Source organism: Podarcis liolepis (genome assembly GCF_965112155.1).
Source record: "Podarcis liolepis genome assembly, chromosome: 11".
NCBI lineage: Eukaryota > Metazoa > Chordata > Lepidosauria > Squamata > Lacertidae > Podarcis > Podarcis liolepis.
This window is the reverse complement of record NC_139565.1, coordinates 27,337,130-27,409,218: the sequence shown is the minus strand read 5'-3', so window position 1 is coordinate 27,409,218 and position 72,089 is coordinate 27,337,130. Positions and strand designations below refer to the sequence as shown.

Here is a 72,089-nt window from a genome sequence, read left to right as displayed (position 1 = left end):
AGTTGTATTTGATTAAGGTGTGTCAGCATCTGGGTGTAGTATATAAGGAGCAGCACCTAGCTCTCCCATTACCCTGGGGGATGGGTTGGTGGTTGGGTCTGGTTTGTTGATGTATTTAGTGTAAATGGAGTTTTTGTTTTTCTTATTAAAACCTTCTCTAAGTTATTTTTGAGTCCTCTCTTTTTAATGCATGGTCTCCCCAGCAAGCTCTCTGCAGCGTCACTATACTGCAAAAAGCCAACACCCTACACAGGATTATCTTCAGAGGGCTCAGAGGTTGAATAACTCCCTACCTTCCAACATTTCTCTGATGAAAATAGGGACATCCTAAGGAAAAGCAGGGCATCCCGGGATCAAATCAGAAACTGGGATGGCTTCTCTAAATCAGGGATGTTCCTGGAAAATAGGGACATTTGGAGGGTCTGTTCCACCTGAATGAGGATTTCACAGATTTCTTCTCTCTCTCCCATCCTGCCCTGGTGCAGTGGAAGAGAATGGCCTCTTATTTTGATTATTTTGTTTTTCTTGAATGAAAGTGATTTGGTGGGCAACATCTGCATTGCTACCTGCTTACGAAACTTTCCCCCCCTCTAAGCCCACATTTCCTACAAAACATGAGCATTTGCAATCAAAATGTCAGAGATCAACATGTTCAGTGAGAGTAAACATGCACCTCGTGTTTTAGGGCTGACCTGAAAGCTTAGAAGTTCATGCCCGGATTTTCTGTCTTCCTGATCTGCCTGCCTGTCATTTGCATCTTTCGTTTCCTTTGGATAAGACATCCTCCTCTGTTGATGCAAAGCTGTCACAACATTCACGTACAATCTTTGCAGGATTTAAATTCAGCTTGTAAGAAGCAAATCCGAGGACGCAGGGTTTTTCATAGCTTTCTGTTGGCAAGATGTAAATGACTTTTCGTGCTATGATAATACTGCTTGGCACAAGAACATACAGAGCATTTCAATGCAACATGACTTTGCAACCACATAACCAAGATAATAACATGCTCCTCCTCCCCTCCTCCCCTGCCCTTTGGCGTCAAAGATGCCTAGGAGCTGGTGGGTGCTTGAGTTCATTACTACATGAATTGACTCAAATAGTGGAACTAATTTGGAAGCCTAGGACAGCTCAGAATCCCTTTGCCATTTGTTCATAGGTTATGCTTTATTGGCACTATAAATATTCAGGCCAGATGCTTGCTGCATCGTAGAATTCAAATCATTAAAATTTATCATTAAATAAACCAAAAACTCTTCGTGGTGTGTCAATTAAGTGCTTTTCTCAAGCACCATAAAAAGATGGATTTATTTTTTTATTTTTTTAGGAGCAGAAGCTGTTGACTCAGCTTTGATAATGTGGGCTAAATGTTAGCATTGGGTCTCTGTGCACACAACAAGGTGAATCGGGGTGATTTGGGTCATTTTCTCATTATTTATAATGTTACGAGCAGTGCTAATTTTCTAGAAAAAGAGGGGCCAGAACTCAGCATGAATGCCTCCCTTGTTCTCTTGTAATGGCAATAGTGCACATATGAGAGGTGCCAGAACTGAGTTCCGGTGAGTTCTGGCTGAAAAAAAGCCCTGGTTATGAGTTTGTGGGTACAAGACGCCTCTAATCCTAGCAAGTGTTAAAAACTAAGTAAGCCAGGCTAGCTTCCTACCTTGCCGACAAAGGTGCGTATAGTTAAAGCTATGGTTTTCCCAGTAGTGATGTATGGAAGTGAGAGCTAGACCATAAAGAAGGTTGATCGCCGAAGAATTGATGCTTTTGAATTATGGTGCTGGAGGAGACTCTTGAGAGTCCCATGGACTGCAAGAAGATCAAACCTATCTGTTCTTAAGGAAATCAGCCCTGAGTGCTCACTGGAAGGACAGATCCTGAAGCTGAGGTGACAATACTTTGGCCACCTCAGGAGAAGAGAAGACTCCCTGGAAAAGACCCTGATGTTGGGAAAGATTGAGGGCACAAGGAGAAGGGGACGGCAGAGGATGAGATGGTTGGACAGTGTTCTCGAAGCTACCAACACGAGTTTGACCAAACTGCGGGAGGCAGTGGAAGACAGGAGTGCCTGGTGTGCTGTGGTCCATGGGGTCACAAAGAGTCGGACATGACTAAATGACTAAACAACAACAACAAGCTTCCTAAAGAGGCAACCACCTGAGTGATGGGTCATTAAGAGAACAAAGGAAGTGGGAATCTGTACGCAAAGGGTGGTCTCCTGAAGAGAGTTTAGAATATGGGCAACTTATGCCAGTGTAAGTTGGCTTTCTATAGTTATGGTTGCTTGGTCATTTGTGTGAATGAGACTCCATGGTCTCACTCCTTCTGATAGCCATTTACCCATGAAGCTTCTAAAGGGATACAGAGTTAAAGATTTCCCTGTCTTCTAAAAATGACCAGGGTGGGGAAAGAGATCATGGTGGTTTCTTCTAATAGATTTTTCTAAGGAGGATAGAAAAGCAGCTCAATCAATACGATGAGACTGTATCCTGTTTAAGGGTTAGTGTGACAAATAATTCTGTGGAAGAGAATGGCCTCTTACACTTTCCCAGGTGGATGATGGTTGTAATCGCCTCTTGCTCCCAGCCACTATCCCTTGGTGGTCAGAGCTCATGTTGCTGGCTGGCTCTGGGAATTTCCCGGGCTGGCTAGTCTGCTGGGCATGATTGCCTGGCAAGACCTGAAGTTCAAATGACCCAATCAGAGGCCCTTATAGCTGGTCAGTGCCTTGCTGATTGGCCGGGCATGGTCTGCTTTCATGGCCAGCCAGCCAGCAGTGCATTTAAGCCAGTTGCGCTCAGTGGCCAAGAATATACCAAGCTGAATTATTCTTGCCCAGCTGCCCTTGTGGCAGTTTATTTCCTGGGGTAAAATCCTAAAAATACCTCAACAACTTCAACCCTAAAAAAAACCACAACGGTCAACAACTTTGGTCGGCCCTTTGATCGGCTCTCACAGCCCTTCACTTCATCAAACCTCGCCCTCTTTGAAAAAAGTTTGGACACCGCTGAGCATGGGAAGGCAAACGAAGGCCTGAGGGCTGTATCCAGCCCAATTGCCTTCTAAATTCGACCCACAGACAGTCCAGGAATCAGTGTGTTTTTATATGAGTAGAATGTGTCCTTTTGTTTAAAATGGATCTCTGGGTTATTTGTGGGGCCTGCCTGGTGTTTTTACATGAGTAGAATGTGTGCTTTTATTTAAAATGCATCTCTGGGTTATTTGTGGGGCATAGGAATTTGTTCTTTTTCTTTTCTTTTTTCAAAATATAGTCTGGCCCCCCACAAGTTCTGAGCGACAGTGGACCGGCCCCCTGCTGAAAAAGTTTGTTGACCCCTGAGCTAGAGCTAAAATGGAGACACAAACATAGTTAACTAGGTTGACTTCCTTCACTCCAACACTGGGTGCTGCTAGAAGCTTGTTACCCGCTTTATTTGCAATGAGTAACTTGAAAGGCAGAAATTGTAGGCACATGGAGAGAGAGGCACAGAATGGAGGACTGAGGTTTGTAAGGAACTGGAGGAGGCAGGAAAGCCCCATTGCACAAATGAAGCCTGCTCTCTGGCCTCTGGATCCTGCCCATTGTAAATAGTTACATTTAATTACATAGCTTTATGTGGGAATTCTCATTAAATATGTTTAATTAACTTCATGAGGGAAGTCAGTTAACATTAAAGAGCAACATTTGTAACCTTAAAATATTCAACATAAAACTTTAATGGACTAATTAAATATTTGGATGCAGCTACAATCATGCACTGCAAATATATAATTATTTGTTGGGGAGGGAATTAACGGAATTAAAATAAAGGTCAAATGCAATGTACATTTTTCTACAAATAACGTATTATTAAGTGGCACTGTAAAGATGTGTATTTTAAATACCTTAATTAATAAAGGAAATGCTACTGAAAGGCTGGTGGAGAAGGAGTGAACTTGCAACTTTGGCGGTCAGAGGAAGGGCTTAAAATTCTGTGTAGCAGCAAAATCTCTGAAAGATGCGGGGACTCAGATGTCATTCAAACAAATGCACATGAGCATAATTTCTGTCAGAGTTCCTTAACTGTATTGACATAAAAAGAGAAAGCTCCTAAAACTTGGATGTAGAATTTATTGCTTTGCATATATATATGTTCACTATATGTTTCAATGAAAACTGTCATCAGCACCAGCCATCTGATGGCAGTTTTCATTCAAAACATTTGGAGGGTGCCAGGTTGGCAGAAGCTATCCTAATCTTTTATTTTGACTGTAGCAGAGCCCACTGAGTGGAAAGCTCCACACTTAGTAGGTGGAATTGCACTAACAGGCTGTTTTCTTTTTCAACAATACAATTTCATGAACACGGCCATTGTAATAAGGAAGAAGACCTGTGTAAGTCCTTGTGAAGTTAGGCTGACACTCTTCTTCTTAAACAAACTAGCCAGATGTGACCTATATTGTATAATGATGCAGTGTAAGATCATCTGGGAACCATATGTAGAGGTCTTTGGAGAAACAGAAAAGTATCTTTGAGCAGCAATTATTAATTAACATTATGAATTTAAAAAGAAGCCATATGTGTGATGGTCCTTAAGGGCTATTTCTTTCCCAAACAAGTTGTCATCATGTTTGTTTCAGTGTTGTAATAGCTCCGCTCTGCCTGACTAAAACCTCCCTTAAATGGTAGTAATACATTTCCATGCAAACACGCCTTAAATATTATACTGCTGTTGATTCCTTATAAATAAGGAAACTTTCAGAAATTGTTATATCCCCTAGCTGAAATTATCTCAGCAATTTATGATGGGCTGTAATTCTTTAAACTCAGTTGCTTATTTGTTTTAAAAGAGTATCTCCTAGCTTGACTTTCTAGCCAAAACTGGCTTGTTGTTGTTCTTTGGGGGGTGAGGGGGGTTGTTAGATGATGGATTACAATGAAATGTACTTGTTGATCTTCCAACACATGGCATATTAAATCACATTGACATGTTTGCTGATCTTATTTCACCATCCCACAGTCTTCAAGTAAAAAAAGCAAGCAGTACATGAGTAAATAATAGAATTTGTCCCAGAATGTTTGATTAGTATCACAGATGGCTTCCTAGGGGGAAAAAACACAAACACATGGGCATTCTTTAGTCCCCAGACAGGCAATGCTCCCCTTGAGGCTCCCTTCAGCAGAATCAAGTTTATGATGGTTGTCATATCCCAGGTGAGCTCAGTGGCAGAACAAACTGATCGGGCACCTGGGGCAGTGTGAGTGCCCTGTACCCAGGGGCGGGGGCCAGCTGTGCAGGGTGGGGCCAGCTGCTCTGCGGGGCCTCCGAGGAGTCTGACTGCCTCCTCCCACTCAGCCACCCTACAGCTGAGGGAGAGGCGGCAGGCGGGCCATTTGGAGCACAGGAGAGACGCTTGGCTCAGGCACGCTGCAGGCCCCGTGGCGAGTGCCACCTGCCATTTTGTCACCCTCCTCAGTGGGGACCGTCCCCACCGCTCCCCTTCCTCCTCCCCTGGGTGAGCTAGAACTCCAAGATGAAGCTTGAAGAGCACAACTTTGTTGCCTTAATACCAACCATGGTGAAGCTAGGGGTGGACTTCAAGGCCAAAGGCGAGGAACCCCACAGCCCAAAGCTCCCCAAATGACAGTGGTAAACAGGTGTAACATAAACAGCCTGTTTTGGTTCCCTCTCAAGGAACTCAGAAAATTTGGACAGAGGCTCTAAAAAGAGGGTGGACTCAGTAGATCAGGTAGAGGGAGAAATGACCATAAGTCTGCAGCCTTGCAAAAGTCTTATGCTCCTGCAACCTCATGTGGGGTGTGTTCCTCCAAGTGCATTTTCCCATTTTTGGTTTATTCTATGGATGCAGATCTGTGGTATCTGCAAGATCCACATAGACTGGATTAGAAGGAACAAATTTTGCTTAGCAGTCAGCTGCTATTAAACTATATACAAAACTGAAATTAGACAGACCTTCTTAGCTTCCCTTTCCTGCTAGTGTTACCCAGAACTGATTCCCACCTCATGCAACAGTTTCTAAATCACTTTATTTCCAGCTCACAGTACAGCATGCCAGGCAAGAGGATCAAACTCTGGCCTGGAGGTATAATATTTCAGGATTGCAACATTCAAGGCAATGAAGTAGTAGATGCTTCCTAGCTTGCTCATCATAGTTGCCAAGAACGTGTACCGTAGTTTTAATTCTTCTATTCAGCAGTGAGGAATTCCTGGCAATGATGGAGGCAGGTGAGTCCATTCCAGGGTGAGTTTTGCCCAATAAACACAGTTTTGCCACACATTTCTTTTTATAAGCAATTGCCCCTTACGTAATGTGCTTTCTGTTGTTTTCACTAATATATTCAAGTTGATGCACAGTTTTGTAAACAATCTTACTCGGCTACGAGTGATCGAAGAAGAAGAAGAAGAAGAAGAAGAAGAAGAAGAAGAAGAAGAAGAAGAAGAAGAAGAAGAAGAAATAATTATTTACACATACTCTCTTCCCCATCCTTGATGAGCTGGTCTTTTCTGGTCTCAGGAAGAAAGTGCAGTCTGTGTTCCAGAAGTTAGCAGAAAGGAACTGCCCTAAGCTCTGAGGAATTTGGGGTTCCTGAAAGGTGACAGCCTCCAACAAAATGTAAAGAGATTAGTTCTTCATTGGATCAGAAACAATGTGTCCACCGGTTAAATTGGCAGCTCGTATCCTCAAATGTTGAAATGTATTTGTGAAAACAGAAAATCCAGGTGTTCTCCATAAGATAACCTTTTTCACTTTGATGTTTGAACAAGCCCCTGTTGAAGTCGGGAGTGCTTGCTTCAAGGTAAGAAATGTGGAAATATATAATTTATAATGGGATAGCTGGCTGTTTCAGATAGTTGCAAATCTTACCAGAGTCTTATTTGAGTATGAGAAAGAAAGGCAAATGAAATAAAATGAGCTGTAATTCACACTTGCATATCATCAAGTAAAGTTGCTGGCAACAAGAGTGGTCCAGCAAGCTGTGCAAATTCAATCACTGCTCATTTTTTCTCTATCGGAAGAAGATGTCTTTAAATGTAAAATGCTTATTTAAAGGCTTTTAAAAATCAACGTAGCAAAAGATAATACACCATTAAGCATTGGAATGTGTGCATTTATCTCATGTTTCCTTTCAGGTCTCGTAGTATGTTTTTACATAATGGGGGGGGGATTCAGCAAAAAGGAGATATATTGTTGTATTAGGATAATCTCATGATAAATTTGTGAAGCATGCTGGATAGAGTCAATTCGATTTCTGTTTGGTTATATTTTGAAACCAGCTGGGGAATTCTAAACCTCAGAACACTTACATTAGTGTCTGGTTGCTTCATAAATACGTATGTCCTTGAGAGTCCAAATTAAATGAGCAGTTGGCTCCATTTTTTTAAAAAAAGAGATAGAATGGAATCTAAACTAATAGAGAGTCTGAGTGAGATGGCATCACTCTTTGATTATCTGCCCACACCAACATTATAAAAGAAATGAAGAAATGTGACAGTGGAAAAACAGAGGTGGAAGACAGTAGATTTCATGGTGGGGCAGTGGTACTCACTGACAGCTGAATCACAGCTGATTCCTAGGAGAGGCAAGATGGCAGGGATGCAGTGCAGTGCAGATGCACCACTGGAGTTCATCCGGTGCCCCTGACAGTGCGTTTGCACCATGCCAACCTCCCTGCCACCTCTCTCTCCCAACAAGCAGCAATGACTCGGCTGTCAGGAAATTGGGTGAGCACTGCTGCCCACCTTGCCATCCACTATGGGTGTGGGATGAGTAAGGGGAGCCATTTCTGCTTTAACGGTGGGAGAGAATGCTCAGAAAGAAGGACTGAGGGAACAATGAGAGATGGTGTGGGATGAAAAGGAGCAGCAAAAAAACCTGGAATGGCTAGTTGGTTTGAGGAGAAAGTGGGAAGGGGAAAGCTGACCTCGACACCTCACTTCTTCTAGGTCCTGCCTTTGACACACAAGAAGACTGTGAGGGGTCTTTGTGGACATCACAACAGACAGCCAGGTTGTATTTTCTTATTATAATTCTTGCTTTTCTTCTGCATATGTTCAGTGAACTTATCTGTTCCAGGGGAAATGTTTTGTGAATGCTTACCGTTCCCTTTAGTTCTGTACCTTTTGCACAAGCGATATGCATTATTAGCTATTCTGTGCATGTGGTTTGTGCAAACATTTGCACGTCCACCCGTGAAGTAGTAACCTGAAGATGGTTATTGATTTGACCAGAAATATTTCCCGGAAATATTCCCTTGCATAAAATTAGCATAATATTTCAAGAGTTTTTCTGGAAGGGAGGAAAGAGAGGCCCTTTCTTGTTGCTGCCCTAACCCTCTTTCTTGATATGTAAAATACTTTACGAATGACTCTGTGGTGTTGTATAGGGAAGGAGATGTTTGCCTTTAATTTGCATGATGTGATGCTACAAGAAGCTCTAGCTGGAGCACTCATATAGAAATATGCAATGGCAGCAATAAAAGAAACAAGGTAATAGATAAGCAAGAAGAGGGAATATCATCTCCCATGCCAAATATACTAGCAATCCTAAAGGACATGGGAATCGCTGAGAAAGAATCCATTCTGAAACTCATTTTCTATTCTATAGTGAATTAACTTTTCACAGCCAATTAGAAATTCCTCTCCTCAGTCAATATCTAATTTTCTTTCTGTTATATTCTCATAAGCAGTTATTTGTTTCACTGCAACGACAGCATGCATTTCCATTACATCTGCGGTAAGCAAGATGAATAAAATCTGAGTGAATCTGTAGAGAAATTCATGGCTAGCGTGAAGAGTAAGAGATTACATCAGATTTGAAGAGGACATCAACATATCAAGATTGGTAGCTTGATCCTATTGTTCTCCTCATTATCCCACTGAGCTATTAGGACTGTCTATCGGGGCTGGTGATGTGGCCATGATACAGAAATGATCTTATGCATTAGAGGAGATGGCAGCACCCAAGACTATCGAAAAACAAATTTGAAATGGACAAATGTGTCCATCCTTAGTTCCTTCAGAGATGATTAATATGGACACAAGCTCAGCCTACTATAAAAAATACATGAGGCGAACACTCTTTCCCCATAATACAGAGAACAAAGAATTCCTGCTAGTTTAAGGTAGAACCAATTAAACATACCAAAGGATATTTTTAACAAAACCTGAAGGTATGTGTAAAGGTAAAGGTAAAAGGTAAAGGACCCCTGGATGGTTAAGTCCAGTAAAAGGCGACTATGGGGTTGCGGCATTCATCTCGCTTTCAGGCTGAGGGAACAGAGTTTTTCTAGGCAGCTTCCTGGGTCATGTGGCCAGCATGACTAAACCACTTCTGGCACAATGGGGCACCGTGACGGAAACCAGAGCGCATAGAAACACTGTTTACCTCCCCGCCACAGCGGTACCTATTTATCTACTTGAACTGGCGTGCTTTAGAACTGTTAGGCTGGGCAGGAGCTGGGACAAAGCAATGGGAGATCACCCTGTCGTGGGGATTTGAACCGCCATCCTTCTGATTGGCAAGCCCAAGAGGCTTAGTGGTTTAGACCACAGCGCCACCATCACTGTACATGTATACCCTCCACAAAAAGCAAAGGAAGCCAAACTGCATTTATTGAAGCTGACATAGCTCAGGAACTTTATAGTACTAAAGTGAATAAACAAATTGCTCACAGCTGATGACATGCTATGTTTCTGTGGAAAGAGTTTTTAACAAAATCAGGAACAAGGAATTAAATGGACTCTTTAGCATGTGGTAAATGTAGATGTTAAGGTGCCTTTTGGCCAGGTCTACAGTAGCAGCTGCTCCCTCTGTCATCACCGCTATGACTCTAATGAGTAAAATTAGAGTAGGGAAGGTCTCATGGGAGAGAGCAGTAAGAGCACTCAAGCCAGCATGCCTGGATCCTTATGAAGTGAAAAGTTTCTAAGTTCTAAATTGGAAATGATAAAATTAACTATGCTGATGCCACCTTGCAAAATGACTACAGAAGGAATGGCTAACTGGGCACTTACAATAGCTTATATTAAAAGAGAGCTCGGTTTAACAAAGATAGGCTTAAACTGAATGTGTTATGAGTTGCTTGCACATTTCAAGATGCAATTATTGGAGAAGAGATTAATTGTATATTCTATATTTGATATTTGCCTGTTTGCAATGTTTTGTATTTTCATGTTTGTTTCCTTTTTAACTTAATGGGATGTGGAATAGATGTTTATGTAATCATGTAGAATTATGTGATTATTGTAATGGTAGAATGAAATATTTAAAATTATAAAATTAATCCCCCCCCCAATCTAACACTTTTCTTGGGTCTTTCCCAGTTAACATTCCTCCTCTGTTCATTCCCATCGTATTCACATATTTTCCACATGTTATATTGTAAAGCTGTACATGTAGTTTCATTGTTTTTAAAGTTTGTATGGATGGTTTTATTGTTTCTTGAAACTGATTTTATTGTTCTGAGATTTTGTGTATCTGTGTTTGATTTGTTTTTACAATGTACACCAATTGCTTTGATAGCTTTATGCTGTGAAGCCGTCAATAAATTTCATAAATCAATAATCTAAGTTGCTGGCCATTTCCCTGCTCCAAATGCCAGCTGGACTGTTTTCACTGCTCACAGCATCCCACCATAAGTAGACACTGGAAAGGGAAATAGCAGCTGGAGAGGGAGGGAAAAGAGCACAAGAGAATGGCTCCAGGATGAAAAGGTTAAGCAGCCCTATCCATTTACTACTTTACCATTCAAAATGGGTCCCTCCCCAATATGCTTTTCTGCTTAAAAGTGTTGTTTGTTATGGCTCTTTGCTATAAGCTTAGCATTCTGAACAATCACAGCCACTACCAATGTTCTGATTACTTATTAGTTGCAGCAAAGTGTTTGGTAGTTTAGATGCTGGACACAAACAGAGTCTCCTTCAATTGCTTCTGACTAGAGAATCAATGCATTTTGGGAAGCCCATATAATGAAAAAATTAACCTGTAGAATAAGACCCTGAACGGCTATTGCTTCTTTTGGTTGAGTTTAGCACCACTGGCCAGCTAATTACTGCTATGAATGCTTAGATTGATTTGCCCTTTTGCATTAACATTTTTATCTTGTGCTCTTTTGCTTCTGGCTGAAAGGTTAGCCCCGTGTCTTCCTAATTAATTTTAGATTTGAATCTTTGATCTTTATGTCTGTAGCCTGCAGTTGTCACATAAAAATAAAACATTCTTGCGTGTAAGCTAATCAAAGGGAGTGTGTACAGAGATGACTGATAATGGCAAAGAAGAAGAAGAAGAAGACAGGGTGTCATGGATTTAAGTCCTGCCTCTGCAAATGATTCATTTTGTGATCTTGGTAATCATTACTTTGAGCCTTTGCTCAGCCCTGCAGCCAGGACCAGCTCAAGATATTTTGCTGCCTGAGGCAAAGATGCTCATGCTCACACACACATTCCGCATGACAGACGCTGACTAGACTAGCAGCTGAATCTTACTTCAGCAATGGTGATGGGGCAGCATTCTCCCCTTCACTTGAGAGCAGCTGGCAAGTTTAGGGGGCATGGAGTCAGTTGCATGGCATAGTACAATGCAGTGGTTTAAAGGTTGCACTAGGACTTGGAAGACTTTAGGTTTAAACGCCTATGCAGCCATGGAGCTCATCAACCAATCTAGGCTACCTCAAATGATTGTTAAGCAAAGGAAAGGAAGAGGGAGAACTGGGAATATTATCCTTGAACTCTTTGGAGCACAGTCAAGATAAAATATGCAATAAATCCATAGGGAAGTAGCTGTTTCGGTCAAATGGAAATGATCGTGACTTACATCACTAAAGTGTGGGTGAGCACAATTAATTTTATTAGCATTTTGCAGATCAAGAATGCAATGTAAATGATAAATTGTCTGCAAGAGGATTATTGAAAAGTGGCCTAAACTATTATGCCTATTTTCCATGACAGCTTCCTAGATTGTGTTGAATGATCAAAACGCATAACAACAGACAAACAAACTGCTGTCGCTTGCTGCTCAGAGCTGTGTATAGCTGACCCAGATGAAGAAAACTTCAATGAAGCTGCCATTTTCATTCCTAAATCTGTCACAAAGTCAGATAGTCACCATTGAGACCAACCACACTGAAGTCTGATCAGCTGCTCCTGTCAGTAAAGATCTGACTGCTTGTGGCAATTTTGCTGCATAAACAATAGGCAGAGATTTATTTTTTGCTCTGGACACTTTAAATTCTACCTCTTCTGGCTTTTAAAAAATCAGTGGCTCTGGTTAGCTCTGCCAGTTGTTACCAAATGGAAAATTTAAGGTTTGTCATTGCTATAAAAAAGAAAAACTGATTGATGAGGAAACCGTACCTTTCATTTTAACAGAGCTTGTGTATGTTCCACATACCAAATCCATTTCCTCGGGGGCTTGCAGGTATACAGGAAAACATGAGCCATGAGCTCTCTGAAGGAGCCTCAGTAGTAATTGCAACAAGAGTGGCATCAAGGAAAAAGAATGTATTCTGCACACCAGAAAGTCAGTCGCTTGGGGGAACTCTGCTAAATTTTGAGAAAACAGAGAGACGACAACATGGAGCGAAATCAGTTTGCAATATGGGAATCTCTTATGGATGCCCTGCAAATTGGCACTGAACAATCCTCTTAATTTGCAGTCTAGAATCTAATTTGGAGCCTCTCTGCTGATAGAATCACAGAATTGGAGCATTGGAAGGGACCACACAGATCATCTTTTGCCCAGCATGGGGCTTGAACCCACAACTCTGAGATTAAGAGTTTTATACTCTACCAACTGAGCTATCCCTCAGGCCTGGCGGAAGGAATCCATCAGCAGAATGGACAAGGAGAAGATTTGGTGTGAGTTTTCACTATATGTTTTTTCCCCCCAATAATTTTTTTATTAGATTTTCCACAATGATAACACAAACCACAAAGCAAAATAATACACAAAAACAGAAAAAGAAAAAGAAAAAGAAGGAAAAAAAAGGGGGGAACAATAAACAGATAAACAATACCAACAAACTTAATTCTTCACAAATCCAACCTTTTAAACATCTTGGTTGACTTCCTCAAATCCCTCCCTTCTGAGTTTCCTTGTAATTAAAAGTAACAGCTTTCCAATATCATTATTAAACTAAAACAATTTCCAATTATAGTCCATCTTATTCACTTTTCTTAACATTCTAAATCCCATTTATTTAATTATAACTTAGTTTAATCCTAGGCCTATTTGTTTCTTTCAAGTAATTTCTATTTTTTTATATTACAATATTTATTCAAATAGTCCTTAAATTTCCTCCAGTCCTCTTGAAACTCCTCTTCTTTCTGGTCGCGGGTTCTTCTAGTCAGGTCAGCTAGCTCCGAAAAGTCCATCATCTTGAGTTTTCACTATATGTTTGCTATAAGTTTTCATTTTTCCTAAATCATGATTAGAAGTGATATTAGGGAGCTTGCATTGTTCAGCTTCTCAGCAATAAGAAATATAATGTAACAAGGCAGCTAACATGTTGTTGTTGTTTTTTTAAAAAAAACCCCATAAAAAATACTTAACCAGTATTTCATAGCCAGATCAAATATCAATGAGTATAGTTGAAAGGCTAATGTTTAAAAATACTTTTGTTAAAAAACCCGGAAGCCTTTTTATTGGTTATAGTGGGGGAAGAGATCCCAGGAGAAGATAAAAGACTGTTTATGTACGCAACACCTGCGGCAAGAATTCTCCTAGCCCCAAAATGGAAACAACAAGAAGTCCCAACGAAAGAAGAGTGGCTGATGAAAATGATGGACTTTGCAGAACTGGCAAAGCTGCCTGGAAGAATCCAAAACCAGCATGATCAAGTATTTTACAAGGACTGGAGTAAATTTATACAATATTTGAAAGATTACTGTAAGCAATTCACATCACTAGCAGGGTTGTCTGAAGACTTGTAACGATGAACTTTCTCCCTGTTTATTTTACTTTAAATCTCAATATTTTATGTAATGAGTGATCTAGAATTGGAAAAAGCACAAAATGCAACAAGATAAAGGTTAATTTTGAAAACTGTGAGGTGAGAAGATGGGAAGTCGATAGGCTCTATAGAGCCAGAGATGTGAAGAGGACAGTATCAATGTGAACATATATTATTAAATGTAAAACTAATAAAAAATTATTTAAAAGACAGGCTACGTTCCTAGTGTTCACATCCATCTGAGCACACGCAGGGTGTGTTGACTTTGCCACCTTAGAGAGCAGTGAAATTCTCCCTACCTGGTGTGTTTACCAGCTCTTTCCCCATTAACTGTTCACATCAGCACAGCTTTGTTAATGTCAGATTCTTTTGCCGTTTGGCAGGAGGGGTGAGTCTTTACCCTATGCAAAGGTGTTCAGCCCTTGGCTACAGACGAAATAGCAACAGCTTAAGGACTCCATTCAGTGTGAAGCTTGTTTGAGAAACAGCACATCATATAGAAGCCTCTTATTACAAAGTACGGGATACATATGCTTTTTCCATTACGTTCTGTGAACGTGGATTAGAAACCTAGTACATTCCAGACGATGCCTTGGAAACTGGATCTTCCCCTGTCAACTTTGGCCCCATCATAGTTGCAAAACCGGTCCCTTCCTTGCGCCTAGGAAAACTGGACAATCAAGAGAGGATTCTAATAGCAAACAGGTCACGTGATAGTTGTGCTCCACTTGCCAGACTAAGGATGCTGCTGGAGATGTTGATTTACAGATAAGTCTGTAAGCCAGTTTGGACCCAAGTACTTTGGTTCAACCACTTGGCCATGACAGTTTTATTATCACAGCTTTATAGAACAGTAAAGCTCTGCAAAGGTAAGGAATACTGCATTTATATTAGATTTATTGCCTGTTATGAGGCAGAACGACATGTAATTCCAGAGGTACACTTTGGGGGGAGGGATTGGATTCAGAGGCACAGCCGCGTTCGGAGAAGAAAATATTCTATGCAGCACACCAGCTCGCTTCAGCTAGGAAAGGCTTATACTTGCTTTTAATTTACATAAAACAGGGAATGCTCAAAAGAGAGACTCAGATACAAAACTGTGTCGTCTCACAAACAGACCTAGGCAAGTTATCCAAATTACGGCACCAGAGAGTTGTGGACATTAAGTTTAAATAGACAAATCCTATGATTTGGTTTTCATTCCTTTTCATTACACATTATGCCAGCAGAAACATTCTAATGCCTCCCACTTGTAGAGCTTACCCCAGTGAAACGGCAACATTCTTCTGAGATGCTTGAGTTATCATACCCTTGTCATTATTATTGTTCGGAGGAAAGTAGGCAGCTGAATGCGTAGAGGAAATCAGAGAAAGATCTTCACTTTTGCATTTTCAGGAACAATGGAATTGTTGAAATGACATGAAGAAACAATGTTAACCTGGTGGTGAACACAATAGGATTGGACTAGAAACAATTGTATACACATCTCAATTCACACGTTTTGTGTGCCCTCTCCCCGATTTCCATTGGTACCCTGGACTCCTCTTGTTTTGCTAGACCTATCCCATTGATGGTACATTCCTTTCTCAATTGGTTGGAGTCACATCTGCCTGATTTTTATCTGAGTCAGGAAAGGTGTCTGAGGAATTCTCCAAAGAGTTTCCAAGCATTAGTGGAATATTGGAAGTGGAGAGTCCTACACAAGAAGTGACCTGAGGGCTTCAAGGGGAGAAGGAGTGATCAAACATTGCCTTCCCTCCATTTCCATCCATGGAAAGGAGGTACCCATGAAAAAATTAGGCAACCTACCTAATGAAAAATAGTCATCTCACTGCATGACCAAAACACAGATGTCAGGTTTTTCTATAGCTATAGGAGATGGCATCCATACAGTAAGATTCAGGGTGAAACGTAAGCAGCTGTAAATTCTTATATTTCCAAGACTTGCAGTCCAGTCTCATGGATGTTTATTCAGAATGGCTACAAACCATGATGGCTATGTTCAACCTCCACCGTCGGGGGCAGTATGCCTCTGAATGGCAGTTTCTGGGAATCATAGCTTCCCATATTGCTGGTGCACTTAGGTCCTACTTGCAAGCTTTGAATAGGCACCTGGTTAGCCACTGTGAGAAGAGGATATTGGGCCAGATGGGCCTTTGACTTGACCCAGAAGGGCTTTTCTTGTGTCCTTACATCCTGTTACCCAACTTCGCCATTGCATTTCCCTGTCACTTTTCTTGTGCTTTTAAAAGCAGGTTTGTTGCACAACAGCACCCAACACACTTGTGCTTTAATTGTGTAGCCTAGGTTGGCCAGCATATGGCCAAATCATATTTGCAAAATAATGACAGTCTGAAAGCAACCTCTGTCCTCCAAAGTCATCTCTCTCTCTCTCTCTCTCTCTCTCTCTCTCTCTCTCACACACACACACACACACACACACACACACACCCTTCATCAGCCTTCTTCCCTGAGCTGGCGAAAAGAGGTGTATCGCCTTCCGGAACCTTTTGATGGTCTTTCCTTTCCAAGCATTCTGGCCAGAAGTCTGATTTTTCACAGATAATTCCTCACATTATATGAGTCTTGACTAGTTGGCATCTTTCACAAAGATTTCTTGACAGCATGCAAATGTCAACAAACATTTTAAGGCAAGAAACTGTACAGCCCTTAGGATTGATTCATCTGTTTATGTACGGTATATCAGTTGGCTATTGGATAACTGATGACAGACAGCTTAACTTGTGAACTTAATCCATTACAAACATTGCATTTGATATTTTAAAAGGCAGCATGAAAATAGTTTGAGACATTTTATTATGATGACCCATTCATGCGTGCAAGCAATTGTTTGTTGCCATCTAGTGATCAGCTTGCATGTGTGAACCAGCCTTGATTGTGAAGATAATCTGAAGTAAAGTAAGAAATATTCTATAATTGTACATATTGACCCAAGTTTTTTATTTTATGGCCACTTCTAGGACTGTATACACACCATACATTGAAAGCACTTTACTTTCCCTTTTTAAAAAATCATGGGAACTGTAGTTTACCACTCACATAGTTACAATTCCCAATACCTTTCAATTGCAGTTCCCAAGATTCTTTGGGGAAAAGAATGTGCTTTTGATGTGTGGTGTGTATTGCAGCCCTAGAAATTTGCGGGTGTTTGAAACTGTTGGCATATAATTATTGGATTATTATTTTGGGATGCGGGTGGCGCTATGGGTAAAACCTCAGCACCTAGGACTTGCCGATTGCATGGTCGGTGGTTCGAATCCCCACGGCGGGGTGTGCTCCTGTTGCTCGGTCCCAGCGCCTGCCAACCTAGCAGTTCGAAAGCACCCCCGGGTGCAAGTAGATAAATAGGGACCGCTTACTAGCAGGAAGGTAAACAGCGTTTCCGTGTGTGCTGCGCTGGCTCGCCAGAGCAGCTTTGTCACGCTGGCCACGTGACCGGAAGTGTCTGCGGACAGCGCTGGCTCCCAGCCTCTAGAGTGAGATGAGCGCACAACCCTAGAGTCTGTCAAGACTGGCCCGTACGGGCAGGGGTACCTTTACCTTTACCTAATTATCGGATTGCAAACAGAGCTAAAGTTAAACATTTTTCAAGCCTAAGCCATAGGCCACAGTCAGAGGCAAATCAGAAATTTTGACAGGGACATGCAGGTGCACACCAGAGCCAAGAAAACCTTGCCACTCAGACGAAGTCCTAGCTGAAACAGGAAGTCCTTTGTAGAACTTCCTGTTTAGGATGGCCCAATGACCAGCTTGGTGGAGGTCCAAGACCAGAGACTATTTTACTGCTTGGATGCTCTGAGCTCCAGCTCTGAAAGCTAGGTGTGGGGTAGCTGTATATTGAATTTAAGGTTTTCTGTTCTAGCCCAGTAGCTCCTAATAACATCCAACATGGGGCTTGTTTGTACATGCAAGCTAGACTCTTCCATGAGAGCCCTCACATGTATGCGATCAAGTGAGGATATGGTTGCTGGCTGCCATGGGCTGTACAAAGAGGAAAATCAGCCACTGACTCAACCTTTTGCTTTCCAGATTTCAGATAAAAACAGATTCTTTTTATTATTCCTGTCATGCAACCTTCTAAAAATAGAGACTTAACACTCAATGAAAGCAGAATATATCATTCAGTGTAATGATTCTGCTGGGCACCAACACCATAAATCCCCCAGTTAGTTACACTGCGAGTTTGCATAGCCAAGTGATGGCAGAAATCTACCAAACTTTTATTTGCCGAGTCCATTTTTAGTGTTATTACCTACTTTGCTTCTAGGTACTTTATAAAAGCAAACAGTAACTTCTGATGTAGTTAATGATGCACTCCCTGTTCCATGTTGATAAAAGAAGAAAGAAAGAAAATTGGAGTTGCTTATTTTGCAAAATAAAAAAACCCCTAGGAGTTCTTGGAAAGGCTTAACTCGAAGGTAGAGTGCATGCAGACAGTAGCAGTGTAGACAAAACTGTGCTCAAACAACCAATGCTTTGACTTGATGTATAGCAGCTTCCTAATCTCATTCCAGAATTGCAATACAATTGTATTATTAAACTACTGAAATTTCAAGACTGTAGAGCCTGTAAAATGTTTATCATATGCTTCTTAGGGGCATTCAGATCTCCCTAATTTTATACCATTAGAATTTTATTTATTCTTTATTATTTCTTTATTATTCCTAATCTACTTGAAAGAGCAGGTCATAACATGCTTAAAATACAAATCTATCTCAGGAAGAAATCCCCCCAGTGATTCAGAGGTGATAAGGTGTTTTCAAACATAACATGAAATGCAATAAATTAAATGCACTCACAGCCCGACTGAGTTTAACCCAATAACTCTTATTTATTGCAATTTTTATTTCACCTTTCCTCCTAGGAGTTCAAGGTGGCCTACATGCTTCTGTCTTCACTTTATCCTCATAATAACCCTGTGAGGTAGCAGAATGTGACCGAGTGCTGAGGAAATGTGACCGAGTTGAGGAAAGACCAGTGCATTCTATTTAATATATAGGAACATCTGAAACTTTATGAAAAGGGAGCCTGTTAGGCCTCTTTAGGGAATGGCTTCGTGTCCCATCATCTGATACATGCCTGCAGGACTGTGAGATGCAGGAATGGCTGCAGTGAGATACAGATGTTTCTTTTAAGGCATTAGGCAAGATGCTAGGGGACAAGACTCTTACACTGCATTTAATTATATGCGAAGGTCCCTTTATATCTCTAAAGCCATTCCGCTTTCCACTGCATTCCTGGGAGATTAGAACAGAGTTTCAAAGATTCTACCCCATCTTTCACAGCAATCAAAAGAAATTAGACTATATGAAGGTTAGATCAATCCATACACCATAATGGCTAATACTTCCTGAGTCATTGTCATGTCACTACTTCTAGGAAGACCATTGATCACAATTGAGAGCCTAATCCCTTCCTCGCTGAAATCAATAAGAAAGTCTGCCCTAAAGCCAATTTTATTGTACCTTAATCCTTCTAGCTGGTATGAAACCATTAAACATTCTGCCTGCTTCATCATTTTGCCCACGGATAATGGAAGTGTCTTTATATTTGTAGCCCACAGGGAATATCCAAGGGATTTGGAAAATCAGAAATTTAGCAAATGGGGCGAGCATTGTTTGAATAAGTTTATACTACAAAAGAACTACAATGCACAACATCCTCTCTCTCCAGCAGAGCAGATTCTAATGAGTGTTGGACTAATAAGGTGTACCTAAAGGAGTCCTACTGTGCAGCGTAATTAATTAACAATGGTGAGCTCACCACCACAATTACAAAATGCCATTTTTGCAGTAATCTAGAATGGAGGTTTACAGGCATCCCTGTCTGATCACAATGCAGCATCCATTCATACTGAGGAGCTAAAGGAACTCAGCTGTCCATTCCTCCAGATCACAAGGCCTCTGCACTACAGCTTGGAGCTCTAAAGGAGCTGTTGCTTTAGCAGTGAAGCAGCGCTGACTGAGAGCATACAGAGTAGGAGTAGGACCAGCCAGTGGGGTAACCTTCAGATGTAGAAGACCCAGTTCCCATCCTTCCCAACCAGCATGTCCAGTGATCAATGATGATGGGGCTTGTCACCCACCACTTCTGGAGGTGCCACCTTTTCCAGACTCCAAGTCAGGCTCTAATCCAGGTAAGTTGTTACATATTGTTTTCCCAATCTCCCTAGGAGCCCCACACTGTCATAGCCCTGTCCCGAGCAACAGAGTGCAGAGCTGGGTGGAATGTGAGGCCAAACAGACAGGAGATAAGGGTCTCTGAGATACACTAGCCTCAAAGCCCAGTACAGTGGTGCCTCGCAAGACGAAATTAATTCGTTCCGCAAGTCTCTTCGTCTTGCGAGTTTTTCGTCTTGCGATGCACGGTTTCCCATAGGAATGCATTGAAAATCAATTAATGCGTTCCTAGGGAAACCGCCTTCAGACCAGGTCCGGGGACAGTCTGTCCCCGGACCTCTTCTGAAGGCTGGGGGGGGGGGGGGACAAGGGCTTTTCTTCCAACCCCCAGCATTTTTAAAAACCCCGGGACAGCGGAGGACTTCTCTGCTGTCCGGGCGATCTTAAAATGCTGGCGGGCGGCATTTTAAAATCGCCCCGGGACAGCGGAGGACTTCTCCGCTGTCCGGGGCGATTTAAAAGCCCCTGGGAAGGCAGACAGGGGGGGACAAAGACTTTCGCCCCCCACCCGCCTTCAGAAGGTGTTCCCGCCCCGCCGCCCGGCTTCGATTTTGGACATTTTGGAAGTCGAACGGACTTCCGGAATGGATTCCATTCACCTTCCAAGGTACAACTGTACAAAATAAATCTAAAAATAGCCATACATAATTTAAATATTCAATGAAACAATTCCACCACAACATTAAAAACACCCCTAACAAATTATGATTATGCTTTATGTGTTCCCGTCAAGATACGTGCCTAGATCTCTCAAGAGCTGCTGGAGCTAGTCAGAAGTAACATTAGAAGAAGAAAAAAAGTGTCTCAGTTTCATCTGTCTCTTCAAACTAGGCAGCCAGGAGCACAAAGAGACTACTGAAAGTAATGAGGTAGGAATCAATCACTTTCTGTGATTTTTCCAAAGTACAAAGTGAAATGATGCTTGACTACAGCATCCTTGGGCTAGGAAGGACCTCATGACCATACTGTGACCACCATGAGTCACAGTAGGGTCTGAGTAGACAGTAGACAGACTGGTTGAAATAGGGGCTTTGACTCAGTGTGCAGCAGCTCCTTTTGGAACGAACTGCTTTTTACATGAGAATTCAAAGATGGCATATTTCAAAGATTATATAGGTTCAAAGATTATGTTGCTGCCAGTGTCTCCATTCCTGTACCCTTTCTACAACTTTGCCCCATAACAAAATCTTAAGATATAAGAAAGCCCACACACAAAAGAATGTATAGTCAGATACTATCCTTGGGAAAGGTGAATGCCCTCAGGTGAAAGGATTACAGTCCTAGTGCTTTGTAACCCTATGTTCTGTCATGGCGTATCATCTTATTATTCATACTCCTGTGTGATCTCTCTTGATCTCTTGTTCCACCTTATCTGACATTGCCCCCTTGCAGAATGTTGCCATTCTCATCTATATTATTGTGCGCCCCCCCCCCCCAAAATCCAGCACTCTCTTTCAGCCATGAAGGGAAAGTAAGCCTTTCAATAAGATTATTGTCAGACAGAGGTTATAATGGGTGTTCTTAAAAACGAAATTAAATCCATAGCTAAAACTCATAGCTAAAAAAAGATATGTACACAAGAAGAAGCAGGTTTGTTGGCTTATTTATTTGCAATGATTTCTGCTCCTTTCCTCAACTCTGAAAGAGCTGTGAGAGTGGCAAACCATTAAACCCAGCAATTTGCAATCTCATTAAAACAATACATTTCTTTCATTGCATAAAATGGAACATTATGCAGCGTTAGTGACAGTGGCAAGATGGAACAATGTTGGAATTCTGAAGTCTTCACTTAGTGCTGAAAATAAGTAGCATTTGAAGAGTGCTTTCAAGTGTTCAAAGTGTTCCATATAGGTTATCCAGGTGCCATCCTTAAAACAACCCTATAAATAAGGTGTGCCAGTTTTATGCACCCGTAATGCAGTTGTGGGAGGTGAGGCCAAGAGAGAGTGCCATGCCTAAAGCCACCTGAATTCACAGCAGAGGAAAGATGCAAGTTCCCTGATTCAAAGCCCAGTCCCTTCTTCGCTATGCTACACAAGCCCTCTGATAACAGTGGGTCAGTGAGTCATTGCCAAGAAAACCCCTGAGTATTTTTTTAAAAAAACGCCACCTGTGGGGGTCCCATGTCTGGCAGATATAAGCCTCTCACCAAAGAACTTGCCAGCGAGGCAGGACCTCAGATGCAACACAGCCCCCAAAACCAAGGTCAAGCACAGAGAATCAGGCCAGGTCCAAACATGATCCAGGGGGCAGTCAGACAACAGTCCACCATCTATAGCACAGGGAAGTCAGAAACATACAATGCAGCTAGGAGCAGGAGCTAACATGAGGAGCAAGAAGCCAGAGATATTGTTTCCATCAAGCAGGAAGGCTCAGGAGAGAGAGCTTATATACAGTGGTACATCGGGTTAAGAACTTAATTCGTTCCGTAGGTCCATTCTTAACCCGAAACTGTTCTTAACCTGAAGCACCACTTTAGCTAATGGGGCCTCCTGCTGCCACCGCACCACCGCTGCCTGATTTCTGTTCTCATCCTGAAGCAAAGTTCTTAACCCGAGGTAATATTTCTGGGTTAGCGGAGTCTGTAACCTGAAGCGTATGTAACCTGAGGTACCACTGTGCTCTGGTCTCCTAGACCACTCCCTGACCAAGGCTGATGATAGTGAAGGGGTTTTAGTTATCACTTACTCATGAACAGTATGACAAGTCTGGGTCTGCAGAAGCATACTCTGTCATTGTTTCAGCCTGTATCTGAATGTCTTGGTGCTACCTCCCCATCCCCTGACAGCTCCATAGTTTCTTCACCAAGCCTCAACTGAGAAGGACTTTCAAGGGGGTGTTGGGCAGTGTTTTCAGGGGATCCTGCCTGTTCCTCAAGGTCTTTGGCCTGTATGGGGTGTGCTTCATTGCTTCATTCCCTGAGAACTCTGTGTTTGGTACAAAGACAAGGCTAGGCATGACACCACCACCAAAAAGGCCCTTTATCAGGTCTCCATTTCCTTAGCCAAAATGGTGAGGGAAATCACAGAAGAGTCACAGAAGACAATCTCTTTGGTTCTGCTGGAAGGATATGATTTCCCACCATTGTGGTGCTGGGGGATTTCTTCAACAAACATGGGTGCTATGTTTGCTAAACCTGTGGCTCTCCAGTTGTTGTTGGACTGCAACACACCCCTGACAAGTGATCACACTAGCTGAGGATGATGGGACTTAAAGTTCAGCAACTTCCGTGTGGGGCCACAGATTAGCCACCCCTGCACAAAACTCTTCGATGTACTTGGTGATAGTGTAACAGTTATCAAGTTACTATTTGATCCTGAATTGTTAGGCATATAATTAAAGTTTCGCAAGTAAACCTGAAAAACGATGAATTCTTAACATGGCTGTCAGGTGAGCAGCCGTTGGTTTTTGCCTTTTGAAAAATGTATTTTGAAAAGTAGATTCATGGCAGCGTGCAAAGCCAATGACCTTGTCATAAAATATTATGAGCATCCCAAATAATGGTAAATTCCATTTGAGTTCCATTATATCCTGAACAGACTCGACCCTGCTTGTCAGTTTGACGTATGTAATGACAGTGCAGTTGGCAATTAACGAAGAAGTTTCAACCCAGGCATGGCATTTGGGGCGATAGAAAACTGTGGTTCAGCAGAAGGCAAAAATCTTGCTCTGAATTAGTGGGGTCTAGTTGTGAAAAGTAGTTGAGGCCCCTTCCTATCTGAAAAATGTGTAATCAGAGATGCAATTTTGTTTTCTCTGTATTTTCAACAGGGATGGAGGGACCTTGATAATAAAGCTACAGTATATGGTTGAAGGGATTCAAAGGGGAGATCCTCATCTCTAATTTTTTTTAAAGGATTCTTCTTTTGTGGAACTGGATCTAGCTGATGCCTATTTGAGTGTTATCCGAAGTCTGAACATAGGGCAGGCTCACACCATACACTTAAATGCACATTAAATGCACATTAAGAGCACATAGCTTCCTTCAAAGAATCTTGGGAACTGCAGTTTGTTAAGGGGTGCTGGGAACTCTCACTTTGTGAAGGGAAAACTACAGTTCCCATGATTCCCAAGAGTCATGTACATTCAGATGTGCCACACCAGTTAGTCCATCTTTGAACTGACTCTCTCATTCAGGACTGACACATATCTTTTTCCTCCTTCCCTGCTGCTTTTGTCTATTGCTGGTTTGTATTAGACACAGGTGACACTGTGGGTTAAACCACAGAGCCTAGGGCTTGCCGATCAGAAGGTCGGTGGTTCGAATCCCCACAACAGGGTGAGCTCCCGTTGCTCGGTCCCTGCTCCTGCCAACCTAGCAGTTTGAAAGCACGTCAAAGTGCAAGTAGATAAATAGGTACCACTCCAGTGGGAAGGTAAACAGCGTTTCCATGCACTGCTCTGGTTCACCAGAAGTGGCTTAGTCATGCTGGCCACATGACCCGGAAGCTGTCTGCGGACAAATGACGGCTTCCTCCGCCTATAGAGCGAGATGAGCGTGCAACCCCAGAGTCATCCATGACTGGACCTAATGGTCAGGGGTCCCTTTACCTTTAATAGACTCACCCACCCAAACCCCTCCAAGCTGTGAGCAGCCCATGTCAGAACCAAGCAAAAGCAAGTAAGTTCAAGAGGATGGCATGAAGGGTATGTTCAGTGGAAGTTCAGTGAATATTTTGCCATGCATGTGATCAGAGTGCACACAGCATTTTAACTACAGGCTCATTGCATGTCATGATGCAAGGAACTGTGATTTGTCCCTGGCTCCTTGCAAAATATTGTTATACGTTTTTTGGGGGAGTATCCCCTCCCCAAACCCAATAAATTAATGAATCCCAGAATCTAGCAAATATTTGGGATATGAATGTGAAAGACAGGCTGCAGAACTGTGGCAGACAAGGAATTCCTGGGCCAGATGGTACAAACCAGTCTGCCCAGGCTAGTTGAGAACAAAAACATTAACAGACAAAGGTGTTGTTCTGCACCCCTTCCATTGCAGACCTCACTCTTCCCAACAGAAACACAACCCCAGGTAGGAGGCTATAACCCCTGGATTCTCGCACAGCCACTTGACAGAGATTTGGGTGGCATGTAACAATATATACACTTTGTCATGTTGCAAAGTAGGTACAGAAATAGCTTATTCAATGAATTTGGGGGTTTCTGTTTACAAAAGTGCAATACTTTTATACTTATTTTATAAAGCTACATTATACACTTGTCTGAGAAATAATTCCCGATTATGAGTGTATTTGTAAATGATTGTTTCTCACCTTGAGTCACACCCCAAAATTGTATTACACATAAAACAAATGCTTCTGCTTCCATCAGGACTGCATTTGATTTACAATCTTACATAAAACTGGAAACACGTTTTACTGGAAGTAAATGTCATTGTTTGATCTTGCCAGAAAGCATAATTTGTAAATATGAATGTATTGTAAATGCATTTAAATTTGACTTTACATTCACAAAATAGAGCCCCTCAGTGGATGAACATAAAAGTTAAAAACATGAACTAATCCTTTATCGGAAGAGATTGCCAACATCTATCTGAACTAACCAATGTAAATCTGAAAATACCTCTTTGAGGCATATGATGTGGGCATGTCCTGCAGTGTTTCTTTAAGCCACCATGGCTGTTCTGTATGTAGGCAAGAGTAGCTGCTTTGTTTGGAATGATCCTGCCTGTCTAGGGAAAGAAGACACCATCCCTGTAGAACCTTGACATTAGTGCTCAGTAGGGTCTGAAGAAGCACCAGTGTCATTTTAGTCCAAATCTGAACACCTGCTGATCCACTAACGTAAGCATAAGCTACCACCCCCATATAGCAGCCCACATATAATTCCCTACCTGCCTGGGACAATAAAAACAAGTAAATTGTCAAACACCTGGTAGGCCACCTTAGGTACGTAACTGGATTTCTGTGTTTGGCTTGATGGGTCACAGGCTGAATCAGACTTGCACATCTTATCCATGTATAGTTCTATTGTTTCTGGATCTCTTGAAGCATAAGTAACTGATAATAGACATAGATTGATAACTGAGAAACACGTGTTGTTTTGTACAGTACTTTTGATTCTCCACACTAGCAGAGATGAGTTTCCTATTCTGGCATTTTCAGAAGTTTGCATTCTGGACCAGTTTTTACTTAGCTCTGAAGACATTAAACACTTATTCATTACGTACTTCTTACAGAAGACTTGCTATATTGCCTGTTGCATAGTTTCCCTTGCTTTTCAGTCTTGCAATTCCTCGTTAAACTGATATAACAAGAGCTCCCCATTGTTGTCATATCAACACCTAGAGCTTTTGTCCAAACAAAATTCAAGGTCTTAGCCATTGCGTTTAGTTCGTGCCGTAAATCTTCAGCCTGATGCTCTTGGAAACTCCTTGTTTACTTGCACTTTTGGTCTCGCTCTTCATTATCTTGACACATTCTCTCTGCAGCTTATTATTATTATACTTGAGTCTGCATATTTTTATGCCAACAAACCGTGTGTGCAAACGCAGCAGCTTCAATTCCTTGACCTTCATTGATTATGTTAACTTGCGTTGCTCTTGGAAACCTTCCCAGTTTGCAAATTGGACAAGGTTAGCCAGCTGCTCATACCCTGTTCCTGTATCTTGCTATTTACATAGCGCTGGCCACTGAAGATGCTCAGCTATTTGCTTGTGACATAGAACACAAATCTCCAGTTGACGGAGGCAGAGTAGGCCGGGCCATTGCAGCAGCTCCAAACCACTTCAGTGTAAAAAAAAGAAAGAGACCAGATATAATGAAAGCTCTACTTGTAATACAAACCAACAGTGGCTGCTGGTGCCACTTCACTAGGCTTTCTCCCACGTGGCAAGCCGCCAGCCAATCTGTAAAAAAGAAAAACAGAAATGTGGGCTAGGAACGGACAAGACTGTCATTTTCATTTTCTCTCTGTTTCTCGTTTGTCCAGTCTTCAGTTCACCACACTTCTACATCAGTTTGCAATATTTACCTAATTAAAATAAAAATGCCCATGAAAACAAATCAGCATTTTAGTGTGCATTTCTCTTGATATACACATTTTATGTGCTATTTTGCCTAGGGTGGCCATAGTTGAAACAGTGAAAAATTGTTTGGGGGGTGGGGGAGCAAAGTTGTTGAGCTTTTTCTAGTTCTGCCCCAATTTTTGAGCTGTTTTTATGTAAAATTGCCAAAAACACACAGCCAACATGGGCTGCCATACGTCCAGATTTTCCCGGACATTTTTGCTGATTTCCGCTTGGACACTGCTGCCGACAACAGTATTCCAGATATGTCCTGGAAATTCCAGGTGTATGGCGACCTGAATTTTGCCTAAGTTATACACATTTGAAAGAACTCCCCACCATACAATGCATTCTTGTGTGTTATTTTCACCATTATAGGCATTTTCCTATGCACACTTTCTCCTAATACACACAGTTTTTGGCAGGAGAACTGCACTGTATAATCTGGAGAAGTATAATTTTAGAAGAATAGCTTCATTTTGAAACATGTATAGTTTGGGGAAGTACATATTATATATAGGTTTGCATTTAAATGCAACCCGAAATGAATTTCTCCCCCAGCCCTAACGTTAACATACTGTACGATCTAGATAACCTTCCTTCTGCCTCTAACAGTAGAGGTAGAATATAGCCTTCACGTAACTAAAGTTGCTGAGTGCTAACCTGAGGCTCTCCCTTAGGGTTGCCATATGTCCAGGAAAACCTGGATATGTCCTCTTTTGGAGGGCCAACATGCCCATCTGGGCAGATTTTTACATTTTAAAGGAAATGCCTGGGGTTTTTTGCTCCGGCTCAAGGTTTAAGGCTTAGGATGTTCTGCATGCTGTGACTGCTGCCAGCCCAAGCCTGAGAAGGAGGCAGGAGGGCAGGGCACCCCTTTCTCTGGCTTGGACTGGCAGTGGCTCAGGCTGTCCTCTTTTTTGCTCTTCAAGATATGGCAAACCTACACTCCCTACACCTTTCAGTCTGCAGATATGATGCTGTTGTGATATCTTCTATTTCCCCCCAGGGCCTTTGGTGCTCTTTCGCCTGCCTACTGTCATAAGCAGGAAACCAGATGTGCTACAAAGCAGTGGGAGGAAGGGGGAGAAACCAATGGACAAAAAATTATGGCCACTTAAAAGAGTCTGTGAACAAAAAATGCCAATTTTCCAGCTGAAGGAGGATGAATTTGCAGTTTTATGAGAATTTACACCTCCCGATTCAATCACTTTGACATTCTGATTTAGTTTTTGATTATACATCTCTGACATACATTACTGAGGATTCTACATTGCTGACAGTTAATATCAGGACTTGTATTTAGAAGGACAGGATATTGATACCATGCTGTCAGGAGGGAGTAAGCTGACAAGGCAATGAAAAATACAGAGGATGTTACCAGCTTTAAGGCTGCTACTTTCTCATGTGTGCCCCTTGTTGGATATAACTTTGTTTTCAGTCAGTTCTGTGGGGCTCTGCAGATCAGAACGATATATATGCAAGCAGCTGACTATATATGAAATTGGAATTTGCAAACCTTCTACTGGGTGCAGCCAAGCTAAAAAACCCAGGGTGGAATAAAATGAAGTTAATTCTTACATGCCAAATAAGCATCTTCAGTTTACAATGGGGAAAAAATGCCCAATAGAAATGACTTGAAACAAACATACATAAACCCTGAATATATTAACATTTTGGGGTTTATGTTATATAAGCATTCACCCAAAGAGTCACAATCTTATTCCAAATTAGGACAATTCAGAAGTATGTGCCTGTAGCTGTTCTGATCTCTCCTAAAAAGGGAGAGGAGGTATTGTATCCCCCCCCTAATTATTTTGTGCTTTCATCCTGTATTTTTATATTTTGAACCGCCCTGAGCAGAGGTGACATCTTCTCCAGTTGATTGAAGGGGCCCAATGCAACATCCTGACATCAGTCGTGTGACATCATGAGGATTGGATGGGGTGGAGCCAATGCCCTCTGAGTATTGAGGAGGCCCAACCACCTCAAAAAATACATGGTGGGGGTTGACGTTGTCTTGGTCTATAGGAGCAGGCGCTGATGTCACTGGGATCTTCAGACAAAGGGTGGTCTATATATTTAATAAATAATAACAAAATAAAAACCCATGAGGCAAAGCACCTCCGATAGCACCTCAAAATGTAACTCTTGCTCCAACAAAAGTGGGAATTGACTAAGTCTTTATAAATCCCTCTGCTCATATTGCTGCCGCCGCTTCTCAAAGGCCCAGCTTCTCTGCCTTCTCACCCAGTGTGCTCCTTGCTCTGCTGGGCAGTTTTTGTGGAGAGGGAGCTGATAGGCTCCGTGGAGGAAGACAAGGCTCAGGTTCAGGTACAGAGGTTCCTGACTGTCAGCCTTGGGATCACCAGTGGCGTAGCGTGGGTTGTCAGCACCCGGGGCAAGGCAAGTAATTTGCGCCCCCTAACCCGTGGATTTGCGCCCCCAACCCATGGATTTGCGCCCCCTAACCCCCAGATGTTGCGCCTGGTGCGGCCGGCCCCCCTGCACCCCCCATGCTATGCCACTGGGGATCACTGCCAGGCCCCTGGTTTTGTTCCACAGCTGGCAGTACAGCAGGCCCAGACTTCACCAGCTCATCCTCCATCTCTGAGTATTTATCACCACTCTAGTCTGGGGCCATTATTATTAGTTCCATTTTAAAATAGCACATGGGACAGTGGTGAAGAAGCTATGGCCTTCCTGTCATTGTTGAACTACAACTCCCATCAGCCCTGACCATGGGCTATGTTGGCCAGGGATTATGGGAGGGGTGGGAAGTCCAAAGCTTTCCCACCCCTGCCCCATGTGCTTTTTTAAAACCATCAGTAACAAGCAATGAACCTGGGACCTTCTGCTTACAAAGCATGTTACAAAGTGACCTTTGGCTCCTCCCAAAATATTACCGTACATCACTCATGCCATTCAGATGACAATTATTCCCACAGTTAGGCTAGATACAAAAACATTACACCAGCTCTTAGGCCACAACAATGTGGCACATTTCCTGGATCTCATCTCAAACCAAAGGATTTTGGGGCTAAAGGGAGCCATTTCTAGATGTTCCTTACTCTAACAGAATTCAGAAGGCTCTTGCATACTTGCAAGACTCTCACAACTAGGTCTGAACTCCAAAATAGGTTCTATTTATAACACAAGCTCTCTTTGATTGGGAATCAGAGTTCCAGGCAATTAGCTAGCAGAGTTTTAAATTAGTTGAGATCAATGAGAGTGATGGATATTTTGCATATCTGAAAACTAAGCAACTATTTAGACACCTAAATTGGGTGATCTTGTGCATAGTTATCCTTGAGTTACTGCCACTTAAATCAACATGACTTAAGGGTTCCTAATTGAACGCAGGACTGTTGTTTGCAGGTGCAACCCAAAGAAAGTTAGGGATGCTTAATTCTCGTTGATTTCAGCGTGACTTGGAAGTTAGCTTAGGCTGAAAGGCATTCCTAAGGTTTAAGCAGAGGTAGCAATTGAAATCCAAGATCCACCGGGGTGAGCAAGTTAGGATCCAGTGGGTCTCCAGCTCAGCCAGTTGAGTTCTGGTTCAGCCAGGCTACACATCCATAAGACCCCAACCTGAGCTCAGCTGGAGATATGCCATGTAACTCCTCCATCCTGGCTGAGTCTTACACTGATGTAAGCCCTGAAAAATGGACATTCTGGGGGAGTGGGGCCGGGCAGGCAGGACCATATACTGAACTCCATTCAGCTCAGTCATGTGTGACCTGACAACCCAAAGGTGGTGTAATTCAGACCACATTTTTAATGGGGGGGGGAATGGGCTCAGGTTCACCTCCGCACACAACTCTGAAAGAGCACTCAGGATCCAGCATAATTTACAGCCAATGTTCAGCTTATTTCAGTTCCACAGTGCAGCTCCTCATGTAGATGATGCAGGGAATTTGCACTCAGGAGACAGATTTCAGGGCACTCGGTGGAAGGCATTTTGCACCTGGGGAATACTCTCCACAAACACAAGGTCCACCATGAAGTCCAGGAAGGGAGAATGACACCTGCTACTGGAGGACTGGGAGATATGGTGAGCTCCTCAGCAAGTCCCCTGTGGCCAGGTAGGGCAAACCCAGGAACATTTTCTGGAGCACCTTGTTCCTTTGGGCTTGGACCTGGGCTTGCATCAGGCAGAGCTCCTTAATGACTTCCCTGTCTAGTTGGAAGAACTGATTCCAAGTCAGCCAGAGTAAGCTTTCGGAAGTGGGCAGGTGTGTTGTGATGCCTCCACACCCTGTGCTGCGCTTGTAGCAACAGGTAGTCCCCATTCCAATGGTGATGCTAGCTGAGCTGGCTCTCTGTGTTTTGATGGCTTTCCCGCCTTTTCTCTCTGTGCCAGGTTGAGGTCGGTTCAGTCAGCGTTTGCCCCTCCCAGTGGGGTATGGGCCAGGCATACTTTTTTAAAAAGGTAAAGGACCCCTGACTGTTAAGTCCAGTCGCAGACGACTCTGGGGTTACGGCACTCATCTCGCTTTACAGACCGAGGAAGCCGGCGTTTGTCCGCAGTTTTTCTGGGTCATGTGGCCAGCATGACTAAGCCGCTTCTGGTGTAATGGGACACCGAAACCAGAGCAGCGCACAGAAACACTGTTTACCTTCCCTTCGGAGTGGTACCTATTTATCTACTTGTACTTTTTGTGGTGTTTTCGAACTGCTAGGTTGGCTGGAGTTGGGACCGAGCAACAGGAGCTCACCCCGTCGCCGGGATTCAAACCGCCGACCTTCTGATCGGCAAGGCTAAGAGGCTCAGGGGTTACACCAGTTTAACTTAAGCTGCCATAATTTACTTTGCCTTCCCATAATTAGGTTTGTTCCTTAAGCAGCTATGTGAAAATTTGCTTACTATGTGACTTGATGGCTTCAAAGTAAATGTTCAGGACATCAGGCCTCTATAAATAAATAAATTTTTGACAGTCCTGATCTGATATTATTGTTGCTGGTTGCTTATCACTTCTTGGACTTTTATATGTATAATTACTATACATTGCATTTTCCTTTCTTCCTTCTTCTTTTTGGTTTTCCGCTGTTTTGTATAGCAGTTATATACCTTCTAAATAAATTAAATAATAGCATACTAGTCAGACCATGATGTTTCAGAATTTCTCAAAAGGGGAAGGCTAGTTTTGAAAAGTGTCAGTTATCCAGTCTCATAAAGCCTTGTTTTGAATAAAAAGATGATCAGTCAGAAAATAAAAGCATAGGCTTGGTTAAAAAGATATGCACAAATGGAAATGAATCTTGGGCTTGTAGATTCCACTGCTAACACAACTCCACATTGGTATTTGTACCTGTAAATCAGTTTTGCAATTTTGGGAGAGGGGAGACTGTGGCACTGGGGAGTGGGCAGGCTGGTGAGGCCCCCTAGATTTGGAGGCCCAAGTTATCCTGCCCTCACATGAAGCCTTGGGTTTGCAATTTTGGGAGAGGGGAGACTGCCTGCTGGGGAGTGGGCTGGCTGGCAAGGCCCCCTAGATTTAGAGGCCCTAGGCTTCAGCCTACTTAGTCTATACATAAATCCAGCACTGGGAATACCACACCTCCTTCTGTGATGTATGTTTGATGCTTTTAGGGTGGTCTTTGGCTAAGGGGTTGGGCAATGTCAAAAGTCTTTAAATGTTCTTGCACACCATTGTTCGGGGTCTCTCCCTCCTTGCAAAGCGGGAGGGAACTCTGTTGCAACTCTGTTTCCACTGAATCCTGCCTCCATCCATTCTTCTCTGACCGATCATGGACTTAGGGGACTCAGAGTTCCATGTGGAGTTGGGCAGCAAAAGCCAACACCCCCCCTTTTTTTTTACATCAATTGCTTCTGGGAAGGATAGAGTAGAGTAGATGGTAGCTCCCCCCTCCCCCCGTGGCACCCTGGAAAAGACTGGTGGTCGAAGCCAGTGTAAAAACCCGTGATTCATCTGAGAAACTTTTACGAGAGTATGGGGGCTATAGATGGAGGAATCAGTTATTCCTCCAAAACCCTGGAAGTGGAAGTGTCTTCTGCAAATGCAGCTGTAACTTGGGGTCCAAGCAGCAAGAAAAAGACACATCACAGTTATTATAATAAAAAAATGTGAGTAAAACTTTGAGGAATCTTTATTTTGAAGAAAGAGAGGATAATAAAAATAAGATGTTTGGAAGAGCAATCATATGGAAGATTTAATCTTTAAAAGTTTATATTGCATCTTTTAAAATAAATCAAATACGCAGAGCTGTGGCAAAGAGAGACATTTGCAATTTAATGAAAAAAGATTACAAGGATAAATGGCTTCATGCAACTAAATGCTCTATTTCTTATCTAGCCAAGAAAATGCAAGCCAAATTTGTCATTGCTATTAAAAGCAAAACAATTCCTGACAAATTTATAATATGTGCAACATAGACGTTCTGTATTAATTTTCCCAATGTTTGCATATAGCAATGTATGAGTAATCATCAATCTGCCACATTAGTATATGCATTTCAGTGGGCTCAGTCTCAGCAATGAGTCTCACTGAGTGTCTTGAGTCAGAGAATAAGATGATTCTAAACACATGCTTTTGAATTTGTGCATGCTTCCATTTTTGCCGGTGTATCTGAATTTGCTGCAGCCCATGGCTGCAGAAGAGCACCATGCAAGGAAAAGCCTCCGATGGCACACCAAAGTTAGTCACACCTATACATGGTTTTATTGAAACACGTGGCAGTCAAAACGGCTGGGCTAGTCAAAGATGTTTAAGATTTAAGCATACGAGGGTGGCGCTGTGGGTTAAACCACAGAACCTAGGACTTGCCAGTCAGAAGGCTGGCAGTTCGAATCCCTGCAACAGGGTGAGCTCCCGTAACTCAGTCCCTGCTCCTGCCAGCCTAGCAGTTCGAAAGTACTCAAAGTGCAAGTAGATAAATAGGTACTGCTACGGCGGGAAGGTAAACGGCGTTTCCATGCGCTGCTCTGGTTTCGCCAGAAGCGGCTTAGTCATGCTGGCCACATGACCGGAAGCTGTAAGCCGGCTCCCTCGGCCAGTAAAGTGAGATGAGCGCTGCAACCCCAGAGTCGGTCACGACTGGACCTAATGGTCAGGGGTCCCTTTACCTTTACCTTTAAGTAATACCCAACCCAAAGGAGCTCAAATAAGTTGGCATGAGACCTTGGTTTTGTTTGTGCTGGATACTTGGCAGTTCTGGTGAAAGGAACGCCACCTCTATTCAAATGGATGAGGCAAGGCTCATAGGACAACAAATATATGGGCTTTTGTGATAGTATTCACTAGTACTGAGTACTTTTACCTTCACATCTCCCCCCCCCATTTTGCTGCCTATGGCAGGCATTTTGTGCTGCACCCATGGCACATCTCTCCAGATGTGAGTACCGGCACCTCAGTTTTACCCACCCACCCGCACCAAAACCACTGCTGGATACGAAAGGACTCTGGACTGCTAGAGGAGCTTTGTCAAAATATTCCTACGCTGTTGGATTCCAAAGCTATGGCTACTGTAGGGATGGGAGCATGTATGGGATGTGACGGACCTCTCCTGCTGGTACAAAACAAACAAACCCTAGGAGCGAGCACTTGAAAATATTTAGTTAGTTTTGTTTTTGCTTCCAAGAGATGCCTTCGTGTGGTTTCACATTATTTGTCACCATCATGGAATTGAAGAGTTGAAAGGGGCCCTGAGCACTATCCATTCTACCCCAACCCCTTACAATGCAACAATATGCAGCTGTCTCATATGGGGATCAAACTTGCCACCTTGGCATCATCAGCACCATGCTCTAACCAACTAAGCTATGTAGGCTGATGTAGTTTCATTTAGGCTTTACCATTATTTCAGTGGAAATCCTGCTTGTGTCCTATTATCTGTAACTATGGCATTGTTCATCCAAATGGCATGTTTTCAGACATTCTACTCTTCCTTGAGGCCATTAGACTTGATACATTCCAGACAGATTTACAACAAAATAGAGTAAGTGCTCTGAAGATACATAGCTACAAAAAATACAGAATAAAAACACCCAGTCATTGGTGCTCCCCAAATGCCTGCAAAAAAAGAGAGATTCCAACTAAACATCAGGAAGAACTTTCTGACAGTAAGAGCAGTTCAACAGTGGAACGGTCTCCCTCAGGAGGTTGTGGGCGCTCCTTCATTGGGGTTTTTAAAGCAAGGATTGGAGGGTCATCTGTCATTGAGATTCCTGCATTGCAGGGTGTTGGACTAGATGACTCTCAGAGTCTCATCCAACTCAACAATTCTGTGATTCTATTCTATGGTACTGAAATGAAAACAAAGCTGGCGTCAGGCAGAGCTTCCTGAGGAAAGCATTCCCTAGACTGGAAACCACTGCAGGAAAAGCCTGTATTCTTATGAACACCCTGCAAAACTCCCTTGGAGGTGGGATGCAGAGAAGGTATCAGACGACTTATAACTCAAATGTATTCCATTGAAATGGCACATTGTTTCAAATAGCCTGCTTCCCCTCCAAAGAAACAGGCTTGCCACTATGAATGGATGGCTCAAGGTGAGATGCTTGTGGAGAGAAATGGACTGACACCCTATTAGGGTGCTGATCCATGGTGATTTCTGCCACAAAAGGGAAATGCTGGCACAAGCAAGATGGAGACCAGTAAGCCGAGGGCTCCAGAACTGACTGGGAACTATGGCAAGGTCAGGACAAGGGCTGAGGTGTTAATTCAGCATTCTCTAGGTTTAGGACCACAGTTAGCAAACCTTCACCTGAGATGAAAGGAACAAGTACTGTCTCAGTACCTAGACTAGGTTGTCAAAATCAGACACTAGCACAGAACACCAATAATACAATTTTCAAAACAAGCAAGAAAGCCAAGCAGCCCAGAGTTAAAATGAATCAACAAGTTAAAACAGATGAAACACCAGGAAAAGCCTTCCGAAATAAAGACACCTTAACATGTGAGAAAACAAACTGAGGACCACACAAAGTTTCCTGGGGAAGACATCTCACAGCATGGGCATCACTAACAAGGAACGCTCAGTTCTGCACACTTGCAGATGAAATTTCTGTATATGGCTTAGAAGCTGTCAGGATAACAAGGTAAGAGAGCAAGAACTGGCTTAATAGGCTCCCTGTGGCCTACTGCAGCAAAGAGTCGGTTTACAAAATTCTTCAATTTCTGAAACATCTTCCAAGGTGGCATCATGTATAACTCATCCCTATTAAAAATGCCCAGTATGGCTTTACTTTAAGTGTCAAATAGGAGAGGGCGTCTTTGTGTGTTTTGTGTAGACTGCACTTATCTTGTCACTTTTTTCTTTATTCAGGGATGTAATATGAAATGCAAGTTTTCAAAGGAGATCCAGAACCGTTCAATAGTTTCTTCTCAGTACCTGGAAGCCTTATCACAATCAATAATGGAGGGACATGACTTCAGTCACCCTCATCAGCAGGCACCCAAGCATCTTACCAGAGGATAATCTGTGAAAAAGAGCCTCGTTTAAGTATGAAACGTCTACTTTCCTCACTTCTTACTTTTTAAAATTCTTGGATCAATAGCTTGGGTGGAATGACATCAGAGAAAAACAAATATAATACATGCTATTTATTAGGAAAGTGCTAACTGATGTGATTTTTATTCAAAAATACATCACCAGGTAACAATGGAAGTTTGTTTAGATGGCATAAGTATAAAAGTAACATTGAACACTTTTTAGCAAATGCAGGAAGTGGGTTATTTATTGTTTATTTCATAAAATTTATACACCACTCAAAGTTGCTTACAAAAGATAAAACAATAAAATCACGAAAAAGATCACAACCATACTTTAAAACATACAAAAGTTAAAATGCTAAAACTGATGAAAATTACACCAGCTTTCTGTGGATCTGAGTAAAGTAAAGGTAAAGGGACCCCTGACCATTAGGTCCAGTTGTGGCCGACTCTGGGGTTGTGGCGCTCATCTCGCTTTACTGGCCGAAGGAGCCGGTGTACAGCTTCTGGGTCATGTGGCGAACCAGAGCAGCGCACGGAAATGCCGTTTACCTTTCCGCCGGAGCTGTACCTATTTATCTACGTGCTTTCAAACTGCTAGGTTGGCAGGAGCAGGGACCGAGCCACGGGAGCTCACCCCGTCACAGGGATTCAAACCGCTGACCTTCTAATCAGCAAGTCCTAGGCTCTGTGGTTTAACCCACAGCGCCACCCGCGTCCCTGTGGATCTGAGTAGGCTTGACTAAAAAGAATGTTTTCTGCAGGTGCCAAAAAGAGTTCAGTTAAGTCGCCTTATTGATATCAATAGGCAGGGAGTTCCAAAGTGTAGGTCTTATGTGGCACCATCGCCTCCTCCACTTGGCTTTTAAGAAGAGAGACAAATCCAGATATGTTTTATCTATCTATTACATTTCTGTCCTGCCCTTTCTCCCAAAGGAGTCCAGGAAGGACACCTACACCTGTGTGACACCTACAGTACCGTTTCTCGTTGAGGAGTTTCAGGAATCCCTCAAGTTTTAAGACATGCCTAATCTGGGAATTACTGAGACCAGCATCTTCTAAGACGTAATCAGGAGAATCCCAGACCAAGTATCCCTATTTTCCAAGGACAGCCCCAAATTTACAGAAGCTGTCTCGGTTTCTGATTTGATGCTCGAATGTCCCGCTTTTCCTTAGAACATCCCTATTTCCATCGGAGAAACATTAGAGGGTATGGAAATATGTGATACCCGCCCCACCCACCCCCAGCCAAGGAGATAATTAACTATACAAAATGTAGAAGACATCTGGAGGCAGCCCTGTATAGGGAAGTTTTTTTTAAGGTTTAATGTTTTAAGTTTTTATATATGTTGGAAGCCGCCTAGAGTGGCTGAGGCAACCCAGTCTGATGAGCAGGGTATAAAATAATAATAATAATAATAATAATAATAATAATAATAATAATAATAATAGTGTGAAAATAGGGGTGTCCTATTCTATTATTATTATTATTATTATTATTATTATTATTATTATTATTAAACAGGACATCCATACATTGGAAGTCTAACAGAATCCATTCAACTTCCAAAACCAAAGTGTGGCTTCTGACTGGCTGCAGAAAGCTCCTGCAGCCAATTGGAAGCCGTGGAAGCCCTGTTCGGCTTCCAAAACTAGTTCACAAACCGGAACAGTCACTTCCGGGTTTGTGGCATTCGGGAGCCAAAACGTTTGAGAACTAAGCTGTTTGAAAACCAAGGTACGACTGTATTTTCGTTGGAGAAATGTTGGAGGGTATGGAATCTGTGGTCTCTGGTGAGTACTGGCTTACGGCAACAGTGTGGCCAGACCCCCAACACGTCCCCACACTGACCAGCATCCAGGTTAAAGCGGCCCTATTAGCCAGAACCTCCTGACTGCAATAAAGTGCAAAGATTACAATCGAATAGAGTGCCTTTGGCCCCATCTAATATTATTAGACTCATTGTGGAGTTACAGAGAGCAGTAAATTCTATTTCCCTCCCTATACACTGACATACTTGGATGGAACGGCCCAGGGAAATGGCAGCCGGGTGTGATAGTTGGAGTGCCAGAGGGCACTGCGAAATGCCACTAGAGATAACTGTTACAGCTGGCATGCTGTTAACGACAAGAATTTTCTGTTCCTGGTATGGCCACAATGCGCTGCATTGCTATCAAAGGCAAGTGAAATTGCTTCCTCTTAATGTTGCACCACCGAAAGCCAGAATGCTAAGCAATTATACCTGACACTTTCCCTTTTATTGCTCACCATTGCTGTGATCCTTATTTCCAGTTTCTCCACAGACTGGTCTAATTTGCCTTGTTTGGGGGTGTGGATCAATCCTTCTTTATGCTCTCCGCTTGTCTATAGATTGCTCGCATGTTGCATCTAAAGGAGGGCCTTGCCCAATGGGACCTGCGAAGTTTTGATGTTCTAGAACTGCCTGTTAAGATAATGATCACCAAGCTCACAAGCGAATAATGGCATGAAATGACTATTGCAGATGGTTTGTATTTTTTATATTTAAAAACTCCCCAATTTTATTTATTTCCAACTGCAGATCCCGTTGACCAGAATACAGTGGTACCTCAGGTTACATATGCTTCAGGTTACATACGCTTCAGGTTACAGACTTTTCCTGGTGTTTCATCTGTTTTAACTTGTTGATTCGTTTTAGCTCTGGGCTGCTTGGCTTTCTTGCTTGTTTTGAAAATTGTATTATTGGTGTTCCGTGCTAGTGTCTGATTTTGACAACCTAGTCTAGGTACTGAGACAGTACTTGTTCCTTTCATCTCAGGTGAAGGTTTGCTAACTGTGGTCCTAAACCTAGAGAATGCTGAATTAACACCTCAGCCCTTGTCCTGACTTTGCCATAGTTCCCAGTCAGTTCTGGAGCCCTCGGCTTAGTGGTCTCCATCTTGCTTGAGCCGGCATTACCTTTTAATGGCAGAAATCACCTTGGATCAGGACACTAATAGAATGTCAGTCCATTTCTCTCCACAAGCATCTCACCCTGAGCCATCCATTCATAGTGTCAAGTCTGTTTCTTCAAGGGGAAGTAGGCTATTTGAAACAATGTGACATTTCAATGGAATACATTTCAGTTATAAGTCGTCTGATGCCTTCTCTGCATCCCACCTCCAAGGGAGTATTGCAGTGTTCATAAGAATACAGGCTTTTCCTGTACAGTGGTACCTCGGGTTACATACACTTCAGGTTACATACGCTTCAGGTTACAGACTCCGCTAACTCAGAAATACTACCTCAGGTTAAGAACTTTGCTTCAGGATGAGAACAGAAATCGTGTTCCAGCGGCGTGGCAGCAGCAGGAGGCCCCATTAGCTAAAGTGGTGCTTCAGGTTAAGAACAGTTTCAGGTTAAGTACGGACCTCCGGAACGAATTAAGTACTTAACCTGAGGTACCACTGTAACGGTGATTTTTCAACACCGGCGTGCCAGTTTAAGGACGTGAGCTGCCATTTATCAAAACATGTCTCAGGCTGAAAAATGGGCAAGTGAATGCAGATGAAGAGTGGCTGATTTATGCCCCGTCAGATGGCTTGTGTTCTGCTATATCTCTAAGCACATCTTTGAAAGGAATCATGCTTTCTTTGTCAGGCTTTGATGAATAGAAAAATTCCGCCAGATATGTGAATGAACAATAGCAGGGATGAATGTACGGCACCCTGTCTATTGATCACCATGGTTTTCCATTGATCCCTCTATTGCCCAGTAATATCAAAATAAAGATCAATCCTTTTTGGGGGGTGGGGGAGAGAGCTGTCATAAAGTATGGGGCTGCTGTGTAGTACAGCTGAATACACTGTGGAGTTTAATCTAGTTACTAGTGAAATATAGCATTACATTTTCCAGTAAACCGAAACTATTCTAAAATAACATTTCCATGATCTGATCAGAAATAAACAAGTCAGTTCCCATGTTGCTTATTTCGACTGGTATCACATGGGAAATAAGAATGAGATTAGAAAGTGTAATGGGAATTGGGGTTGCTTGTGCGTAAACTGCAAACTGCTCCAAGCTAGCCATGTAGCTAAAACTTTCCCCGGTTTACAGCCCTTGAAACGCGACTGTCTTAGTCACTGGCAGAATCCGTCAGTGGGCGGGACCTAAATTTGCACCAACATAGGAGTTGTTTGACTCCAAGTCTCCGCCTAGATTCCCTGCATGGAAGCCTTCTGCGCAGCGTGGGCGTGCCAAGCGGAGGTCCTGTGCTCTCTCCGCTGATTTCACTGGAAGAGTCTCTGAGCCTCCCCTCCGCCTTGCTCTCGGCTTCCCCTTTCTCCCTGGTGTCCCCTGGATTTCTTTCCCCCGTGGGAACCCCCTCTCTCTCCTTGCTAGTTCCCTCCCCTGCATCACTGGAGCGACTTTCCTCTCCTCTTCCCTCTGATGGCAGTTCCCTGACAGAAAGGTTTCTCATTAAGTTTCATATTGTTTCTTCCATGCCATAACAAAGTAAAACCAGTATGGCATAATGGCTAGAGTGTTGAACTAAGACCTGCAAGAACAGGGTTTGAATCCCCATTCACCCATGAAGCTTGCTGGGTGACCTTGGGCTAGTCACCATTTCTTACCCTAACCCACCTCACAGGGTTGTTGTGAGAAGGAAATGGGGAAGAGGAAAACCATGTGACCACCTTCAGCTCCTTGAAAGAAAAGCTGGTATATAAACGTAATAAATAAATTAAAATAAAATAAAATGTTTGGTTTTCTGCTGAACAGAAAACTGCATTGTTTTTACCAGATGCACTTCAGGTAATTTCTGCAGCTGAAAGGAAACTGCAACTGGTAACTTTCAGCATGGACATTGCTTGTTCCCTATATAATTAGAGCCACCTTCACATGGGACGTTGGGGAAATTGCATCCATGCAGAAAGTTGCCATTTGTTTCCACTGTCTGGCTAAATCAAGAAAATCATTTTCTATCTTTCCCAGGTGGATGTAAAGCAAAGCGAACATGAATCACTCGATAAAAAACATTCATTCCTGTCCTGGAATCAAGAGAAGGCAGTTCCTGAAGCATCACTTCACGCAAAATGAGGCTTCTCAAACTCCCCTTGAAAAGCAACTATCATTTTGTTTTCGAAACGCAGAGAGTCGGCCATTGTGTTTCTCCCTCCCAAAAGGCCTTGGTGTAGCCTGAAATGGTGGCTATGTTCTGTCTCCATTGTCTGAGGCAATATGCTGGGAACCACAAGGGCACTATTCAAGTCCCACTCAGTGGCAGCATAGCGGGGGGGGGGGTGGCACAGGGACGGGTGTCCTGGGTGCAAAATTGTTAGGGGTGCAAAATTTCAACACCAGGTGCTGCCTCAGTACAGCTGTGTCCTTTCATTGCTGGGCTCCATTGAAAACGGCTTCTCTAACTGAACCAGGAAGTGACCTCTCCAAACAACAGAGCAACCCATCTTTTCTTATCTCTGCGGCTCCTATCTCCTGGGTTACACGGATGCTGTTAGGCAGCTGAATACGCATGTGTACTCCGTCCATTTCCCTCCCACCCACCCACCCTCCATGCAGCCCCGGGCACTGGCAACCCACACACCACCACTGGTCCTATTTGCAGGTTTTCCACAGGAATCCTGTTGACTACGGTGAGAACAGGAGGACCATGTTCTGGGTGGGTGTTTGACCTGATCAATCGGGACTCCCTTACGTTCTTATGAAACCTGCAAAAACTGAACAGCATCCCAACAGAAAGTCTGCTTGTTGTTGTTGTTGTTGTTTAGTCATTTAGTTGTGTCCGACTCTCCGTGACCCCATGGACCAGAGCACGCCAGGCACTCCTGTCTTCCACTGCCTCCCGCAGTTTGGTCAAACTCATGCTGGTAGCTTCGAGAACACTGTCGAACCATCTTGTCCTCTGTCGTCCCCTTCTCCTTGTACCCTCCATCTTTCCCAACATCAGGGTCTTTTCCAGGGAGTCTTCTCTTCTCGTGAGGTGGCCAAAGTATTGGAGCCTCAGCTTCACGATCTGTCCTTCCAGAGCTGATTTCCTTAAGAATGGATAGGTTTGATCTTCTTGCAGTCCATGGGACTCTCAAGAGTCTCCTCCAGCACCGTAATTCAAAAGCATCACCATCCACATTCCATATTAAGACTGTGACTATGTGCAGACTCCTAACTAGGGCTTCAGTGTCAGCCAATTTTATCTTCACACACACACACACACAGTTCCCACCACCATCTCCAAATCCAAACGAGATTTTGGGACTATACCATGGTGAGACCTGGATATACATACAATATCCTTCCTGAACTGAGTCACCCAGCAATCTCCCTCAGATAGACTTCTGCTTCAGTCAGCTGCTTTGCTATTGGGCCAGGTCTAGGGCCTGGAAAGGCATTTTGTAGCTGTCAAGCACCAAGCAGCTAGCACCAAGCAGCTATAATTCTAGAAGACAGCATGGAGCAGAGAACCTTCTGACATCATTTCCACAGGTTGTGAACAATGGAGGAGTTGAGCCTTAATGCATTTCTAATTAGAACTTGGGAGAAAAGAATATGCTTCTTCAGGCAGCAGCTCAGCAAAGTCTGGGCCTAATGGCATGCAGATGAAAGTCATCAGGTTTCTTTATAGCGCAATCCTATCTGTGTCTGCTCAGAGTTAGCTCCCATTAAGTCCAATGGCACTCGCCTCCAGGTATGTGCGCATCCAAGAATGTTATATTGGTCTTTATTTGTATAGAAGATAGTTTTTTTGGGGGGGGCTATCTGCAATTGTCAATGAAATGTAGTGTCAGTTTCAAACAATGGAATTCTTCTTTCTCATTCAAAAATAGATTGTGTCCGCTTTTTTGTCATAAAAAAAAGAAGTGCCACAAGGAACCATATTTGTAGCAATTTTACTAATGATATTTTTATGGCCTACATAACCATGAAAATATGCATGTAGCCAAAGACACTTATTTTATAATAGCACTTAAATGCAGAAAATGTGACTAGTAACTGTTGGCAATTAGTGTGTTTCATAGAAGAATGGCTTAGACTAATATGCTGATTTAAAAAGAAAATAAATCCATAAACCTGTTTCATAGCTACGGAGTCTGAAGTGTGTGCCTCGCCATCTGGAGTCAGTACTTGTCAGCTGCCCGGAAATACATTTGCTCAGGTTTTAAAAATCAATTTGTAGGAATATAGCCATTTGCTCCATTGTCAAATATTTGCTCTTACCTATGTTTGATTATGGAGATTGGGATATGATCTCAGTCGTCACATTTACAGTCATTAAACAGTAAATGTCAAACTCCTTTGAAAGTCTTCCCCCCATACCTTTGATCTTTTGCACCATATGTATTATGTATATTATGTATATGTATTATGACCTGTATACTGAAATTCCCGCACAGCCATTGTTCTCATGCCGTTATTATAACAGCATAAGGGGGTATTCCAAAAGGAGAAAGCTTAAATGTGTTCTGGACAATTGGCTCTGTTTTTCTTCTTATTAATGGGAATTGCGGCATTTCAACATGTGTTGTGGGATCACAAAGGAAAGGAGAAATTGGATGTGAAATGAGCGTGACCCTTGGAAGAATGACTGGGAGGCTGACCATATCAATCGGGGGGTGATGACCACAAATCTATTGAATTCGTGGAGGACAGAGCTATTGAGGGCGACTAGCCATGGTTCTACATCTACCTCTATGTTCTGCCTCTATAGTTGGAGGCAGGACAGCTCTGAATACCAGTTGTTGGAGATCACAAGTAAACACTCAAGTCATGCTTCGGGGTTTGCCATAGGCATCTGGTTGGCCACTGTGAGAACAGGATGAGTCCCTGAACTGATCCTGCACGTCTCTTCTTACGTTCTTAAATACAGGCGGTGACCATTTTGCATGGGGGTCTTGTTCCTGAAGCTACGGTACCAAGCATTCTCTTCCACCATTTCAAACTGTTGTGCACAGCAACCATTCCCTATTTCCCATTGATGTCTCACTGATGAAAGTGCATTGTGGGTGCTTCCCCCCAAAAATAAAACACAAAGATGGTGCTGTGGATGCTGTTTTAAAATGTACAGGTTCCATTCATGGTTCATTTCACTGGCACTCTTTGGTCATTCTGCACATGACTGTAGTCACATTGAGGCAGAAGGGGGGATGCACCCCTGCCCCACTGTTGCAGTCCCCCAGCTTTGTTGCCCATAACCATGCATGGGGGGGGGACATTTTAAGGATGGGGAGTTTGTTCTATGCATGCAAGCTCTCCTGTGATTTTTTAATCAGAAGAAAGCCTGTACATATAGACCCTATTCAGACCTATGACCCCAAAACATGAACCAAGGGGCCAGGAGACACAGCCCCACTGGATTGCTTCACCCATTTGGGATCAAATGGAGAACAGCTTCACCATTTCCATACCTGGTTCACGGTTCTCAATCCTTGGCACACCCAGGTAGGGCAAGGAAAGACTCCTTTGTCTGAAAACCTGGAGAGCTGCTGTAAGTCACATAATACTAAGCCAGATAAATCAACAGTCTGACATGTATAGAGAAGCTCCCTGTGTTCCTATTAGCTCACAAAGAAGGGGAAATGTGGACAACGAGCAACAGAAATTAACAGACCCAAAGAACATTCTGTGACAGAGACCTGCAAGTGGCAGTTTTCATTTGTGATTGTTTTTCTCGTCTTTGCCTGTCTTTGACCATAATATAAAAGAACATTTTCAAGCAGCCATGAGAACAATGACTGACTGCCAGTCTGCTTCTCCACATCTGCAATCAAGGACGCTGTGCTTCACACCAATGGCCTTCTGTAGCCAGTTTTGGGGTGGCATGCGGGACTGTAAGGAGGTAGAGTAGTGACCTCTCTGCACATAAATGTTTTATCTCACACTACAGAATCTTAGGGTCATTGTTTCCATTAGATGCTTTCTTTGATGTGTATTCACATGTAGTTTCAAAGAAACGTTACAAAGGAAAGGAAGCACTGCCTTACAGCCAGGTAATGGAATTATAAACTCGTAGGTGTGTTGTCTGTCGAATCTTGACTATTGACGAAGGGTCAACATGGTAACTCCAAAAGTGCTCTTCTAAACATTTATACAGATGTTCTGACCACTTAAAAACCATGAAGCTTCTAGGTCAAATGAGTGTTTGGTTAAGAAAAGAGTACATAGATACAGCATAGATTCATGTCCCGTTATTGAGTCTACTCCCTCTCCCAGTGTCTGCTTTTTAAATCAGCTGTTCATGTAAAATACACTGAAATCACTTGCCTTTGGTGGAGAGAATACTATTAATATATTTTACTTGGAAACCTTTCAAGTAAATAGTGATATCTAACTATTTATTGCCTCATTGAGTCTGGGTAACCATACCCTCCCCATCATTAGTGCGGATGGAAGTTAGACATCGGCACTGATGGGTGAAGATAAATTCTTGCTAGATAGGGGAGCTTAAGTAACTGCTGTTTTTGAAAAGAAGCCCTGATAAATACATGCATGAGAGGAAAATGAAGGTGCCATGCAGGGTAATAGAATTAATTTTTAAACATGTTTTCTCCGCCCCTTCAATATACATAGCATTGGTCATGTGATACCAGAGACTAATAGATTGCTTTTTGCCAACTGTTTATAATAGCTACTCTGAGCCTAGAATATCCTAAAGTTCTAAATGAATATTTGATCCTCTCTCAAGCACAATAAAATAATTAACAAAGACAAAAACGGAATAGGGGCACAGAAAACATGAAAATGAAATGGGGGAAGGCACTCAGAGACCTGCCAGCTAAAACATTTTTTCCAAAGCATAATGAATTGAGATTTCTTTGATTATTGCTCAATAATGATGGACACAAAAAGGTGCATTCATATTTATCTCTGCATGGAATCAACCTATTTAGTGCCCCATTTGAGTTGGTATAGTGAACCACTTTGGTCCAGGCGTCTGGATTCAAAATTGTTTATCCCTGCCTCCCCACCAGCCAATCACCAAATACCATATGACACCAGGTGGATCCCCTGCTAGAAAGCAGTAGGGCTTGTATTTGGCCCTGAATTTAAATAGTGATGAATGCAAACCATGTGCTCTCAGTTGTTATTTGGAAGCAGTGTTTGACTCCAGCACTGTTTAGGCACCAAATGCAAATCCTGCTCAGAATGGTTCCATTCTGGAGCTCCCAAGTGAAGGTGATCCATGACTAATTCAAGACCTACTTTTGAGCATGGACTGGCTCCCCTCTGGAGACCAGACATGGCTTTCAGCCTCAGATAAGGTGATGTGAATCAGCAGAATCTCCTGTTTTCTGTCTCTTAGATCCTGAGCCTCATCAAACAGTCCTAAGCACCACTAGTACATATGTGGGGCAATGGCAGCAACACAACACTTTTGTCTAATTACTTGTTTTCTGAAACTTTTGAGTGTGCTTTCTCTTTGATTGTTTTTGCAGTTTTAACACCTTCACTTCACCCTCCTTTGTTCCTATTTTATGAGGATAATATAATTCCCACTTCACTTCTGAATGCCGTTCATTATTGTACATCATGAACAACATGCTGCCTTGCGTCTTTCAGATAAATAACGCCAGTGTGAAAATTTCCTTATCCATCCTTATTGTGTCATCGACCTTCTCTGAAAGGTGGTTTGCACTGAATTCATGGCAGCATAAATCAGATAGGGGATAGCACTGTGTGGCAACTTGGCACAATGCCAGGAACCAGGAACTTAAATAAATGTACCGGTAAGTGATGCATTCTGGCAGTCTGAAGCTGCCAGGATTTTGTATCTTTCCTAAATCAGTCTAATACAATAAGCCAGTGTGTAATAAAGCACACAATATTAACTTTTGTTGATGTATATGATGATCAGACAGCCTTTTAAGGAATATATTATATTCTTCATTCTGCAGATTTAGATACGCACATGATGAAATATTGGGCGTGGACTAACACTATAAAATACTGGCTGTGTTGCCATTTTTGTTCCCAACCTTCAAGTCTGCTTTCCCATTTACTTAAGGATGGCTCCATCTCATACACAGCAAAATTAGACCTATTGGTATTGACTTGGAATTACTGTATAATTCTAGTAATCAATATATTTATCACAATATCCAAATTAGATTAAGGGATATTGTGAAACAAAACATTGAGTCAGCTGTAAATAAAATCTGCTCCCCCAGGTTCTATGGTTTAAATACAACCGATAACAGGATCACTTATATCTCAAAGTTAGTAATTCCAGCCCAGCACAGGACATTTATGTTAGCCCAACTGAACGTCTCCCCCTCAGCTTTTGTTAAGGGCAGAGATCTAAACATCCCTAGAAATGATAAAAATTGAAGATCCTATTTGAATGTGCAATGAACACACTGTTTTCTTATTTTCTTTTTAATTACTTTTTATTAATTTTCTTACTTAATAGACAAACATAAACAGTAAAGTCACCAAAATAATAAAATGACAATTGCAAACAAAAGAAGATATATTAGAAAACAAACAACCATACCAAAAACATACATACAACCACAAATCCATAAATTCTTACATACAGACTTATGTCACCATATTCTTTAATCCTAATTCCTTTTCTTCTCCAATAGACTTCCATCTTCCTCTAAGCGGGTCTGTTTTATCCATTTGTTAAACTGCTTATCCTTTCTTCATTTCTACTATTTTCCATGTACTCTACTAATAATCCAGATTGTGGTATACAAAATTAATCAAAGCAAATCTAAGTTTTTACTTGGGGACACTGGTTTTTTCACGGAAATCTCTCTTCTTTGCTTTCTCTTTCTCGTGCTGTTCTATCCATATCAAGTAATGTTACTTCATTTAGATTTCCTAATAATATAATCTTTTCGTCGCTATAATCCATCAATCTATCCTAAAATTCTGCTTTCTTTTCATTTGGTGCACAGATTCCCACAATTACCAATTTTTTCTCTTTGATATACTACTTTTATCACTATCATTCTGCCTTCTTCATCTTTAAATAAAAGCTTCAGGTCTAATCTTCGTAGCATATATAACTATGCCTCTTTTCTTTACTATATCCGACGAAATAAATTCATCACCATATTATTTTCCATTGCCCACTGTACAACCAGCTATGTAAATGTGTGTTATCCCCCCTTTTGAATAGTTTAACATCATGGCATAATGAAAACATCAGATTCTACCTGTCTGATATTAACCCGGAGGTAACTACAAGGGTGACTGAGTTTCTGTCAATAGTATCTCTTTATAGCGTGGTGAATGGCATGGTTTAGTGGAAAGACATGCCAATGAAAATTTATGGTACTATACTGTATATATTACATGGCTACTGCTTTGTGTATATTTTAAAATTTTTGCATATGGATGCTTTAAGATGGTCTATATCTGTAATGCCTAATAAAGGTTTGGAGAAAGAAAGAAGAATATTATGCTCCAAGCATTTTTAACGTGAATGGTATTAAAATAAACAATGATCTCTCAGGTGCAGTGTAAGTCCTAACAGTCCAAACTAAGGGAAAAGCAGCTCTGATAGACATATTTAAACCAGCCTTCCTGCAATTTCAACCCACTTATGGCAAAATCCACTAGCATATTCTCCTTAATGAGACCCATTTTCAAGAGAAAGGAAGCTACAAATGAGTTTTTATGCTTTGGAACAGTTCTTAGTAATTTTCATGTGAGATCACAGTGGCCATTTTGGGTGCTATGATCTTGGGCTCTTGCACTGTGCTCTCGCTCTGAAAAAAAATCACTTTTTCAAGGCAAGAGTGAGGCGTGGGTCAGGTGACTTACCCAGGAGCGCATTCTGGAAGATGCAAGTCCCAGTTTCAGGCTTGAAAAGTCAGACGGTATGGTAATATTAGAGCCCAGGCCCATCCAGTGAAGCCGAAAGACTTGAAACAGACAAAATGAAGCACTTCTTAACACAGCGCATAGTTAAAACTATGAAAGTTGCTCCCACAGGATGTAGCAAAGACCACCAACTGGATGGCTTTAAAAGAGGTTTAAACCAATGGAGGATAAGCCATTGTGAGAACAGGATGCTTTGTTGTTGTTGTTTAGTCATGTCCGACTCTTTGTGACCCCATGGACCAGAGCACGCCAGGCACTCCTGTCTTCCACTGCCTCCTGCAGTTTGGTCAAACTCATGCTGGTAGCTTCGAGAACACTATCCAACCATCTCGTCCTCTGTCGTCCCCTTCTCCTTGTGCCCTCCATCTTTCCCAACATCAGGGTCTTTTCCAGGGAGTCTTCTCTTCTCATGAGGTGGCCAAAGTATTGGAGCCTCAGCTTGAGGATCGGTCCTTCCAGTGAGCACTCAGGGCTGATTTCCTTAAGAATGGATAGGTTTGATCTTCTTGCAGTCCATGGGACTCTCAAGAGTCTCCTCCAGTACCATAATTCAAAAGCATCAATTCTTCGGCGATCAGCCTTCTTTATTGTCCAGCTTTCACTTCCATACATCACTACTGGGAAAACCATAGCTTTTACTATACAGGCCTTTGTTGGCAAGGTGATGTCTCTAGACTCTTCTTATGCTCTAAATGTGCAATGGCAATAACTATGGTATACGTGATGTTATTAAGCCTGTTATAACTTGAAGTTTCTGCATGTCCCCCAAGCAATCTCATGTCAATGACAATCTGTTTAAATAGCTCTCCCATTTATCTGACCTTCTGGTTATTCAAATGTTTCAGACGCCCTCCAGGCAATTGGATAAATTATGTTTGTACTCTAAAGTGTACATCTATTCATTGTCTTTTTGGTCCTTTTGAACAAAAATAGTAGGCTTGGGAGCTTGAACTTAGCAACATTCACTTGCGACTCATATATATTATTTCGTTCTTCCTCTTACTTCCAAGCGCTAATATTATATCATAATCATAATTCTGCACTCACTGCTGCAGGCTTATCACAAAATCCATATTAATCACATTTCACTGTAAGCCCTCCCAGCAGTTTCATCTTGAGATCAAACCATGAGTACTCCCATTACTATTATTATTTATCCATTTCTATAGCAGTTTTCAGTACAGCTTGATTCACAGTTCTTGCCTGCACAACAACTGCGTGTGAGAGAGCATGATTTGGCCAAAGCAATACAGGGTGTGTCACTGTTGAACAACCATTTGAAGCAAGGCTTCCCAAATCCACCAACACAATGCAGTTCAATTATCAATGACCCATTGGTCCTCACTTCTAAATATCTAAGGGCTATTCAACCAACCTTTACTTAAACTACACCAACTCAAATTAATGGGCCTAACTTAGCCATGTTCACTAATTTCAGTGGATCTGCTCCGAGTAAAAGTTAGTTGAATGCCACCCCAAATCTTATTTATTCCAGTTTTGTTTAAGAAAGATGCACCATGTAGTATTTGTGCATTAAAGATAAAGGTACCCCTGCCCGTACAGGCCAGTCTTGCCAGACTCTAGGGTTGTGCACTCATCTCACTCTATAGGCCGGGAGCCAGCGCTGTCCGCAGACACTTCCGGGTCACGTGGCCAGCGTGACAAGCTGCATCTGGCGAGCCAGCGCAGCACACGGAAACGCCGTTTACCTTCCCGCTGGTAAGCGGTCCTAATTTATCTACTTGCACCCGAAGGTGCTTTCGAACTGCTAGGTTGGCAGGCGCTGGGACCGAACGACGGGAGCGCACCCCGCCACGGGGATTCGAACCGCCGACCATGCGATCAGCAAGTCCTAGGCGCTGAGGTTTTACGCACAACGCCACCCGCGTCCCATTTGTGCATTATAAGCTTCTTAGTTTCCTTTTTAATATTAAACAATAACTGAGGTTGGTCTCTTCCAACTCTATAATTTGATGAATCTATGCAGTGGTTATTACACTCTTCAACCATTGCCCATTAACCACTAGGTGTTTTGGTTTTGTTTTTTTACAGAATCTCCAGATTCAAATACCATTTGCTGGCAACTGGAAGCAGGAGAGGGCTGTTCTCTTCATATTCACTTATGGGCTTCCCAGGAACATTTTCTTGGCCACTGTGGAAAAGAGAAAGCTATCAGTGGTCTTCTTCCAATTATAAACTTCAGATTAGGTGTATAAAGTATGGTTTTTATACTTTAAAAAATGGTGAACCTAAAACAGTTCTGTGAGTTGGGGGTTAAGTACTACCTAGGAAATGGAGACAACCATAAACACACTTTCTTGGAAATGAGTTTATTTGAACTCAGTGCTTGTGTTATAATTAGCCATGCATAAGATTTAGCTGCACAGCTCAAGCTAAAAGGTAAGGGGAAAATGGAGAAAACATCCACTATTGGCAATGGAATAGCTATGGGATGGGGCAACATGATGGTTTGCTTGTGAGTTTCCAAGTGCGTGCGGCTGACCATTCTTGGAAGCAGAAAGTGGACTAGTCATATCCTTATCTGGCAAGGCAGTTAGCTTCATCCAATGGAAGCCACTATGCTTTGTGGCTGAAGTCTGAGAGGCAAGGGCAGACCTTTCCATTTTGATGCCTCCTGGTCTAAAATAGTTCAGAGTAAAGTTTTGGTTCAGCTGATAAAAAAAGAACTGAGAAACACATTATTTTCAGAGTTCTTAAGTGCCCTTCTTCTCCAGGATCCTGCTTAATACAGTGGTGCCTCGCAAGACGTAATTAATTTGTTCCGCGAGTTTTTTCGTCTTGTGGTTTTTTTCGTCTTGCGAAGCACGGTTTTGGAAAAGTTTTGGAAAAGCTTCAAAAATCACCAAAGTCTTCAAAAACCTCAAAAAAGGCTACCACACCGCGTGCTATGAGTTGCTCCTCGAAGTCAAGTCGCAATTGTATTAACGGTTTTAAGAAAAAGGAAACAAACTTGCAAGACGTTTCCGTCTTGCGAAGCAAGCCCATAGGGAAAATCGTCTTGCGAAGCAACTCAAAAAACCAAAAACCCTTTCGTTTTGCAAGTTTTCCGTCTTGCGAGGCATTCATCTTGCGAGGTACCACTGTATACAGATAAAAATCTTCCTGCCCAGGCAGACAAATGTAACCTACAACTAATGAACTGTCATGTAAATTCTCACCATTCACCTACAATAACTATTTTGGGAACTGGGGAAAAATCTTTTTCTCCACAGTAACCGTCAAGTAAATTCTTAATTTTAATACATTATTTAGCAGCTTCAATGCCGTTTACCGAAATTCAAGATCTGTCTCCCTTTTGTCATGTAAAACATTTGAAATGGACCACAGCTTCCATTGTAAGTGAAGGAGAGTGGCAGACATAGAGTGCCAGACAGCCTTTTTAATAAACACTAAATTCCAGTGACTGCTGAAAGCCTCCATTTCTGTATATTCCATTCTGTTCTCTTTAATTTCAAAAGTAAATCAGTTTCTAACAACAAAAAGAGAGAGCAAAATCTTGATCGGAGGCCCCATCTGCACTATGCATTTAAAGCAGTATCACACCACTTCAAACAGTCATGACTTCCCCCAAAATGCAGTTTGATGTTAAGGGTGCTGAGAATTGCTAAGAGATCCCCATTTGCTACACAGAGAAACAATTATCAGAATTCCCAGGGAAGAGGGATTGACTGTTAAACCACTCTGAGAATTTTAGTTCCGGGTGATTCTTTGGGAAGAAGTCTTTGACTGTTTAAAGTTGAATAATACAATACAGTCAAAATAAAAAAAATCCTTCCAGTAGCACCTTAAAGACCAACTAAGTTAGTTCTTGGTATGAGCTTTCATGTGCATGCACACTTCTTCAGATACACTGAAACAGAAGTTGCCAGATCCTTCTATATAGTGAGAAGGTGGGGAGGGGTATTACTCAGAAGGGTGGTGGGAATGGGGGATTGGCAGATAGCTGAGATGAGCCTGTTGACGACTCTTAACGACTGCAATAGGTCTTACAGGAAAAGGCAAGGGGTGAGAAGGTGAAAAATGGCTTAGTCATGTATAATGAGATAAGAATCCAATGTCTCTGTTCAGACCAGGTCTCTCCATGGTTTTAAGTTTGGTAATGAGTTGCAATTCATTACCCCTTGCCTTTTCCTGTAAGGTGCTACTGGAAGGATTTTTTTTATTTTGACTATGGCAGACCAACACGGCTACCTATCTGTAAATACAATACAGCTTTAAATGTATAGTACAGATGGGGCATAGGTCTCAAAAGTCCAAAGCTCACACACTGCATTCACACTGTTGTCCTTCAAACACTTACTTGAGAGAGTGATCCCACTGAACACAATAGAACTTAGTTTTCAAGTAAGCATGGATAGTCCAACAGTTTTTTCCTGAAACACTGAATGACAAACAATTGCAATTTATTTTGACTATATGGTCAAAATATATAAAATATATAAATCTATATAAAAACCTAGCAAGCAAGCAGCAAACAGCACACCCTATTTTTGCTGAATAACACAAATGCAAATATGAAACTGGAAAGATAAAAGTTCTAAAACATGCACAACACTCCAACCATAAAACATTATAATTGATGGGACTAGTTTTACGGGGTAAAAATCAGTATCCATTTGGCACAGTGGTCTGTAACTAATAGCCCAATTCTATATGCTTTAAATAGAGCAGTATAAATAATGTCATCAGCACATCATAAGAAAAAGGCATATTATGTGACTGCCAATAGGAGTGTGGATAAAACAGTGTCATGTACATGTTGAGGAATACTGATAAATTTGTAGAATTATGAAGCAAAATCTGGCCCATTTCTAACTGCTGCCCAAGGTAGTGTAACTCCAACACCACCTCCACCTTCTCATGGTGAAAAATGACACTATGCTGATGGCAAAATTACATCAACATTGGGGGGTGAACCTCCCTCTCTTATATACAGTGGTACCTCTGGTCACATACACTTCAGGTTACATACGCTTCAGGTTACAGATTCCGCTAACCCAGAAATAGTACCTCAGGTTAAGAACTTTGCTTCAGGATGAGAACAGAAATCATGCTCCAGCGGCGTGGCGGCAGCGGGAGGCCCCATTAGCTAAAGTGAGAGCCAGTGTGGTGTAGTGGTTAAGAGCGGTTGACTCGTAATCTGGGGAACCGGGTTCGCTTCTCCGCTCCTCCACATGCAGCTGCTGGGTGACCTTGGGCCAGTCACACTTCTCTGAAGTCTCTCAGCCCCACTCACCTCACAGAGTGTTTGTTGTGGGGGAGGAAGGGAAGGAGAATGTTAGCCGCTTTGAGACTCCTTCGGGTAGTGATAAAGCGGGATATCAAATCCAAACTCTTCTTCTCTTCTAAAGTGGTGCTTCAGGTTAAGAACAGTTTCAGGTTAAGAACGGACCTTAAGTTAGTAGGACAAAGCCTGAGCTTAGAGGAAAAAGCTGCAGGCTGAAAAGGCAGGAAAAAACCATGACTGATTTCTGCATGAATCTGAGGCTGTGGCTATGGGAGAAGCAAAATCCTTTTGGGGTGCTAAGGCTCCATCGTAATCTCAGATTAGATATGTCTGTAAGGAAGTCATATATCCTATAGACACCAGTCTCTGCTGTGTCTCCTTTCCAAAAGGAAACTCAGACCCGGGATGAACACCTGGAACTCCTTGAATCTTGCACCGCTCAGAGATTGGGGTGGCATACAACAACAACAACAACAATGAAGTAGACATGGTCATCAGATCTTTCATGGGATAAGCAAAGAGCTGAAGGGGGAGGTGTTTTGTGCGCAAGAGAGGAACCATGAAGAAACACTGCCAGTCAGTGGAGACAACACTGAGCCAGCTGGGCCAATGCTCCACCGTGGTGTAAGGTAATTTCCAGTTGAGAAATTACTATGAGATCCGCTGCTGGAACAGGAAATATGGGCCTAGGTGAACAAGAGTACAAACTGGTTTATGGCAGCCTGTGCCTGGAGCTTGGCCCTGAATCCTGGGTGTCAGAAGACAGGTTTGCGCTATGCATTTGTGCCGAAGGAAAGGCGTTCTTGGCAGCCACTTTCCTACTGTTGCAGATGTCGCTCCTTTCTTTCTGTCTGTCTGCTCTTCAGGTAGAAATACCGGCTGACAAAAACTGTTGGTGTCAATACAATATATATATACGTACATTGGACAAACAAACAGACGAATAAATGCACGTATCGCAGAACACAAGAATGCCGTCAAAAAAGAAGAAAAAACTTCCTCTCTTTTCCAACACATGAAAGAAACAGGACACGAAATTAATTTTGCAGATTCCAAATTGCTCTTTAACATGGAACATCACCACAAGAGAATAATCATGGAAGCCATCGAGATAGAGAAACACCCTCACAACATGAACAAGCGTGACGACACGTCCCGCCTGCCAGACATCTGGAAATTAGCCCTCCCCACAAAAACCGACACCAGAACCAGAGGCACACAGAACGCCATCACCAATCAACCACACCAGACCCAAACCCAGACCCTCTCCACAGATAAATTACAGACACCATCCAGTAGCCAAACCATAGTGGCACCTCCGGATGCTGCACCCCCCTGCAATCCCTACACAGATCTGGCTGGCACAGGGCACAAAACCACAGCTCGCCCCTATACACGAAGCCAAGCCAGAGCACAACTAAGTGCAGTACAGCCATCTTCTCAGAAAAACTCTTCACAAGCTCAAGAGGTCAAGACACGAAAGCTTTAGCAACTAATCCACACTTAATGACCCACCTAAGTGGTACTCAGAATATCACTCAAGAAATCACTCAAGATATCCCTCAAGTAATTAAGGAACAAAAGAAGAAAAGGCACACTAACCTGGGAACTTCCTCTCTGCCCAGAACGTTGGAGGCTATACACCACACCCCCTCAACAGTATTTATAGGAACTCAAACACTGAGATCCTGCTCTGTTCCAGTAACAAGAAGCCGAAAGCACCAGCCTGAAGATGACGAGTGAGACCTCGTCGAAACGTCGCCTAGACACCCCAACTCTTACACGGGAAGACACCCGAAGACACCAAAACCTGCATTCCTGTACCCGTGAAAATCTACGAAAGCATATATATATATATATATATATATATAGTTAAGAATATACATATGGGCAATATATATGGTCATGTTATTGTTGTTTAGTTGTTTAGTCATGTCCGACTCTTCATGACCCCATGGACCAGAGCACGCCAGGCACTCCTGTCTTCCACTGCCTCCCACAGTTTGGTCAAACTCATGTTTGTAGATTCAAGAACACTGTCCAACCATCTCATCCTCTGTCATCCCCTTCTCCTTGTGCCCTCCATCTTTCCCAACATCAGGGTCTTTTCCAGGGAGTCTTCTCTTCTCCTGAGGTGGCCAAAGTATTGGAGCCTCAGCTTCACAATCTGTCCTTCCAGTGAGCACTCAGGGCTGATTTCCTTCAGAATGGAGAGGTTTGATCTTCTTGCAGTCCATGGGACTCTCAAGAGTCTCCTCCAGCACCATAATTCAAAAGCATCAATTCTTCCGCGAACAGCCTTCTTGATGGTCCAGCTCTCACTTCCATACATCACTACTGGGAAAACCATGGCTTTAACTATACAGACCTTTGTTGGCAAGGTGATGTCTCTGCTTTTTAAGATGCTGTCTAGGTGTCTTTATATATGTGTGTGTGTTTGTGTGTGTATGGGCAATATAAAATGTCAAAATAAATTGCATTTTTTGTGTCATTAAACCTAATACGGTATTTATAAACATGAATTCCAAATATCATTAAATCATATGTACAAACTGGCTACACATGAAGAAGTTGTGTACCAGCCTAGACTTGCCATGGGCATCGATAGGAACTTGCCGGATTTGACTAAGGATCTGGCATCTCCACACCTGCAAACAGGGAGCAATATTTGGGGGGGTGCTGTTGGTTTGATGGTTTAAAAAAAACAACCCCCCAAAAACCGAGTGGCCTTGTGTTCCCGGGGGAGGCATTTGAGTTTTGTCTGGGTCCCCGAAAACCCCATCCCTGGCCCCTCTTTCAAGGGGGGCTCTCTGGCTACTAGACATGACAAGAAAAAAACCCGCCTCCCCTTCCTCTTTCCTCCACCGAGCATCCCGGGCGAAAGGCGAGACCGAGGGCCCTTGTTGCGCCTGCGCAATAACCGGCCCTTTTGGTCACGTGAGAGCAGGTCGCCTGAGGCGCGAGGGCGGGAGTCTCGGCCGGGAGACTTCCATGGCCGCGCCGTGTGAGGGGAAAGATGAGGACTTCCGCTCCTGCTTCCTGCTCTCCTGACAGGCCCCGCGGCGGCGCTTAGGCCGCGCCCAGCGGGCGCACGGTTGGACGGGCTGCCATGCGGCGGCTGTGGCCGGGGCTGCTACTCCTGCTGCTGGCCGCGCTGTGGGGCGGGGAAGCGCTCCCGGCTCAGGGGCTCCTGAGGCCGCCGCCTTCCTCGCCTCCGCCGGCAGCGCCGTCGTCGCCCTCTGCCTCCGCGGCACCCGGCGGCCACGACGCCGCGCCCGCCCTGGGCAGCAGCAGCAGCGGTTCCCCCGTGGGCGAGGCGGCGCGGAGCAGCAATGCGAGTGGGGTGGGCAGCGTGGCCGCCGCCGTGCCCGCCCCGCCTGAGCGCAACCAGCTCATGACCCAGCGCGCCCTCTCGGTCCTGGTCCTGGCCAGTGCCGCGCTCATCGTCTACTTCGTCATCCGGACCGTGCGGTGAGCCTGGGGCAGCAGGAGAGACCCCTGTAATCTGTCTACCCAGCGATCGATCGCTCATTCGATATCGGAAGGGTTTGGGGATCTCCCCCTCCTCGTTTCCACTTGGCTTTGGGGAAACTGAGTCTGAGGGGTGTCCCGTCCCCCTCCCCCCTCCAAGAAGAAGGGGAGGGAAGGTTGGCTAGGGTGGCCTCTTCTTTTCTCAGCCCTGTTGCATCTTAGAATCATGGAAGGGACCCCGAGAAGTCATCTAGTCCAACCCTGCTTGCAATGATAGCCATCTCGAGGTCTTCCACATCGGAGAGGAGGGAGCAAGCTTCATTTTCTCCTGCTCTGGAGGGTGGCTTCAATTTACAAGAAAGAAGTTTCTAATAATCATAATAGTAATGATTATTTATTACTATTGGATTTCCCCAGGCACTCTGGGCAGCCCCCAGCACAATATTAAAAACAGGATAAGACATCAAACATTAAAAACTTCCCTAAACAGTGCGGCTTTCAGATGTCTTCCAAAAGTCAGATAGTTGTTTATATCCTTGACATCTGAAGGGTGCCACTACTGAGAAGGCCCTCTGCTCAGTTCCCTGTAACCTCACTTCTCGCCGGGAGGGAACTACCAGAAGGCCCTCAGAGCTGGACCTCAGTGTCCGGGCTGAACAATGGGGGTGGAGACACTGCTTCAGGTATACTGGGCCGAGACCGTTTAGGGCTTTAAAGGTCAGCACCAACACTTTGAATCACAGAAGGGACTGTCATCTAGTCCAACCTCACCCCCGCAATGCAGGAATATGCATGGAGGAGATATGGCAGCCATCTCAAGGTCTTTCATGTGGGAGAGAGAGCAAGCTTTCCCCCCCCCCTTTCTCCTTCTCTAGAGGGTAGGATGCAAGCCAGTGGCTTCAAGTTACAAGGAAGGAGGTTCTGACTAAACATCAGAGAAAACTTTGAGCTGTTTGACAGTGGAACAGTCACCCTCGGGAGGTTGTGGTCTCTCCTTCCTTGGAGATTTTAAAGCAGAGTTTGGATCTGTCTCAGATGCTTTAGCTGAGATTCCTGCACTGCAGGGGGTTGGACTAGATGACCCATGGGGTCCCTTCCAACTCTTCAGTTCTGTGACCCATGGCCCTCTCTTATTACACACCTGCGAAACATCCCCTTAAGGCTGCCGTGTGTTCCCCTGGTCCTTGTTTACCTTGGTGTATCTGATAGAGCACATGTCGCTGGTGTATCTGATTCAAGCCTGGCACTCCTTATCTTAAGTGCTATCATATGTGTTTCTGGAAGGTCGTTTCTGGGCAGGTTTTGCACCCAGTGAAAGGGACAGCTGCTTAGCATAATGATCATTTTGTATTTAAATAAGACTGGAGAGAGAAGTCGTAACTAGCAGAGTTCCACTGTAGACTCGAGGCCAGCAACTGGGGAGCCTGTGGCACAAACCCTGAGAAACTAGCAGTACTTGTGTTGGATTAACATATTCAGTACACAGGTAGATCTATATAAAAAACTGCACGTTTTCCTGAGTATATGTATCTAAAACAAGTAAGCAGTGGGCTTTTAAAGCCATGAAACAAATGTAATCTAGTCCTGTGTGGGAACTAATTTGTTTTGTGGTATAGTGTGACTTTGTTTGGGATGTTGTATGCATCTGGGAAAAACGCATAGAAGGGCAACCAAAATATCAAGGATCTGAAGCAGCTTCTATGTTTTGAAGAAGAAGAAAACAGCCTAGAGGGTAATCTATATGCACAAGATGCTGGTGTTAGTTAAGCCACCAAATGTTACCCCAGATCCAAGCTGCACTCAGTAGCATAGCTCTGCATAAGCCTTTAAAATAGTCTGAACCTGGGTTGCCGAGTCATGTGAGTGAGCCGAACATGCTCAGGATCTGGCCTAAGTTTCTGGTCATGCTCCACACTCACTTCCACTGCTATCTGGTGAGCATAATTAAACTCCATCTTTGCCTTGCAGTTTGGAGTTAGAGGGAGCATTGTGATGCCCAACCGCTTAGTTACACTGCATGTTGGAGGCACAACACAGCTACTTCTGGTGCAGCTTCCAACTTGAGAGGAAGGTTGGAGTTGATTGTTTGGACAGTGAGCAGCCAGGCACTCCACACCCAAACCAAACCAAATCCCATCCTTTCCCGTGTTCTGGAGAGGAAGGGTTGGAGGGGCCATTTGAGTGATGGCTGGCATTCTGTGTATCTCAGCTGCCCAGAGGTCCTCAATAGCCTCCCAACCTGACTGCAACATGCTTCATGGATCTAAGCCATATTGAGCTCAGTGGGAGTAACTTTTGAGAAAACATGCAGTGAAGGAGGAGTCTGATGACCACAGATTTTGACTTGGCTGCCAAGTCGGTGCAAACTTTATTGACACCTTTATATAGAAAAGCAGGGCACTTTGTAGCCTAACTTCCTTTGTATATTAATGTATATGCATGCATGCATGTGTGTTTGTGTGATGCATATACATTTATTTATTTTTGCTAAGGACCATTCAATCATGCAAATCCACCTACAGTTGGAATAATAAGAAGAAGAAGTCTGAAATGGTAGAGCCCATGTGCATGTGCAGGTTTACCAATGTATTTAAAATTTATTTTGATTAGATCTTATATTGTTACTGTATCCTACCTTCCTTCTGTTATGGAGCTAAAGGCAGGGTACATGTAGTTCCCAGTAATTCATCCCTCAAAGCTGTGACCAGACCCAGGCCTGCTTATCTTTAGCAATGGCCTTCAGAAGGATGGTGTGACAACACATTATGAAATTATGTATTGATTTTTCAACCTTAAGAATTTTCTCTCCCCACTCCCACCCCCACACCTTCTTTTTCTAAACCATGTAGAATTTACTTAGTAAATTCACGGCTACACTACGTGATTATAGTAGCTGACTTTGCTCTTAAGGGGATTAGACAAGTTCATGGAGAATACATCTATCCACAAGTGTTAGTCCTGATAGGGTTAAGTAGAGTTTCCACAATCAGCAGCAGTATACCTGTGAACAGCATGCTGATAACATGCAACATATGGGTGTTGGTGAGAGCTGTCAATTTCATATCCTGTCTCTTAGCATTCCAAAAGGACTTGTTGAAAATGTTTGTTTATTTTATTATAGGTATTAATTGACCACTCTTTGTTTGAATTTTTCTTACAGAATAAAAATTAATACATAAAATATAACAGGAAAAATAGAAAGGGGATAAGAAAACCATAAACTGTGAAATAGGAGGATGGACTGTAGGGCTTGTTGATTTGAAGCATCATATTCTGTAAGGACTATAGTCTCTGAGAAAAACGACTGACAAGTCGGTACATGTTACATGTTGCATCAGTCTCATTTTGCATTAACCAGAAGATAGATATAGTCTAAATAAAGAATCAGAATGTCCAAAATGTATTTCAGCATAAAATCGGCAACCTGGATAGAATTTAAAATGGCATTTGCACAAATTACAGAGTAAGCCTTTTGAAGGACAACTGACAAAGTTCTGGATATTAAATCTACATCTTGTGAATTCATGGAAGTGTGCTCACTTTCAAGGAATATTCTGTAGAAATGGAATACTTAAAATGAAGTGGCTGCTTTATTGTTTCAACTTATTTTTCTGCTTCAAGAACAAAAAATACATTAGAGAGAAGTTACATTTTCTTCACATAACTCAGGCAAATGTATTCTTAAAATGTTCATTTGTGTAATGCATGCATTTCATCAGAATGAGTTTCACAAATGCTTAAACTCCTGCATTTGATTGTCATCAGACTTATAATGATACATTTAAATTACAGATTTTCTCACAATCATCCTATTTGTGAAAAGCATATAGAGATAGTTTCTGACCAAATTGTTGAACTGTGTTGGACATCTGGCCTTATATTCTTAAATAATAAAAAGTTTAAGCCTGTCTTGCACCATTTGTCATGAATTGTTCACTGTGAAATTAAGGCTGTTGCGGCTCGGGTGGCGGTTAGGCATTGGAATGTGTTGTTGGTGTTTTGGGGGCAAGGTGTGGCCATCGCCTTCCCCAACAATTTTGGGTATTCCGCTAAAGGAATCCGGCGGTCGTGGATCCTGTCCGATGCCCATGTGGCGGGGGGCCATGGCAGGACTCTCGGTGACATCAGGAAGAGAACCTATAGTTGGATTAGCATCAACAGGCTTCCCCTACTGGTGGTTAACCCCTCCTCAGACTCACCCCTCTACGAGTGGGTGGAGTCTAATGTTCCGTGGTCCAATGCCTAAGCCAATACCTTCTCACATGCTGTAATCAATAAAGTTGTGGCCATTAACCTTACATTCTGTGTCCACGTGTCTTTATTCCCCAAGCGGGGATCGGGTCCTCGAATCACAAATTAAGGCTGTTGCATAAGGCTGTATTTAGTGGGAAACAAGCAACACAGTCCTTCCATCTTGTTCTTTAACAGCTTTGCAATAACATTATAGTTTGCATTTTGGCAAATGGTCCCCTCATCCGATTCATCTTTAGCTAAGATTTGTTTTGGCAGCCTTGGACTAGTAACTCTCTTTAGGCGCTGTAATTTATTAAGCGAGAACAAAATCCTGCCTCACTTGGTTGTTGAATATGGATGTGATTAGAATCATAAAACACCCAACATACTTGTAGCATAAAACTTCTGAATGAGAACAAAATGAAGAAGTGTGCATGCACACGAAAGCTCATACCAAGAACTAACTTAGTTGGTCTTTAAGGTGCTACTGGAAGGAATTTTTTATTTTAACAAAATGAAAGTTTGTTTTAACTTGTTCCCAAGTAAGTGTGCATCGGATTGCAGCATTTATATGCTAAGAAATCAATCAGGAAATTATTTTGACAGTGCCCTGCCATAAGGTGGCAGCACCAAGCACATGATTTTACTGGAATTTCTTCAGACAAGTTTTCAGTGAATTTTGTTCCCTTTGATTTAGTGACTTAAGTAAGATCTCTGGTATAGACTGCATCATCAGAGTATAATTAAGCTTCTGTAAAATAGATCTGATTTGTGACCTGTTTGCAGTCTTACAGCTCCATCACAGGGTCATACAAATAGGTCCTGCTGTTCTTCACCTTTTCAGTTATCTTCAGAATATTCTATTTTATTCCCTTCTGATCCAATGTCCTCATCATTCTTTGTCAACATCCCCAGTCCTCACTAGACTGTTTTTGTCTTCCTCCACTTGGGCTTCTCCGCCCCAAGGGCTTTTTTTGACATTCAAAACTTGGGGTTCCCCAGAAACATCTGATACCTCTCTCTTGTGCATAGATATTGTTCTGGCTACATAAAAAATACTCAAAGACCAACATGTGAAACATTGGACACAAGTCAATAGCTACATTGGCTGAGTGTTAAAGTAGCAATATTGTATTATTTCCCCAAAATTACAATATGATATTCTGATACAGTGGTACCTTGGGTTAAGAACTTAATTCGTTCTGGAGGTCTGTTCTTAACCTGAAGCTGTTCTTAACCTGAGGTACCACTTTAGCTAATGGGGCCTCCCGCTGCCGCCACTGCATGATTTCTGTTCTCACCCTGAAGCAATGTTCTTAACCCGAGGTAGTATTTCTGGGTTAGCGGAGTCTGTAACCTGAAGCGTCTGTAACCTGAAGCGTCTGTAACCCAAGGTACCACTGTACTTGTGCCTTGGTGGGAGCTTCTGGCTTGGAATTGAGAAGTGTTTTGTGAGTGTGTGTGTTTTGTTATTCAACCATGGAAGAGCACATCCCTCCCTGTTTCCTTTTTGGACTTCTGCAGTTAAGGGAGTAAGATCTGGCAAGATAAAATGCAGGATTATTCATACTGTTTGCTAAATTAAGCTGAATTTTCTTTGAAGCAAACTAAAATTGTGCAATCACATTATACAAATCAATAGTTTTTCAGTGCTTGACTGTCGAATTGGGCGTCCTGCTTACGCATGTGAATTACAATAATGCAATGCTTATACAGATGGTTGTTAGTACACTTGAATTCATGTTAGTTTTTCTTAAGTTTTCCTTCAGAGGGGTATTTTAATTCTGTTGTTATTAGTGTGATTCACTTAATAAATTGTAACCTTTCACACTTTTCAGACTTCGGCGAAGAAACAGAAAGACGAGGAGGTATGGGGTTCTGGACACAAACATAGAAAATACAGAGCTGACACCATTGGAACAAGATGATGATGACGACGACACAACACTCTTTGATGCCAATCATCCTCGAAGGTTGGTAGACAGAGTTTAGGATGTTCTCCTTGTTGTAAGAGGGAACGGATTCCGAGGTACAGTGGTACCTCGGGTTAAGTACTTAATTCGTTCCGGAGGTCTGTACTTAACCTGAAACTGTTCTTAACTTGAAGCACCACTTTAGCTAATGGGGCCTCCTGCTGCCGCCGCACCGCTGGAGCCCGATTTCTGTTCTTATCCTGAAGCAAAGTTCTTAACCTGAAGCACTATTTCTGGGTTAGCGGAGTGTGTAACCTGACGCGTATGTAACCCGAGGTACCACTGTATATGACTGGAAACCAAGCGTGATGTATTTCATTCTGCATCCATGGATGAAGTGGATGTTTTGAAAAGATATAAAAATGCCTCTGTGACCAGAGGCGCTGGTTGTTCTTTTAAGGAAGGCACGGTACATCTGTGTAATATTGTCTTGGGGCATTCCAAGCACAGTTGCCAAACCTACTTGCATGCAGCCTCCCTTTGCCAACATCAGACATGAGGGAAATAGTTATCCCCAAACTTATGTATGAGAATCTTAGATCTGTGACTTTTAATTTAGGAATAAGTCGTTTGTATTCTTTGTTCTGTAGCATACTTTACATGGTGCTGTTTTAGTGCTATGGGCATTTGATTTATTTAAATACTTAAATTGCCTATTTTTTATGTCCCTGTTCTTATAAAGTCATACTGCATACCAGGCTTGCTGTAAGCTATTATACTCCAGAAATAATGGCAACGTCTAATTAATTAAGGATTCTATCCTTACATGATATTGTTGGTAGTATTTCATTTCTCAAATAGTAGCTGTGTTAAGTCTCTCAGGTGGCACAGGTCTTCTTGTGTGTTGTAGACTAATTGGATTTATTGTGGCATGGGATTTCACTTGTAACAACCTAGTTTTGCAATGTACAGTGGTACCTTAAGTACTTAATTTGTTCCGGAGGTCCGTTCTTAACCTGAAACTGTTCTTAACCTGAAGCACCACTTTAGCTAATGGGGCCTCCTGCTGCTGCCACACCGCCGGAGCACGATTTCTGTTCTCATCCTGAAGCAAAGTACTTAACCTGAAGCACTATTTCTGGGTTAGTGGAGTCTGTAACCTGAAGCGTATGTAACCTGAGGTACCACTGTAGATGTAAAGCTGTGTTGACACTCCCATCTCCAGTGATTTTTGAGATAATTCTTTTATTAAACTAATGTCAGCAGCTTTCTCATGTCTTTTATACAGAAGACATGTAAATTTAAAATATTAACAAAATTCTAAAAAGTGAGACACTCCCAATCAGCAGAATTAAAAATTAGTTTGCCTTAAAAAGCAAGTAAAACATAGAACACTACTAAACTGGCCTCTAGCATAGTTTTTGTCTAGTTGGATGCCATTATTTTCAGTATTAAGATGTTGGGCAGAATAGGAGTTGTGTTTGTTGTGTCAGTGGATATTGCCGTAGACTGGACAGCTTCATGGCAAATTGTACCTTTACTTGAGTTTATTTATTTATTTAGCAGTTAAGGCCATAGCTTCAAATAAGACTATTTGATTTAAGAAAGGATCAGCTTCTTAGCCTACCAACATTTTTTGGCCAGCTCTACTAAAATTGCACAGGAAGGCAAAAATGAGATTCTGTCTAAATCTAAATCTTTGAGCTAGTGCATGGTTGTTATTTTTGTGTATATGTCTCAAGATACAGAAACAACTTCTTTTTAAAACAAAAACAACACAGTTTAGATAGATGCACTTCTAGTTGATAATTACTTGTAATACAGTTCTGTATGCTAAAATGGGGGAAATTGAGTGAAATATACTCAATATTAGAGGAACAGCAACAATCAGTTGTTCATTGTTGATATGAATACAGCTCATTTCCCATGGGAAAGCACAGTAAGATAATTGCACTTTTACGGCTGTGCTTTGGCTTTTGTTTTCTCAACAAAATTGGGCAATCTTTTCCAAGTCTCTCTCTGGAATATAGCTAACTTGCTTGAATGCCCTATTTCCCCATTAGTTCTTATACATGCTGTCTCATTTCCTAATTTTGCAAAGTACTTTATAAACATTATTAGAATTCATGGTTCCCTCTGCTTTTATAAAAAAATTGAGGTTGCTTTGCTGCTTCAGGTTTAGAAACAGTTCCATCATGGTATCTGCCCCAAAGCTTACAGACTATATTTTCCAAGATATTTTTTTTTCAAACTGAGTATATTCTGTTCTGTTTTGAGTGTTTCATTTGTGTTTCACTCTTGCATATATTGAAACTTTCATACCCTTGCTGTATATTAGTCATGCCAATTCCAAGTTCAGGAATCCTGACATGCTACAATAACACTAGCCATTGCAAAGCATCCTCTAGGGGTTGTAAAGTTCAATAAGAAATGTTGGGAAGGAGATGTGTATCACATCTTGCAGAAGCTACCCTTTCCCTGAAACTCGCATCCCTAAGCTGCTTCAACTTGCAAACATGTGACTGAAACCTCACAATGGAAAAACAACTCTAGGTAGGAATTAAGGCAAAGGCTTAAGCATGCACAGCTCTCACCACCAGTTACTGGGTGCTGGGACATTTTCCCCAATCCTCTGAAGAATACTGCATATCTTGATTCAACACATCCAGATCTTTAAAATAATTAGCGTGGTTATTAATTATTAGAGAGGGGACTGACTCTCTGCCTGTTCTGCCTTGTAAGAATAGCTGGAGTGAGACCTCTTTGTAGCAATTGCCCTAGGCTCACATTCAGGTATCCACCAAGACAGTGCTTATTTCAAAACAAGGATTCCCCCCCCTTCTTCTTAATATTTGTTCTCATTGTTATGGCGAATTTACACCTGTCCCATTGCATCTGGGTGTTCCCTGCCCCTCTATACCAAAATATCCACTCTCTGAATAAAACTAGGTGTCGGAAGAAGGGTTCTTGCCTTGCCTTCTCCCTGACAAGCCATTTTTGGGGCTGAAATAGCATTGGTTACAGGATCATTGTCAAGGAAGCCTCTGCTTCCAGCCTGCAAATCCCTGGTACTGGTTTACTAAGTCAGTAAGGGAAAAAGAAGCTCCTGAATTACATTGAATATGTCTTGAGTACTAATAACTATGTTTAACTGTTGTGAAGCAACCTTATAAATGGCTGTTCGTATATTCTTAATGCTTCCAAAACGTATGCAACATTGGTGACAATGACAGATTTGAAAGCTGTCTGGGCAAGGTTACGAACAGACTTCTCTTATCTGCTTGTAATCCATAGAGTATGTTACGCCTTGCTGCAAATATATATACAAGTAATGAATACGACATTGCCTGAGTTGGAAATTCTCAGTGCTATGCTGATAAAGTTATCTACAGTGTTGCAAAATCTAAAAACACAGAAGCAAATGGAACCCTTATCTCTTCAAGGCATTAATATACTGCTTAATCATTAGCATTCCTAAGTGGTGCAAGTCATCTCCTAAAGTCCCTTTTTATAACACGATGTGGTCAAAAGCTGCACTACTTTGAGTCGTGTCAGCAGCAAACAGTTAAAAACAGTGCAGCTTATTTTATTTGCTATAAACATGAAAAAAGTAAATGTCCACAGAAGCATTATGCTGCGAGTGCAGAAAAGATATAAATGTTGAAATAAGAGAAATACTTGGAAAACTGAGTTCTTCTCCTGAGTGCCATTATGAGATGGTTCTAAAAGATACTTAAACAATATCTTAACATCCAATAATGCCTTTATTTATTGAACTGCTTGCATCCTATAAGTAATAGCTAGCTGTGTGTTGTGCAGATAAAGTATGCTCAAAATTGCACTGTGTACCAAAAATAAATTGCTGAGTGGACTGAATATTATTGCTCTGGTAGTTATGATTTCATGACAGGATGGAACTGTAAAGCTTGTGTTTTTTGCTGCAAGAGGGGGATGGAAAGAGATTGATTTAAAGGACAGTGGCTTGGTGGCTAGAAAAGATTGGGGGGGGATGGAAGTAAAATGGGATGCAGTATCTCAGTAAGATACATTTCTATAGGTAGTTCTTAATGTTTGATGTTTTATTATGTTTTTATGTGTTGGAAGCTGCCAGAGTAGCTGGGGCACAACCCAGCCAGATGGGCAGGTTATAATAGTAATACTACTACTACAGTGGTACCTCGGGTTACATACGCTTCAGGTTACAGACTCTGCTAACCAAGAAATACTACCTTGGGTTAAGAACTTTGCTTCAGGATGAGAACAGAAATCATGCTCTGGCGGTGCAGCAGGAGGCCCCATTAGCTAAAGTGGTGCTTCAGGTTAAGAACAGTTTCAGGTTAAGAACAGACCTCCGGAACGAATTAAGTACTTAACCCAAGGTACCATTGTACTACTAAATATCATCACCATCATGAGAAAAAATGGATTAGAAGACAATGTCTAGCTTGCTAATCATGATGATTAAGGTCAGAAATAAGAGAACGAAAAGCATTGCATTTTGCAACTTCTGCATTGTAAAATGTTACGGCCACAATTCAAAACACAAACATGTCAGCTTAATTGGCTGGAGTAGATGTGTACCATTGAGTGGAAGGTGCTACTGGTCTGTTATATGAAGTCGTCCCCCACCTTGTTAATCAGGGCTGGGAAACCTGGGACATCTCTCCCCACCACCATGTTGTTGGATTCCTACTGTCATCAGTCTCAGCCAGCAAGGCCAATGGTCAGGGGTAATGGGACTCGTGGCTCTCCATATGTTGTTGGGACTACACGTTCCCTAGCCCTACTGTAATTGAAGAGAAGTCTTCCTATTCACAGCTGTGGTGGGAGAGTCTTGGGGTTTGAGGCCCTGGGCTTGGAGCTGCAGCCTAGAAGCCACAGGAGAAACAGTCATAGCCCCCCACCAATCCATGCCAAAATGCACGTTTCCCCTTCTCTTTGCTTTTGTTTCAATCGCAGTACATCCATTCTTTTGTGGTGGCTTGGTGACTAAGGTAGGGGCTTTTTGGTGTGTGTAGAGGGAAGTTTGAACTCAGCTTTTGGGTCATTGCAAGAATCAAGTATGTTAAATGCTGGATATATAATATACATGAAATCCTCTTGTTGCTTTCAAGTGGGTGCAGCGTTGAGGAGATTTGGGTTTTTTTGTGTGTGTTAAAAGATTTCAAACGAATGGTGTTTACTTAAAAAAATATTTTTTTTTATTTGTAGATAAGTATGTGCCTTTTGGGAGAATATTTCAGTTGTGGAGCAACGAAAGAAGGCTGTACAGAAGGAATAAGAAGCCAATATCAGCGTTGGGTGTATACAATTGATCTATATTATGGCATCCTTAGTTTGTTGCAATAAACACTGTAACATTTTATTGTACCTTTTGTATATACAGAAATATTTTAAGTTTGGAGTCTATGGGAAATGTGCACTAAATTTAAAACCTATTTTAAAACAGGGTATTTTCTGCTTATGTTAATTCTGTATGGTGATCTCCCCTTCCACAGAACACTAACTGAGATATATTTGTGGGTTTCTTGACCAACTTAATTTTTTTAGATGAGTGTCAAGTGTGATAACTTACTTATGTGAACTCTCAGCGCCTACTCTTTCATTTAACAGATATATTGCCAAACTTAACTACCCGTGTCAGAGGGGTGTTCCCTCTCCTTTGTAAACTGGATGTACATTATAGATCTGTGTGAGTGATGCAAATAAATGTTTACAGTATTCCTAACACTCATTACTTGTATTCTGTTATCTGTTGGTTTTGAATGTAATGCTTCGGACAGCAGGAAATATGCTGATAGTAATCAACCGAAGACTTTTGGTGAGGCTGTCCCTGGCTGTCTTTCACAGGCCGGCTGAGATCACTCTGAAGAACGTTTCTGAAAACGATAAGCCTACTCAGCAGGTATAAATAAATGAAGCTTCAGTTTACATTTGGTTTCTTTCAAGCACCATGGACTTCCTAATGAGAGGGAGATCATGAATGGTGTCAGTTATATACTTTAAGTTACACAAAACCCTTAATCCTCCTCTCACTGTGTGTGCGTTCCCCAGAAATTCCCCTAACACAGAAAGTAGTGGGAAGGAGTGAAATGTGATAGGTGGAAGGGAAAATGAGAAAAAGGGTAGAGAGAAATGGAGGGTGTGTGTGTGAGAGAGAGACAGACAGACGGACAGACTGGAGTATCTCCAACCCTGCTCACCACTGGCATGAGGTCCCAGGAAGATTTCCTACATTTTATTTATTTATTGAATTTATATATTGAGGAGGAAGCACATGAAGGAGGCCCTCAGGAGATGACCTCAGAGCCCGGGTAGGTTCATATGGAAAGAGGCAATCCTTGAGGTATTACAGTCCTGAGCCGCAAAGCTGAGATTTTCCCATGGGAAATCTCCCTGGAGTGTCATGCTAAATGGTAGAGCAGGCATAGGCAAACTCGGCCCTCCAGATGTTTTGGGACTACAATTCCCATGATCCCTTGCTAACAGGACCAGTGGTCAGGGATGATGGGAATTGTAGTCCCAAAACATCTGGAGGGCCAAGTTTGCCTGTGCCTGTGGTAGAACATGAGACTATCTCTTTATCTCAGGGTCATGGGTTCAAGATTCGCGCTGGACAAAAAATTCCTGCATTGCAGCAGGCTGGTCTAGATGACCCTCTTGGTCCCTTCCCGCTCTACAGTTCTATTATGATTCTATGAAAAAGGTTCCCCGATCCTCTGCTAAGAGATCTGCCGGCAGTTATGTGCAAGCCTTGATGGAAACTGTCCAAAGAAAATCCTTCCAATAGAAGCCGACTCCAAGCATTCAAAAAGAATGTGTGAAAGTTTAGACTGGAAAGGTGGATGGAGGTGCATGCATCCCCTTCCCTACCTTAGGTTTTCAGGCACACTTACTTCACTCCTCACCTTTCTTCATTGAGTTGGAAGATCTGAAGAAGTGCATTCAGCCTGACACACTTAGAAGCCTCCCTACGATCCAAGAACCCTGCATCATCCAGACTCCTAATTGCATGGGAGCTCTTAAATGTGTCTAGGCAACTGCTTTTAGAAGCTCTCATCAGACCTTCCTGCCCAACACTGGAAGGCTAGGAATAGAAGAGGTATGCCTGGGAATGTCTCCAGTTTTAAAGCTTACCTGTTCTTTTTGAACTGAAGAAGACATTGAAACTTCCCTGTGTGAAACAATTTCCTTCCAATTCCATTTTTAGTTGCTCAGCTTGAGGTGTGAAATTTCATTGGCTGTTCTTATTTTAAATTTAATAAAGGAACACTATACTGAGATAGTATATTTAAGCTTTCTCAGATATTTAGTTTTTTCTCTTCTCCACCCCCCCCCCCATACATGCTTGAAAAGTGTGATTTCTCCTGTGCATCCCATCTATCCCATTAAAGTGATCTAAAACTGATTTGAAACCAGGATTAGTGGTTTGGGTTTACTAGCATTGAAGAAGGGCTTGCATTTGGAGAGAAATGGGATATACGGCGATGTTCAGGATCAGCTTGATTTAGTGAGGAATTTCAGAATTGCTGTCTCAAACAGCTGTAATTAGAATGGGAAACTTGTTCAATAACCAGGCTTGCCAAATATTTAAATTTAGTGCCTTTTAACAGCCTTCTTAGCACTAGTATCCTTCATTCAATACTATAATAGCTTCAACAGAGCCATTGAATTTTGAGAGATCAAATTCTAGGAGATCAAATTCTGAAGGAGGGCAAATTGCTATCGAAATGTATGTTAGGACCTGTTAGCTATTCAGATGTTCATTGTAATGTTACAGGCT

General features: G+C 42.5%; 1 protein-coding gene and 1 long non-coding RNA gene across 4 annotated transcripts; one reads left to right on the top strand and one right to left on the bottom strand.

Annotated features, from left to right (window-relative positions):
- Positions 1–21,742: 21,742 nt before the first annotated feature.
- On the bottom strand, positions 21,743–57,515 carry LOC310688336. 3 transcript variants are annotated; one of them, XR_014516865.1, is made up of 5 exons: positions 57,273–57,515; positions 53,763–53,843; positions 51,513–51,593; positions 49,382–49,482; positions 25,645–27,019 (listed from the first exon to the last, which is right to left on the bottom strand). It is a non-coding gene; the product is annotated as an uncharacterized lncRNA (long non-coding RNA). The 3 variants fall into 3 exon arrangements; XR_014516864.1 differs by lacking the exon at positions 53,763–53,843 and having other exon boundaries at positions 21,743–27,019; XR_014516866.1 differs by lacking the exon at positions 53,763–53,843 and having other exon boundaries at positions 49,382–51,593.
- A 101-nt stretch (positions 57,516–57,616) lies between these two features.
- On the top strand, positions 57,617–70,040 carry FAM174A (family with sequence similarity 174 member A). The gene is made up of 3 exons (XM_083464689.1): positions 57,617–58,160; positions 64,232–64,366; positions 69,518–70,040. Exons 1-3 carry the CDS (start codon positions 57,799–57,801, stop codon positions 69,519–69,521), a joined length of 501 nt encoding a protein of 166 aa, XP_083320815.1. The 5' UTR covers positions 57,617–57,798; the 3' UTR covers positions 69,522–70,040.
- Positions 70,041–72,089: the final 2,049 nt, after the last annotated feature.

Excerpts from the sequence above, each read along its gene's own strand:
- FAM174A (XM_083464689.1), top strand. The coding sequence starts at position 57,799 with ATGCGGCGGCTGTGGCCGGGGCTGCTACTCCTGCTGCTGGCCGCGCTG. Across the intron at positions 58,161-64,231 it reads TTCGTCATCCGGACCGTGCG|ACTTCGGCGAAGAAACAGAA; the intron begins GTGAGCCTGGGG and ends CACACTTTTCAG.